This window comes from Acomys minous, assembly GCF_964271855.1.
Source record: "Acomys minous genome assembly, chromosome: 9".
NCBI classification, from domain to species: Eukaryota; Metazoa; Chordata; class Mammalia; order Rodentia; family Muridae; genus Acomys; species Acomys minous.
Window position 1 is genome coordinate 12786552 of NC_140490.1, and position 65751 is coordinate 12852302.

General features: G+C 43.9%; 1 protein-coding gene across 2 annotated transcripts; it reads left to right on the plus strand.

The window, feature by feature from the left end:
- Positions 1 to 224: 224 nt before the first annotated feature.
- Positions 225 to 14057, plus strand: RGR (retinal G protein coupled receptor; the record flags this gene model as incomplete). Of its 2 annotated transcripts, none has more annotated exons than XM_084795687.1 (7): positions 225 to 303; positions 2377 to 2533; positions 3441 to 3589; positions 6776 to 6929; positions 8796 to 8913; positions 13319 to 13432; positions 13926 to 14057. In XM_084795687.1, the coding sequence occupies 7 exons, from the start codon at positions 225 to 227 to the stop codon at positions 14055 to 14057; spliced, it is 903 nt and encodes a 300-aa protein (XP_084651813.1). The 2 variants fall into 2 exon arrangements, with proteins under 2 accessions (XP_084651813.1, XP_084651814.1); XM_084795688.1 differs by having other exon boundaries at positions 3468 to 3589.
- Between the last annotated feature and the right edge of the window lie 51694 nt (positions 14058 to 65751).

Consider the following 65751-nt stretch of genomic DNA (forward strand, 5'->3'; position numbering starts at 1 on the left):
CTCATTCCAGCTTCACAAAGGATGCACTGTCCATCTACTGAATAGGCTTCCTCTGTGTGAGCCAAGAGGAAGGTTTAGAAGGGTAAGGAATAAAGAAGGTGTTCTAAGTTTACCATAATAATGGCCATGTGCCTGCAAATGGAGTGATCATTTAAAAAAGGAGGAACCGGACTTCAGAGAGCCAGAAAAAAGAGCTGGGTGGCTGACAAGGAGGGAGTGCAAGGATGGCAGCAACCAGGGCCCTGCCTGCTGGATTTGGGGAACTCGAGGTGCTGGCTGTAGGAACAGTGCTGCTGGTGGAAGGTGAGCCAAGCAAGACCTTGGGTGGAGCAAGGACCCAGTGGTTCCCAGAACCCAGACCACAACTGTGGAGTGGGCAGAAGACAGGGTACCATACCATCTTGGCTGCCTCTCCTCTGTGTCTGGATGCAGTGGTCTTCTCACGACAGCCCCAGTAGGGTGTAGTATGCTGTGTAAGAGTCGGGAGAGAGAAGGCAAGCAGGGGTCAAAGACAGAGACACTTGAACAGGAGCTATCTGCTCAGGAGGTAAGTGAGACAGGCCTAGGCTTTTCATATCCCCCAAGCAAAAAGAAAATATAATCCACTCCCTAGAAATTTTGCTAAGAATCTGGCATAAGACCAGGAAGGCCATCAGAAGTCTTCGGAGGCAGACAGCTGAGCCACCTGCTCTCTATGGGACTTTGTCTGGTTATTTCAGCTCTCTGACCACCCCCTCCCCCAGAGCCTAGTCATTATATATGGGTGTCTGCAGAGCTTAAATGGGATCATTAGTATACAATCACTGCCTGATAGACATACAAGGAATTTGAGTTCACTATGCCCCTGCCACCCCTGCCTAAACCTGCCACTACTTCCACAAAGTCTATTTCTACAATAAAAGGCACTTCTTCGACGGCAGCTACTTAGGCCCGAGGGATACTGGTCTCAAATTTGTCTCTCCAAGATGTTCCATGAGAACGGAAATAGTCATTCTGAAGACAGGCTTACAGGGTACAGTCTTCTTCCTTCATACCAGACCCAGAAAAGTAACCTGATCAATCTTTCACATAGTGACAACTGGCACTGGGAAAGAGTGACAGCCACTGGGACTGTCCTGCAGATCTTAGACACCATCAAGCGTACCCCAGTTTCAGGCAACCCTTAAAACTCAGACTGCTTCCTGGTCTTCTAATATGCTGTGAAATTTTACTGTACATCTCTACACCTGCTGTTCTTTCTTTCTGGGATTCTTTTCCATGCACTGACCTCCACTATCTTTTTTTAAAAATATATTTTATTAATTTATTCATATTACATCTCAATTCTTATCCCATCCCTATTTCCTCTCATTCCTCCCTCCCTCCCATTTTCTCCTTACTCCTCTCCCCTATGATTGTGACTGAGGGGGACCTCCTCCCCCTGTATATGCTCATAGGGTATCAAGTCTCTTCTTGGTAGGCTGCTATCCTTCCTCTGAGTGCCACCAGGCCTCCCCATCCAGGGGACATTGACCTCCACTATCTTAAAGGAAAGATCTTTCCCGCTCCATCCTTTCCCCTTTTCTAGTGAGGGCAGAAGGTAACAGAGGCCGTAACCCAGGGCCTCCTGCAAGCTAGGTAAGTTCTCTCCCACTAAGTTTTATCCTTAACCCCATTTTTACATTTTAGTCTTGCGGTGGGTTATGCGGGCTGACTTTAGACTTGTAGCCCTCCTGCCTCGGCTTCTTGAGTAACTTGCCCACCAGTCCCAACTCTTGCTCTTCAGTTCAGAAGCAAGAAGCTAAGGTTAAGAACGTTCAGAGAACAGCAGAGGAGTGGCGCCTTCGAGAGAACCCCTCTTGCAGTTTCACCTTGCCTAGTGACCTGGGTCACTCTCAGCTCTAAGTTGGATCCTCTTCTCCATCCCTGACGTGGCCCCACAGTTCTTGAAGAAAGTACTTTAAAATCGGAAAGACTTGAGACTGTCCCTAGCTCTGCTACTTCCTAACTGCATTGCACTCCGTATATGCTAGCTAGCATCTCTGAGCCACAGAGAGAAGACTGAGTGAAAGGATCCATGCAAAGTGCCCTTCAGGGTGCCTGGCACCTGCTTATTCAGCACTTATCAGTGACTGATTGTCATAGCATGCACCACGCTGGGCTGTATGGTCTTCTTGTACATCTTCCTGTTAGACTGTCAGCGGGTAATGAACAAGGAGAATCACAGATTTTAGTATCTGAGGGTCATCCCACTAGAGCAGCATTTGGAAAGCTGTGCTGAGAGGTCATGTGGTAGAATCTGGTAGGTTACTGCAACTCCATCAACCCCAGACCCTGCTTCTGACACCCACATGGGTCTCACCAGCCTTGATACCAGCCAACTGCCCTTCCTTTCAGCGCTCTCTGGCCTCAGCCTCAATGGCCTGACCATCTTCTCTTTCTGCAAGACTCCAGATCTGAGGACTCCCAGCAACCTGCTGATACTGAGCCTGGCCCTGGCAGACACTGGGATCAGCCTGAATGCTCTTGTCGCAGCTGTATCCAGCCTCCTCCGGTACCAGCTCCTTCCCTTTCCACGGGCTCTGGGAGCTTGCCTAGGGCTTCACCTTGAGGTCACGGGCAAGCACAGCACAACCTTTCTTTCTACCTACTGAAAACCATCCCAAGGTTAGAGGTTAGCCAGGCTAAAATACATTTAACTGAACTTTCTGAGTATTGCTAAAGAAATAGCCAGTGTCTGGAATGCAGGGGTTGCTCAGACTTGACCATAGAGACAGTGGGCTGGAGGGATTCAGAGCCTGAGCCCTGTATTCAGGTAGTCTACCCTTAAGTATTTGCTCCATTATTTCCAGTCCCAGGATACTTCGGTCAATTACATATTACAACCTAATTCATAATGTGTTGTTTAATGTATTGATTTAATTATTTACAAATAGCTTGAACTGATACTGTCTAGCAAACCCTAAGAAAGTACTTGTTAAAGCAAACAGAATTTTGACCAGAATCTAACACCGCATGTGCACACCAGGGTCTTGTCGTTTTGCCTGCTAAGCATCTTTGGGGCTTGAATCAGTGGTCATTCCTCCTCTCAATGAACCAGCACTTCTTTCTGAGAATCCAGAGATTTGGGTGTTTCTCCTCTAACTTTGCCTTCCTCTGTGTGCCACCCTAGATAAGTAATTCTTTCTCTTGGCCTCAGTTTCCCCACCTGAGATGCAGACATATAATCATTCACAAAGACCCTCTGGCACATTGGTGGTTCAGAAAACTCACTGAGCCTAAGGAGCCTGTATCCATCAGATGAACCTCTTTATCTCACTGACTTAAACTCCAAGACGACAGTTTCTTTGTGGGAGGACAGTGATAATAAAGTCCTCCTTGCAGGAGCAGGGCTAATTAATATCCAGGAACCTTCCAGGTTTTCCTGGGCCGGTGTGGGGGGTGGAAAGGATGGAGGGAAGGCTCACTGTGTCCATTGTTTCCCACAGGCGCTGGCCGTATGGTTCAGAGGGCTGCCAGGCTCATGGTTTCCAGGGATTTGCAACGGCGCTGGCCAGCATCTGTGGCAGTGCAGCCATTGCCTGGGGTCGCTACCACCACTATTGCACCCGTATGTTTCTGCCTCCCTCATCCCTTTGAACCTTGGTTTTCTTCTTTGCAAGATTATTAGGAAAAAATGATCAGAGATTCATTTTGAAAATCAAATGACATCATGGGTATAGAAAATATCCTGACAGTCAGGTACAGTTGGAGGGCAGAAGGAGGGAAAGTGCATGCGCGAGCACCCATGGCAGAGCTATTAGATTTAGTTGTCAGTGTGCCTCCTGCCCTGTGGTTGCTTGCCAGTTTTTAGTGGTTTTATTTTGTTTTAAAGCAGGGTCTCATGTATCCCAAGGTGGCCTCAGACATCATGCTGGGATCACTGGTGTGGCCTTCTATGACTGAACTATACAGTGCTAGGGATCAACCTGGTGGTTTAAGCAAGACAGTTGACCATGTACTAAGTGAGCTAGATCCCTAACCCTTGCTTGTTATTTTTTCCCCAACAAATGAGTTACTTTAAACAGTTTTTAAACTTTTATTTCAGTTTTATGGTTTTTGTTTTATTTTGTTAGGCTGTTTGTTTTGGTTTGGTTTGGTTTTTGGTTTGTTTGTTTGTTTGTTTTGGGGGTTGTTTTTGGTTTTTGGTTTTTGTTTTTGTTTTTTTGTTGTTGTTGTTTGTTTTGTTGGTTTTTTGTTTGGTTGGTTTGGTTTTTGGTTGATTTTTTTTTTTTTTAGGTTAGGTTTGTTTGGTTAGGTTTTTTGGCTTGGGTTTTTGTTTTGTTTTGTTTTTTAATGACAGAGGCTCATGCAGTCCAGGCTGGTCTTGCCCTCTGTATATAGGTCCTTTTTGTGTCCACCTCCCAAGCTGTAGGTATTACAAATGTGCATCACTGTGCCCTTCCCAATTTCCTTTAGAACTTAGTTTAGGGTCTGGTAATATAGCTCAATTGGTTGGGTCCTTGCTTACCATTTATGAGGGCTTGGATCTGCCCTCATCGTCACATGAACCAGGCATGGTGGTGCATGTCTATAATGCCAGCACTGGGTGGGGGGCAGAGGCAGGAAGATTAGGAGCTCAAGGTCATGTTTAGCTACTTAGGGAACTCAAGGCCAACCTTGAAATACATGGGATCAAGAAAATTTATTATGTTTCACTTCTTATTCTAACTGATATCTGTGAAATCACACGTGTAATGTATTTAAATTTCAATGCACATGAAAACACACATTGTTATCACCACCAGAGAGAGGCACATAAACATTCAACTGACCTACACAGAAAACCTTCAGTGTGCAGCTGAACGGAGCCATAGAGAAAGTAACCAACTTGCCTGTGTCACACAGTAAGGAGGGTTGAGGCGGGCACTGATGATAGCTAGGATGTCTCCAGAGGTCAGAGGTCATTTTTGAGAAGGTTCCCCTCTCGACTGAGTCCCAAGTCTTGTGCAGTGAACTTTACCAGCAGGAAGGCTCCTGTTGGGTCCATGACCCTGATAGCCTAACACTCAGGCATTAGCAGCCTCTCTCCAGGTGAAAGGCTGTCTTGCTCTTATGCCTCTCCCATCAATGTGGCCTTGGAGACACCTCTTTCACTACTTCCATCCTAAAACCTGTCCCAAATATCCACAGGGTCATCTCAACACACACACACACACACACACACACACACACACACACACACACACACGCATGCACCACATGCACCACATCCCCAAACACATACAGAGAGGGAGGGAGGGAGAGGAGAGAGAGAGAGAGAGAGAGAGAGAGAGAGAGAGAGAGAGAGAGAGAGAGGGACAGGAGCAGGGAGAGAGAGGTGTATCTTCTCTGATAGCCACATACATCTCTACAATTAGCCTGCAGTCCCACCAAGCCTTCACATCAAATCTCTTTCTGCCATGGAGAGTGGCTGGGAGAAAGCATGAAGATGGAGATGAGAGAGGAGGAAGGAGGGAGGAAGGCAGGAGGAAGGCGGGAGGAAGGCAGGAGGAAGGCAGGAGGAAGGCAGGAGGAAGGCGGGAGGAAGGCGGGAGGAAGGCGGGAGGAAGGTGGCCTCCTCTGTTCCTTTACTGGGTGGCAGTGCACATTCCATCTTGGAAATGTTTTTCATGCAAAAACGCATCTGTCACAGGCGAGCTAAGCAGTACATTAATGCTCTCTGTTGAAGCAAAGGCCTCAGTGAGCCTGGGCCGCTACTAGAGCTAAACATCAAAGCGTAGATGGTTTAAACACTAGAATGTTTTCTGTCGAGTCTGAGATCAGTGTGCCAAAACGGTCTGGTTTTGGTGCGGTCCTCTTCACAGCCGTTCACCAAGCTGTATCTTCAGATGGAAGAAAACAAGGTCTTCTCCTATAAGAATATGAGAGTTGGGGACCACACTGCCATCTAGGGGAACACACACTAATTTCACCCAGGAACTCCCCAGTCTTGATTTATGATCTCCCAAAGTCCTACCTTCAAATGCCATCGCACTGGAAATTATAGCTTCAGCACCTGAATTTGAGGACACAAACCCATCTTTAGCAGGGAAGCACATTCAAGAAAATTCCATCTGAGGTGTTATCAAGAGAGCTTGGGTGTGAGAGAGGTTGTAATCCTGCTCTTCTTTGCTGGTTCAAGCCTATCTGGGGCCCTGTCCTCTGCCTTAACGTCAAAGGAGATCAATAAATAATTCACAGATAGATAAAGACTCTGGGACAGACATGCTGAGGCCACATCAGTCAATGGGGTCTCAGAGGACAGAGAGAACAGGACAACGGGTTAGTCAGGCTGGACCACACCCTAAGAGGCTGTCCATACAATAGCTTCTGCCAGCAACACTGAAAGAGAACCCAAGTCCCTGAGGCTTTCTAGAACATCCTGGAAGCAGACACCCTGCCTCTCAGCAAGCACCCCACCTCTACCTGAACTACTACATGTGCCTTAACCTTAACTTGGCTTTGGGAGACAAACCTGTCTTTTGTTTTCACTCCTTCCCTCCTGCTCCTTTCTCTTCTCTGAAGATGTTGTAGGATGTATGAGGAAACCATCACTACCTACCCATGATCTCTTTTGTTCATGGTGCTCAAAGTCAGAGAGCTTCATGCTCACTATGAAGAAAAGCAAGGCTCAAAGATGCTCCTGGCTTTTCTGAGGCACCATGCTATTAACACTGGCCTAGGGGTTTGAGGACACTCTGTAGCTACAAAATCCATTCTTTCACAAGGGGTCAAGTTATCTCTTTATAACCCATCCTTCCTCTATCTCATGCAGGGAGACAGTTGGCATGGGACACGGCCATCCCTCTGATGCTGTTTGTGTGGTTGTCATCTGCCTTCTGGGCGTCCTTGCCGCTCATGGGCTGGGGCCACTATGACTATGAGCCAGTGGGGACATGCTGCACACTGGACTATTCTAGAGGTGACAGGTGAGATGGAACTTGTAGCTATGAGGCTCTCTTCCATAGGGATCTTGACTGTAAGCTTCTATGAGAAGAATATTCCAGCTGTGAACTGCACTGGAGCTATGTCAACATTTGAGGACATCTGAACTCCTTAGCCATGACAATCACTTACAGACTGTCACCGAGACCAGGCAGGCAGTATAGATATTACAAAAAATCCAATTCAGATTCAAGTATCCAATGGAACATTATACAGTGGGTCATTTGCCTATATCAGTCATAACTATTATGAAGCGCCACTACTCTTTGGCTCTCTTCAGCACAAGGACTTGTCTTGGCTCAGAATTCATTGATTTGGGGAGTCACCCATGCCCTTAGATCAACAGACCCAAAGCATGCAAGGGCTTTGCCTTGGTGAGGACCTCCCAGCTTGGAGATAAATTCTACATGTTCTTTGAGCGTTTACTGTGGGGTGATCCCTGACAAGGCAGGACTGAACATATGCAGTCTCCCCAGCCATGGACTATTCTACTACTGCACCATCTGTGTAGCTCTGGGAGAAAAGAGATTGGAAATTTCACCAGGCATCATTTTGGGGACTGGTCACATGGCTTCTAGCACCATGCCTCCAGCCTCTCTCACTTCTTGTTTCCAGTGCAGTCACATTGTGCTCATGTTTTGCTGACAGTGCCGACTCATGAAGCATTGGTCCCTGATAATAGGTTTCTCAGGGGAAGCTGACCTCTGCTCTTGGATGGCCCCAGTGTTCTGCAGCACACCACCTACAAGGGTCCTCGGAGAGCCCTTTCTCCTACTTTTCCTTAGTGAACAACAAAAATGTATCGCTTGAGTATCCTGCCCTTCATGAAGCCAGGATCTTCCTTCTGGTGACCCCTACTTGTTTCTGCCATCCTCCTGTCTCCTCAAGGCCTAAACTGAGACCCCAGGTTCTTTTTGGGCCTTTTAATGAGTTTTTCCATTGTATATATTTTGAGACACAATCTCACACTCCATCCTGGAATACACTGTTTATCCAGGTTGGCAGTATGTTTGTGGTAATCCTCCTGCCTTGGCCTCCCAGATGTAAGCCACCATACCTAGCACTTTCATTGACTTCTTTTTTTAAAAAATATATTTATTATGTATATAACATTCTGCCTGTATGTGTGCCTTCCCACAAGAATAGGGCACTAGATCTTATTATAGATAGTTTGGAGCCACCATGTGGTTGCTGGGAATTGAACTCAGGACCTCTAGAAGAGCAGAAAGTGCTCTTAACTCCTCAGCCATTTTTCCAGCCCCCTTCATTGACTTCTTAAGTGATATAGTATCCAGTCTCTTTGCCATTAAGGGGTTATTTTTCAAGTCCTTACACCACACAAGAGGTTTCCTTTTAGCCCAGTGATTCCTCCAGGATTTAGTGAACATGCTTTTCAAATTGAAGAATCCCATCTTCAACTCCTGGCTAACAAATAACACAGCAAGGCTGAGCATTTGAGCTTGAAGAAATTAATTCAGCCGGGCACATGCTTGTAACCCCAGCACTAGGAGAGGCAGAGACAGGCAGATCTCTGTGAGTTTGAGGCCAACCTGATCTACAAACTAAGTTCAGGACAGCCAAGGCTGTCTTAAAAACAAACAAACGAATGAAAGAAAGAAAAAGAAAAGGAATCCGTTCTTCATCTCAGCTCCTGGCTCCCAAAGGCAAACGTCAGAAAGACCTAAGGCCCCTGAGTGCTGAGGAGAGCTCAGCTGGGTACCGGAGCAGCGACAGTCTGAGTGCTCGTCTAAGATGCGATGACAAGTCACACTGCCCAGGACAGGTGCTGGTGGGCCTGCGCTGTTGGTACCCTGGAGTTGACCCCTGTTTTTCTACCCCCTTGTCTGTAGAAACTTCATCAGTTTCCTCTTCACCATGGCCTTTTTCAACTTCCTTGTACCCCTCTGCATCACACTCATTTCCTACCGGCTCATGGAAGAGAAACTGTCCAGGAGTGGTCACCTCCAGGTAAGGAGCCAGCTCTACAGCAGCAGGCATCTCTTGATCCTTTCAGATTCTGGAAACATGCTGAGGACGGCAGAAGTCAGCGTTTTTTGGTGTTTGTAGCAATCATGAGAAAAATCAGCTTGCATAGAGAATGTGCTGTTTGGGCTAGAAAATACCTTCCCTTTGCTCGGATTTCCAAGGCTTAGGGAGCACGGGCCAAAATAGGACAGATTAACCCAGACCCCGGAGCCCTGAGACCCAGGCTTCGACAGTACATCATCCACGCTGTTACACTCCAGTCATCCTAGGGATTTGAGGCTTGCCACTAAATTGCAGGGCTCTTCAAATGTTGCTTTTTAAATTGCTTTAAGGTGTTTAATTTAATCACAGTCACAGGCTATTACCCACAATATAAAACTACACCTGCAAGCACATTTGCCCAAGAAAAAAATGGTGCTTTAAAGTAAGACCTTCTGGCCATTTCAGAATTTCTATATGAAAATCTCTTAACAGAGATTTTCATTTAGCCTTGCTACCTAAAAAAATTAACAGATGAGTCATAACAAGCAACAAATGATGTTTTTTATGAAAGCAAATATTGACATTATAGCTATTATAATTTCTGTAATACTCCCAACCTCCCTGACTTCTGGCTCTAATAGGCCCCTGGTGTTTTGTTTGTTTGTTTGTTTGTTTGTTTGTTTGTTTTTCAAGACAGGGTTTCTCTGGGTAGCCTTGGCTGTCCTGGATTCACTTTGTAGACCAGGCTGGCCTCCAACTCACATCCATCTGCCTGCCTCTGCCTCCCTAGTGCTGGGATTAAAGGTGTGCACCACCATACCTGGTTTCCTTGCTGTATCTTTACCTCATCTTTGTGAATCTTTTCTAACAAATGAAAACTTTTTGACTCCCATGTCACAGACTGAGTTGAGGCAGAGGGAAGGTAGCTAGATGACTCAGCAAATACCACACAGAGATGGATCCAAACGCAGATCTAGGACTCTTCAACAAAGGGCTCAATTTTAGTGCATAAAAATTCTTTTTATTGCCAGGTGTGGTGGCACACACCTTTAATCCCAGCACTCAGGAGGCAGAGGCAGGTGGACCACTGTGAGTTCAAGGCCAGCCTGGTCTACAAAGCAGGTCCAGGACAGCCAAGGCTAACACAGAGAGACCTTGTCTCAAAAAACAAAACAAAACAAAAACAAAAAACAAAATCTTTTTATTAAGACAATCTGTCACTTAAATTTGTTACCATAAATTAGATAATAACATTATAAATGACTTTCATCTGTGGATCTAGCTTAAAGATCGAGGCCCGCACAAGAACAAGAATTCTGGGTCCTAGCTTAGAGACTAGAGAATTACCTCCTGTATTCCCTTCCACATTGTCCTCCTCAACATTAAAAACCATTTTTATTAATTCTTTGAGAATTTCATACAATGTATTTTTGTCATATTCAATCTCTACTCTTTCCCAGAACTCCTCTCAGGCCTACCCCTATTTCCTCAGTTTCCAGCCTCATGTCCTCCTAAAAAAAAAAAAAAAGGAATCCACCAACCCCAGTTTATGCTGCCCATATATCCATATATGCGGGAGCATCCCCTGGAGCATGGTCAGCCAACCTGAGGCCACGCCCTTGAATGTTGTCATGTGTGCACAGCTTCTCAGTTAGAGGTGGAGCTCATGAACCTCTTCCCACTCAATGCTAGATGTTGGTTGGCCTGGTCTTGTGCAGATAACCGCAGCTTCTGTGAATCTGTGAGTGTGGAAGTCATGTCCTGTCCAAAAGACACTGTTACTCCCTTCTTCCCTGGCCCCCGGATCTAACAGTCTGTGCTCTATGGTTTGTTGGCTGGATTACGGTACCAGGCATGCATTTCTTCCTGTGCAACTGGGCCTTAAATCCAACCAGAAAGTGAATGGTTACCCCTATAACTTTTGTGCCATTATTACACCCATGGGTATATCCTGCGATGCCAGAAATTATTGTAATTCACAGAGTTCACAGATAGGTAAGACTGTTAACGACTTTTGCACCAGCTGTCTATATAACAATTCCCAGTACTATGAAAGCCAGCCAGCATAGAACAGTGTCTTAGTCAATACCAACTTGATATCCTTGTGTGCTGTACTAAAGTGACTTCAGAAATAGGGTCTTGCTATCAAGTTCTTAGGGCGACCAAGAACAATGTCAATATCCTATATTGTTTGGGAGACTCTCCATGACACCTATAACCAACTACTTAAAGAAAGTACCTCATATCTGGAACTGGGCTTTTCATTTGGCAATCTATGGCATCTGGGAGGAGCATAAATCCTCTAGGATAGTTAACTCCAGTGGATGAGGTTCATGAAATAGTACATTCCCATTTGGCTTGTTCAAACTACCCCCTCCCCCCTACACTCACAAACCTCTCCCCACTTGTCTCCCCAACCATTTTCTTCCCTTTCCCTTCCCATCACTGGTGTTCTGTTATAGTCCTTCATTACATCTTTCTCTCCCCCCCCCCCACCAACATCCTTTTCTAGTTTCTTAGATTCAATGGATACTCCATACTCAACACACAAATATAAACATTTGATGTTAAGATCCACATATGAGTGAGGATATGGGATTCTTGTCTTTCTAGGTCTGGGTCTCACTCAGTATGCTTCCCAGTTTCACTCATTTACCTATAGATTTCATGACTTCTTCTTTCTTTGCAGCCAAATAAAATTTCATTATCTATTATTATCCAGCTTTCTTATCCACTTATCAGTTGATAGACTTCTATACTGTTTCCATGTCCTAGCAATTGGGACTAGTACAGTTATGAACATAGATGAGCATGTATCTCTGTAGTATGAAACAGTCCTTGGGGATCTGCCCAGAAACAATACTATTGGGTCGTATCATAGATAAATTTCCTGAGGAGCAAACATACTGATTTCATAGTGGCTGCATCAATTTGCACTTCATCAACAATACATGTCATCCCAACTTTTAAAAAACTTATTGAAAGGTAAAAGCAGGATGACCTCTGAGTTTAAGGCCATCCTGGTTTACAACAGTGCACACACATGGAGAGCCAACAACTTGACAGAGTCAGTTCTCTCCTTCCACCATGTAGGTCCCAGGGTTTGGAGTTAGGTTGTTAGGTTTGAAGGTAAGCATTTATCTACTTGGCCGTGTCACTGACTCTCCCCACCCCAACTTATATCGGCACTCATGACGTCTTCACATTTATTGGGGATTACATCCGTCAGAAGACCACCACCATGATTTTCTTTCAGGCTGATTTTGAATCATCAGCTCTGCTTGCATCAGGATTGGTCATTATCCACAGGCCCAAAGACCTGAGCAAAGACAGGAAGCTTCTGGAGGTGACACTGTCTACCACTGAGGTGCTAGTTTCCTCCTACCTTCAGCCTCTCCCTGGAAGGCCCTCCTCCATCAGTCTTAAGTACATATTTTTCTCCAGAAGGGGGAAAGTTCACAAAGAAAAAAAAAATGTTTCCTGGTTCACTTGTGAAGAGCTGTGGGGGAGGGGCTCATGTTCCTGTGGAGACCAGAAGTCCATGCTTATTGTCTTTCTCTGTCACTCTCTAGTTTTTGAGAGGGAGTCTCTCCCTGAACCTGAAGCTTGCTGCTTGGGTAACTGGGTAACCAGTGAGCTCCACGTACGTTTCTTCTTGCCTTCTCCTCCCAGTGCTGCATTAATAGGCTGGGTTAGAAGACTCAGCTCTTCACGTGGCTGCTGGAGATTCTAATTTGTTCCTCATGCTTGTGCAGCGTGACATTTATCCACTGAGCCATGTTACCAGGACCACTGGTCAACACATTTTAAAAATCCAACTCTGAAGGATATATGTCCCCGTGCAATTAAGTCTCCTTCGTTAAAGTGACATGCCAATGAGACATTTTGCATCAAAATCCTGGTATCTTGAAGTATGTGGAGAGTAAAACCATTTTAAAAATTCATCCTGGAATTAGATATCAAGTTGCTAGTGTTCTTGTGGCTTTAGCATCCACAACCTTCCCTGCTGGACCACTCCCTGGTTATATCTGATGTGGTGAAACATTTTGATCTCAGACAGGGTGATCTCACCAAGTGGCTGCAGCTACTGATAATGAGTTCATTCTAAGGCTGAGGACAGATCATCCATGGGTACCCCAAGACCTGGAAGGAAGCTTGTTATCCACCCTACTCCAGGTGACTCAGGTTTATCAGACCATTTTATAGACAAGGAAACTGAGGTCAGGTAAACTTAAACAACAGGCATAAGGTTGTATAGCTTTTCAAAGCAAAGAACTCATGTGATGCCAAGATCTTCTGCTGGTTCAAACCCTACCAAGGGCCTGGTCTATGCTGGGACTCCTGTCTCCACATGGATATGGCCACCTGGATTGAATGTATGCTTCTTCTGATGTTTTCTCCCTAGGTGAACACCACTCTGCCAGGCAGGATGCTGCTGCTGGGCTGGGGCCCCTATGCACTCCTGTACCTATATGCAGCCATCGCAGATGTGAGCTTCATCTCTCCCAAGCTACGGATGGTACAGACTCTTCCAAAGCCCAAAGAATATGCGCATCTTCACATCTGTCTCTTTGTATCACTATTTTCTGACTCTCTGCTGACACACTACCTTATTCTTGCTTTCTTCCTCCTCTCCTATTCTTTCTTTAAATATCTATAAAGTGCAGAAAATATTTTTGTTCTACACACAGCCCATCCCATACTGGGCCATACTGACATGACAGGGACAGCTAGACATAGCCTGACCATGTGCTCTGAGACCAGGGGCTGAAATTGATACCCAGCTTAGTAACAGGTATGTTGGGCTTGGGTAGGATGTGGTAGAGGGTTCTATGACATTTTATGAACCATGAAAACCTATCAGGTAAGGCTCAGAGGCTGAAGAATCAATTCAAGGACAGATGATTGTCCTTGCAGCAGTTGCAAGGTGGAAGAGCATAGAGTCATGAAGTGGGAGTGGGAGAGAAGTAGAAGCTTCAAAGCATCTTTCATGGACTTTTCCACCCCAACAGGTGCCTGCCCTCATTGCCAAAACCATGCCCACGATCAATGCCATCAACTATGCCTTGCACAGCGAGATGGTCTGTAGAGGAATCTGGCCATGCCTCTCTCCTCAGAAGAGCAAGCAGGACCGAACCCAGTGAGACTCTTCAAAGGGCTGATCATCATCAAGCCTACCTCTGCAAGCCTGGGATAAGTAAGCCAGCAGATCAGGAAGAAGCTATAGCATGTGTCCCAACAGTGCTAGTAGCCATGCCAGACACTCATCCACCAGTCCCAGGAGCCCTATTGAGTATAACATTAGGTTGGACCCAAGTATTCAGATGCTGCGTTCAATGGAAGGAGTGCTGGTCATAGACCTCTACCCATAGTCTAAGGCACCCTGAAAAGTAACTCTCTGATCTCAGCTATGTAAAGGCTAAAGTAAAGATGATAGTGTGGACTAGCAATGGTATGGTTGAACAGGCTAATATGTACTCACCACACACACAAAATGTTCACTGAAACAGCTACTGATGAGCCTTGACTATGTCCTACATGACCTCAACCTTACAATAAAAGAAGGCAAAGCTCTGGGATTTGTTTTTGGAAGCTCATCTGAAGCTGTCATCTTTCAAATAGCACGTACTACATTGTAATGGCATCAGTGCCTTATTCTGCCCCTTGCTCCATGTCCCTTATTGTGAGATGAGGTGACAGTAAAGATGATTTGACCATACAGATTGGACCACAACACTCACATTAGGCACTCCCCTGAGTCAGCCACCAGCACGAGCATTCAAAATGAGCCCTTGGTTACATGAGATTTGGATTAAAGATTGCTTTGAAACAGTTTGGAATTCATTGCCAGCGTATAAAAATTAAAGCAATTACTTAACATTCTAAATATCAGAGGACGTGAACCCACAACTCTGTCTTCTTCTCCACAGGGACAGTTGACAAAGCTCAGGGTGACTGTGCCCTTTGCCAAGAACACATATGGTCCTAGTCATGTGTTTTCTTCAGAGCCCAGGTGCCTCTAGGTTGGTGTCACTAATGGAGAGTCCCCTAGTCACCTTTAGACATACACCAGCACCTTAAATAGAGTCAGCAATTTAGGATCATGATATAATGGGTGCATAGGCCTGTGTGAGACCTATATGTCCTAGAGGAAAGTAGAGATGACCAACAGGGTAATGGAGCTCATACTGGAAGTCTAATAGTGGAAGGAGCAGAGGGCTCAGGCATTGTGAGAGACAGAAAGCACATCCTATGAAGCCTGAATAGAGAGCATCCTGGGGGTGGGGGTTGGGTGGTCATGAGAACAACTTGTAGACTTGGGTCTGCTTCCTGGTTCTCCAGATGCAGAAAATCAGGTTGTATATACAAACCCAGATGAAGCTTGCATAATACAGATTCCTGTTTAGTTATTTTGCAGAACCAAGTAAGGTAGAGGAGAATAGGAGGCAGCCTTTACACAACACTCCTTTTCTTTCTTTCTTTTTTCTTTTTTCTTTTTCTTTTTCTTTTTTTTTTTTTTTCTTTTTTTTTGGTTTTTCGAGACCGGGTTTGTCTGTGTAACAGCTCTAGCTGTCCTGGAACTCTCTCTGTAGACCAGGCTGGCTGCAAACTCACAAAGATCCTCCTGCCTATGCCTCCCAAGTTCTGGGATTAGGGGCGTGCACCACCACCAGCACCAGCTGCACCCCTTTTCTAGATTATGCTCTGAGCCAAGTGCTGTGTAGACAGGATGATACCTGGCCACACTCCAGGGTCCACATAAGATGCTTGGCCTAGGCTTTGGATAGAGAGTGAAACAAGAAAGTCTTTGTGTCTAAGCAGGCTTGCACATTGGTGGAGCAGGTGACCAGGAAAGTGGTGAGGTCCAGGCCTAAGATACCAACCTGCCCCCAGTTAATTCCCTGAGTAATTTTGTTGGGGACCTGTCCTCTCTTTTGCCACTATAGACACTGAGCTAAGGAAGGATGAGGGAACACTGTGACAATTAGGGGGAAGACCCTTCTGAAAGAGAGAAAGGGTTGAAGACAAGAAGAGCCAGAAGAAAAATAACAAGAGTGAGTGGTGTCAGCCCTATCCAAGTGTCTGGATTCTCACGAGATGGAAAATAGGCCAAAGGGGTCAGCATCCTTGTCCGTTCTCAGAGGAGAGATGGGAGGAAGGCAGGCTGGCCAGCCTGACCTGTGGTTTCCTGAAGGAAGAGGACTATGCCCAGGAATCTTCCTGCTGACCCAGGCTGAGGAGGTGACAGGGAGGAGGCTAAATTAGTGCCTTGTGAAAATACCAAAATCCAACCCAAAGCCACACCCTTCAGAGTCCCCAATCTACTCCCATTCTCAAAACCCCATGGCAGAACTTAGTGTGTCTTGTCATCTTTGGATCTTGAGTCCATGCAGACAGGGATTCCCCTCTGCCCTACTTCCCATCCGTGTCTAATACCTCTACCTTGCCCTCCTATAGAGTAACTCAGCTGTCTCTGGGTCAAGAGAAACTAAGGAAGGATGTGGCTGGATAATGCTTGGGACCCACCTTACAGTAGGCCTTTGGCATAGGCCCTAAGCCTGGATAGAAATCAAAGGTCTGCCCATTGCCAGCCCTTGACTCAGCTTCACAGAAGTTAGATGACAGCTCCCAAATAGCTAGAGCCTCCTCGGGCTCCTACTTTCCCATGGCCTTGGAGCACCACTGAGTTCCTACACTGAGTCTTCACCACTCTTAGGATCAGCAAAGCATACTCAAAGAGAAAGGTTATCTGTAGTGACAATTATGGAGTTTTTGCTTCTTAAAAAAAAAAAAAAAAACACAGAAGCCGGGCAGTGGTGGTGCATGGCTTTAATCTCAACACTCAGGAGGCAGAGGCAGGCAGATCTCTGTGTGTTTGAGGCTAGCCTGGTCTACAAAGAGAGTTCCAGGACATCCAGGGCAACACAGAGAAACCCTGTCTCGAAAAACTAAATAAATGAATAAATGAATAAAACAACAACAACAACAAAAACCCAAACAAAAACCCAAAACCCCAAAAACATACACAAAGAGGTATTACAAGAATATATTTTCATTTTAATTTCAGGTGTGGGGATATGGGGCTGCTTTACAAGGCCGTGATTACCCAGCTGCAGATAGTTTCTGTGTTTGTGTGACATTTCGAATTCTGGGGACTTTTTAGAGGGTATATAAACGCTAGGGCCTCAAGAGGTTGGGGGTTGTTGGTTGGTTGTTGGTCATAGTTTGTTAAGCAACCATGCATGAAGACTAAACAACAACCAGAAGAAATTAGATAGCCAGACAGCAATGATCAAATTTGCCCCAAGAATTGACGCCCCTAATTGGCAGGAAGCAGTCTAACATTAACATCTCCCTCTTTCTAACTCCTGACTTTATCCAGAGATCTCTTTCCTTTCCTCTCCATCCATTTTTCTCTGTATCTAGTGTTGGGGGCCGTGAAAGGGTGGGAAAAAAAGAGTGGAGAAGGGTGAAAGAAAGAAAACCACCACAGAAAGTAGCAAATGCCAGCTACAGTTACCTGCCTGTCTAGAATGCTCATTTCCTGGCTGGTAGCCTGGAAAAGAGTCTCTCTCCACCTCTCTCCCTCAAGTGCCTGTGAAGCACTTGGTAGTCCTTTCTTGGGGCACATAGATCTCTTCCTTACACACTCCCATATGCCTTTAATGTCACCTAACAGTACAGCGTCTTGTCCCCCCTCCCCCAAACACAACACATTTGGAAAGGCACATCAGCAAGGTCCCTTGGCTCATGCTACCCATCCACTGGCTTTACCAAGCTCTGTGAAAGTGTTTTGCACCTTCAGAAAACAGAAGCCTCATCACAGCAAGGAGACTGAGGGCAAAGAAAGAAGCCTCACAGCCTCAGAAGTTGGGGGATGGGCGGGGGTGTGGAGTGAGGACCAGAGACCTTGTGCTGAAGTCTCAGCTATAGAACCCAAGGAAGGACCCAAGGACCCAAGGACCCAAGGACCCAAGGACCCAAGGACCTAAGGACCCAAGGACCCAAGGACCCAAGGACCATAACATGAAGAACTATGTCCATGCTGGTTTCCCAGGGAGACTGCTTCAATTGCCCTTCCAGTACCATTGGCCTCAGCGTACTTTGTTCCACTAAAAGGCAATGCTGACCCACAGACCTCTGGAAGGGACTCAGAAAAGCTCACTGGGATGCAGGCTGACCGCAGGAACCAGGTAAGCTCCAGGTACCAGAACATCACTGCGAGCAGCACTTCCTTCTTTGTATGCCAGAGTCCACTTGTCGCTTGTAACTCTGTCTCTGTCTTTACCTCTTGTTCATCTCTTCTCACACACACACACACACACACACACACACACACACAGTGCATGGTGGCATAAGCTTGTGCCAGGGTCCCTTCCCATCACCTCAGGATGATGGCTGTTGTGTGCTGCCATGGCATTTGCAAGTGAAAAATGAGGACATACAATGGCTCCGAAGTCAACATAGAAATTATTAAACAATGACATCTACATATGGGCAATTAGACAGAACAGTAGTAGGGCTTGTAAAGACAATGCCAGAGTTTCACTCAGAATCTTTCTAAGTCCTTACCACAAAACTGAACAATTTTTCTCTTTCCATATCAAGTTAGCATATACTCTGAGATTCACAGCCAATACTGTTCAACTGTGTATTTGAATGAAATTGGAATGCATTTCCAATTTCAGCCCCCATTCTCGATTTAAAAAGAAAATTCCAAAGTTTAGAGAAACTCAGTGCCAGCATGATTTTGGACTACCCTTAAGAGGTAGTCCAGGAAGGGGGAAAGGCTCCATATGTGCATGACCAGCCTCTGTGTCTGCTGCACTCTTGGCCGAGGGGACAGAGAACCCTCTTTGCCTCTGTTTTCTGTCTTCTTGGTCTCAGTGGATTCTGAAACAGCCAGAAGGTTCTGAGACTACAATACGCCTCTTCCTCTACCAAAATGTTTGATGTGGGCTCAGTTACCTTCTCCTAACGTCAAAACAATATCAAAACCAAACCACAAAACCTCCAAAACCCTGGATGGAAAGTCTCCAAGGAAGTGATGCCTGATGCCACAAAATGGTCCCCTTATAAGAAGAGGCAGTGCAGAGCCTGGCCTCTGCTTACTTGTCCCCTCTCGTGCATGCAACATGGAAAGACCATGTGAGCACACAAAGAAAGGCTGCCGTCTGCACCCCCAGAGCACAGGCCTCACTAGACCCCAACTCTCGCAGGAACTTGACTTCAGATTTTGGGGCTCACAACCCGTGGAAGAGGCATATGTGTGCTGAATGAGTCCCATGCCTCTGGGGTGCCTCTAGCAAACAAGCAATTTTTTTTTATCAAAGCTCATTTAAAACAGATTAATAGAAGAGGGGAACAAGAGCCATGGAATGTCCAGGGCTACTCATACAGAATTCCAGCTTGAATGATATCATTTTAATTTAAAATGTGTGAGCTGGGCATGGTGCCACACACTGACATGTATGTATGTATGCATGCATGTATGTATGTATGTATGTATGTGTAATGTATATGTATATGTCATTATTTAAGTGCTTTACCTACAAAACAAATCTAAGTCTAGTAGAAGCATATCCCCAGCCATCTTATCTTGCTGGGAAACACTGCTCCTCCTGCCTTGCCCAAGAGTTGTGCGTTATAGTCACATGTAAACCAGCAAACTGTCTTCAGAGTCACAGACCACAAAGCTTCCCTGGAACAATTGTTCAGGGGAGAAAAGGGGCCGTGCATCCAAATGATTAACAAAAGCAATAAATATCAATTAAATACATTCATGTTTCTTCTTAAAGGTAAAAGAGATACTAAAAATTTCCATACATATATTTATTTATAATTCAGTAACAAGGAAGTTAGCCTAATTTTTACACACACACACACACACACACACACACACACACCTTGAGGCAAGGTCATGTGTTGCCCAGATTTTGAACTCTTGTTGCAGCTAAGGATGACCTTGAAGTTCTGATCCTCTTGCTACCACACCCAGTTTATGTGCTGTCAGGGATCAAATCCAGGGATTTAGGCTCCCTAGGTAAAGACTACCCTCAGCTCTCAGATACATTGTTGTTGTGTGAAATCGAGAGGTCTCTTTCCGTTTTCCCAGTTAGAAAGCATCTTGGTCAGTTTGTTCAAATATAAACTCACTCTCCCTCCGTGCACAAATGCCTGAGTCCTGTCTTTTGAGCCAATAAGAGAGGAAAGAAAACAAAGTTCTAATATGCAGGAATGCGCCCTGGGTAGATGAAGGTGTGAAGTGCCTCACTACTGCCACAAGGTGGCAGTGCTCTCTCGATGATGACTTAATCTTGAGCCACATGCCTGTAAACGCTTTCTCTGACATCTCTTTTTTTCTGATGCCGGGATACTTTTCATTGGATGATCTTAAGATCCCATTTCTTTCCTTGAAAGAGACAGAATTATATGTACTTTGACTGGAGGTGTTGCAGACAGCCCCTGCCCCGCAAGTCCCCTTTTCTCTGCCTACAAAGTCATCACAGAAAGTCTAGTTAGGTGTAAAATTCCAAAATCCTTCCACACAGGGCAGGAGTGTGGCTAGGCCACTCAGGGTCTGGACTTCTCTAGCTTTGCAATCCCATGTGACAGGTGGTTGATGGCCATAGCTCCGAATGCTGAGATTACATGTGAGCACACAATGTGAGCTACCGAATGCTGGGGCTGTAGAGTACTTCGGGTAAGTTCCCGGAGAAGCAGATTGTGCACATGCGCACAGCATGCCATTTATTAAGGGTGAACAATGTGTCCGAAGAAACAAGAGCTGGGAAACTTCTGGATGAGAACCAAAGGCACAGCCCTTGAACCACTCCCACCCTCACCCCCCACCCCCCACCCCTGTCAGGCGCCTTCACTGGTTGCTTCTTTCACAAGCTGTTCCTTGGCCCCAACACCACACACCTGTTCTTCTCTCTGCCCATCAGGCCCGCTTAACAATGGCCTCCGCTGTCTCCGTGGGCTGTATCCTTGGCTCAGCTGCTCTTCCCCTGGCAGCTGTTGGGCATCAGTGACAGCTTCGCCCTTCTAGGTAGACAGCAGTGCAGCAGCTTGGAAAGCGCTAGATTCCAGGGCCGGGAAGACATGGGCAAGAACCCAAGCTTTTCCACTCAGTCAATGCGACAGTCTCTGCTTGGCCAAACATTTAGTCAGGCACTCCAGGCTTCCCCTAGGCCCCTCTGTAAAACCTCTTACGACACCCAATTTCAGATAATTGGTTTATCGAGAATTCTCCCATCCTTAATATTTAATGATTGCGTGGGTTACCCTTCACCACTCCCGGATGATGTGTGACCCGGTCCTGGTCTAGGTCTATGATACAGCTTAGGTCTTGGATGCCCCCTAAAAATTCACATGGTTAAGGGTGGCTTGGAAGTTTGTGTTGATATTAGGGGGTAGGTGGGAAAGTTTAGGGGACAGTTGAACCCTCACCTTTTTTTTTTTTTCCTTTCACTGCCCATAAGGTAACAGCTTTACTCCACCATATGCTCCTTGGAATCATGGCTATCTGGCATGACAGCTGTCTGGCATGATGCTTTCGGGCATAAGCCTCAACACACCCACCCCATGGGCTAAAACCTCCAGAACTCTCCCTGGCAAACCTTTCCCATTATAAGTTGGCTGCCTTGGGTGTTGTTATGGTAACAGACAGCTGGCTAGCATACTCATCTTAGCCAGCCTTAGCCCCTCCCCTTGGTGCTTCTCTTGGTCCCTTTCCCCCCACTGACCATCTCCTTCACTGTAAACCCCCAGCTACCTGTGCAGCTTTGCGTTGACTCCATCCCTTCCTCCACTGCATCCCTTGGCCCTGGTACCTACTCCTAAAGTTTTCCTAGCCATACTTTAAGAGGGGTTACAGAATAATTTCCCTTTAACAAATGTAGGGTGAAGTTTGAGAGGCTATGTGCTGTATACACAAAACTGTACTCCTACAAGCAGTATAATTTCACAGTGCTGGGGGTTGGAGAGATGGCTCAGTGGTTAAGAGCACTGGCTGCTCTTCCAGAGGTCATGAGTTCAATTCCCAGCAACCACACGGGGGCTCACCACCACCTATAATGGGATTTGATGCCCTCTTCTGGGCCTGCAGGTGTACATGCAGACAGAACACTGTATATATAATAATATATATATATATATATATATATATATATTTTTTTTTTTTTTTTTTTAAATTCACAGTGCCTGGGCCACCGTGAGTACTAGCTTTTCTGCAGCCAGACCTTCTCTGATGACTCATCCTGCCTTCTGGGCTGGACAAGAAAAGAGTGCACAGCAGAGTTCCAACAAATGAGTGACAAAGGCATGCGACACCCATCATCCCGTCTACAAACTCATCTAACTCCCACAGATCCTCAGAGTTTAATTCTCCCCCTTGTCTGCACATTTGAATTTCTTGGGGCCTGGAGACTCAAAAGGCAGCCCCTAGATTAGTCACACTCATGGGGGGTGGGGGGGAGAGACAGAGACGCAGACTCTTTGGCTCACCCACATCTATCTCCTAAGTCTGATTTCATTTTAATCATCACAGTCAAGGGAGTTTTGTGTATGCTTTAAAGCCTGGGAGGCTGCTGGGTAGTGAGTAGTGGGTGAGGGAAGCACAGATACTGAGCAAAAAAATCAGAATTTCCACATGCATGCTACATGTGCTTGAGGCCATGAGAGAACAAAGGATTGCACATAGGTTTTTAAAGGGACCCATACACTAAGATGAAGAAAATTTGGCTTGGGGCAAGACAAATACATTAGCCTTGTCAAGTACCTGTATCCAGTAAGCACTGAGAAACACTGAGAAATGAAGGGAGTATCCTAGGTTGGCTCATATACATCACAGAGTGTCCTGTAGGTGTGGGACAGAGTGCAAACTTCCAGCCACTAGAACAGTCTCTCTCTGACAGATCAGAGGTCAGGCTGAGAATGACATCATGATAAGAGGACAACTGCTGAGATTGTAGAAACCAAATAAGGCGATGAGTGAGGATCTCAGGGGCCAGGTAAGCTGAAGGAAATTAAAACGAAAAATATCTTTCATGTATTTTATTTCAGTCACCCCTAAAGCAGACAAACAAACAGGGAGAGGACCCAGAGAAAAGAGGGCACAGGCAGTGGTGAAACAATAACTCGGTTCACATCAGAGCCTGAGTATGAAACTCACTCTCTTGGGCAGATATCTATGGCCAGATATCTTGCAGATGAGATGACCACAAACAAGAACAAACTATGTCTCAAGTCTCTATGTGCTGAGATATCAATTTCAGGTACTCCAGGAGGCAGTTAGCAGGGAGGTGGCAGGTGAGGTGGCAGGAACCTTGGACTCCCAGTCAGAACAGATACTTACATGGCTATTCCCTCTCTGGCTTAGAGAAAGTCAGCAAATTTTTCTGAGATGTGGTTTTAGCTATCTAATAATGAGTTGGATTTGGTCAGTTGTTTCGAAATATCAGAAAGGAATTGTTTTTGAGAGGTTCAAACTTAGTTTCTGTTATCAAAATACAGCACAAGGTAAGCCTCCTCTCCCTGCCCCTCATCATGGAGGCTCTCAGGACCTCTCTGGGATCCTGACAAAAGGCTAGGATTCCCTTCCATGCCCCTCTTCTGGTGCCACAGAGGCTCACAAAAACCACACCACAGTCCTTAGCTGACCAGTACCAAAATGAAGGCAGTACGAAGGCAGCAGGCGTTCTCTGTCCAGAGCTCACCAGAGCAGGAGCCACAGAGACAATGTGCCTTGGCTGGTTTGCTGCCTGAGTGCCAGGGAAGGTCACTGTGGAAACTCACACACATCTGAGAAGCCACAGACTATGGTCTTCAGTTGCTGTTGGTGGGTACGTCTTCCGCTCAAGTTTAACAGGAAGGTCTTCCCCCAAGTTAGGAAAGGCAGGAGGAGCAAGCACACAAGTATGAAGCATCAGGATCTGATGTGCTGTTATGGTTTTCTATGCATCCACCCACCTAGTCCTTTGGATGAACGTGGATCTCAATGCCACGATGTTAAGTCTTCTCCTGTACTACATGCAGGAGAAGACTGAGTGGTTATGAAAACGGCCTTAAGATCATCTGTTAAGATGTCACACTGCTGAGACAGAACTCCTCAGAACCATCTCCATACCAATGCAAAATATTTCTCAAGGATTCCCTAAGTTTAGGAGGAGATAAATTTCCTGGCATTGCAGACAACACACATCATTTTGTTTGTTTGTTTGTTTCATCTGATTCTTTCATCCTTCATTGGAGTTTTAATCCCTTATTTCTTCAACAACAGCCTGGTACTTACCAACCACTGTTGTTTTAAATGAAAATCCCAAATCGTTCTATTATACCAATACTCAAGATCCAGATGCCACTAGCTCAGAAAGTCAGAGGAAGCGCCCAGCTTAACTTCCTACTCAGCTCACGTGCCAGTAGAGAAGGCCCAAAAGGCTCATTAGCTCAGTTTACAGCCCAAGAGGAAAAGACCAAAAAACCCAAACCCTTGCTAGCTCAAGGCCCAAGAAGCCAAAGACCAAGGAGCAGAGAAGCTCAAGAGACTAGAGAGCTAAGAGCCAAAGAGCCAAAAGCTAAAATCCCAAGAGTAAAGCCTGTTATGCCTAAAATTTCGAGAGACTCCCTGAACAGACCACCCAAGAGCCGAGTCCAAATGCAATGACAAGGAAGTCTTTAATGCAGATTCGAACCCGGGTCACCTTCCAATGCACTGACACAGTAGAGGCAGGGAAGCAGCCCCGAGTCTCAATTGAGAGGGTTTTTTTTAAAAAAATAGGTTTTAGACAAAGAAATGGGTTTTACAGTATATGATGTATATGATTGGATGACATTTGGGCAGAAAAGCTGCAAGCAGGGAGTAACAAGTGTTTCATGGTTGGATAATAGGTGTAGGGGCAAGCTGGTCTATAAAAAAGATTGGTTGAACCAGTCATGGGGCGTTAGCAACTTTGCCCTGTTTTCTCCTAATTGGTTGTTGCTATGTGCCAGACCACCTGCTAGTCAGCTTGACCAGCAGAGAGTATATTTGAACTTTCCCAAGGTGAACTGATTGCGTTGCTAGGGAATATTTTTCTGTTTAGACTAGTTTGTGATTTTTCTGGAATCTGGATTCAGCCCTTGGCTAGGTTTAACACAAAATGGAGTTTCTTTTTCAAAATGGAGTTTGTCTGGTCCTTTGAAGCCCAAGAGCTAAATTCACCAAACACTAAAGACTTCTTCTGACTCTACATGATGTCTTAAATAACCCTCAACTCAAAGTCCCTCCTACTTTTTAATCCCTGTCAGCTGGCTTCTTGCTCTGTTTTTTGACCTAGGGTTAGCTTTTAAAGTTCTGTGGTTTAAAGATGTGTGGTAGGGCTCAATCACACCAAACAAAAGACAGGTTTTTACAGTTCACAGTCTCAGAGATCACAATGGGATCCTGCAATAAACCATGTTGTTTTGTTCTAGAAGGGAGGAATAAGATGGTGAAAACTCATAACTTAGCAGGGGAAGAAGGTAAGGCATACTCTGCCACTGGCTGCAAGTGCTGTAACAGGAGATAGTTCAAACTAACATGAGATTAACACAGGTGAAAGAGTAATGGCTGTTTTATAAAATCAGTGAGAATGTTGGCTTCTAAAGAAAGCTTAACAAAGCCAGGTGTGCTAGCGCACGCCTTCATTCCCAGCACTTGGGAGGCTGTAGCAGGTGGATCGCTGTGAGTTCGAGGCCAGTCTGGTCTACAAAAGTGAGTCCAGGACAGCCAGGACTGTTACACAGATAAACCCTGTCTCTAAAAAAAAACTTTTTAAAAAATAATTAAAAAAAAAAAAAAAAAAGAAAGGTTAACAATATCAAAGGGTTAGGAGTGCAGCTTACTTTGTAGAACACTTGTGTAGCATGTACGAAGTCCTGGGCTCAATCTCAAGCACCACATAGATGGAACACGGTGGCACACAACTATAATCTCAGGGCTTGGGGGTGGAGCCAGAAGCACTGGAAGTTCAGGATCATCCTTGGATCCTCATAACCATGAGACTGGATGCAGTAGCATATGTCTGTGATGCCAGCATTCCTGTAGCAAGATGGAGAGATGGAAAGCAGAGATAGGAGAATCCCCAGAATTCCGTGGGCCAGCTAGCTTGGTGCATACAACAGCAACAACCAATAAGAGCCTTTACTAAAATAAAATGGAAGACCAGGACCAGCACCCAAGATTGGTTTCTAAGTTCCAGATGTGTAGTTACCACATACATATCTCACACACACACACACACACACCACATGCAAATATGCATACACGTTCACACACACACAAATTTTATATGATATATATATATATATATATATATATAACTATCAATCAAGATACCTGTGTTTAACAATATTATTCTTCAAAAAACAAAAAAGCATCATTCTTTGCTTCCTGAGTGTGGATGCAACATGACCAGCCACCTCAATATTCCTTCCACTGTGACTTCCTAAACCATAAGAGCTTGTAACTACTCAAATGGCAAACAAGGAAAAACTCTCTTCATCTCTTAAAAAAATAAAAGAGAAAGTAGGACATTCCTAATTTAGAAACAAAGAACAGTGAAACACCAATAAATTAGAGAATTAGCTGTCATCAGATGATTCCTACAAAGAACATGAAAGGTTTTCTCTGGAAGCAACAAGAAAACAGTACACAGACCTGGACCCCACTGAAACCAAGAGAATAGGCATCAAAACTAGGCTTCATCTGCCAACAAAATGCCACAGACCAAGTGCTAAAGCAACAACAATGCAGTCCACCCATAATTCTGGAAGCTTTACGGTTTCGGCCATGTTCCCAGTTAGCTTGGTTGGTTTTTGTTGATATCTCTGTCTCAGTTATGGTTTTATTTCTGTGAAGAGACAGTATGACCTCAGCAGCTCTTATAAAGGAAAACATTTAATTGGGGCTGGCTTATGGTTCAGCGATTTAGTCCATCATGGTCATGTCCGAAAGAATAGTGGCATACAGGCAGACAGTGCTGAAAGGGAAGCTGGGAGTTCTACATCTCAGAGCAGGAAGAACCTTCACACTGACTGGGGCTTGTGCTCCTGAGACCTCAAAGCTTGCTGCCTAGAGATATACCTCCTCCACCAACAAAGCCATGCCTACTCCGAGGAGGCCACACTTCCTAACAGTGCCACTCCCTATGACTAAGCATTCAAAAACATGAATCTCTTGGGGGGGGGGGATTCCTATTCAAACCACCACAGCCTTTATTCTTGGCAATAACAAAAAGGGAATTCTCTCCCAGCGCCCCACCCCCCATTTTCTTATAATGATAGCACAAATGTAGGCTTCAAAGCCTGATCCCATTTAACTTTAATTGCCTCGTGTAAGTTTTTCCTTCAATTATAATTACATTGAGGGTTAGAGATTTGACATAGTAATTTAGGTAGAAGGGAAGCCATGCAACCCAAACCACAGAGGGAAGAAATGAAAAGAAAAAGAACAAACAAAAGAAACCCTGAATAAGAAGAGGAAATTGTAGCAATTAGATAAAAGTTACAGAGAAAATAATAATAATAATAATAATAATAATAATAATAATAATAAAGCAATGAAGTCAGGCGGTGGTTATGCACTCCTTTAATACCAGCACTTGGAAGGCAGAGGCAGGCAGATCGCTGTGAGTTCAAGGCCAGGCTGGTCTACAAAGTTAGTCCAGGACAGCCAAAGCTACACAGAGACACCTTGTCTCAAAAAAACAAAACAAAAACAAACCCCCAAAATCCCAATGAAACCAAAGTTTAGTTGTTTGGAAATATAACAAAATATAAATACTTTTCCTTAAATGGAGCAAAGACAAAAAGAGAACAAAGCCAAACCACTGAAGGCAAGAATGAAAGGAGAAAACACTACTATTGACCCATGTGAGGGAAGGCAAGGAGGGATGCTGGGAGCTGAAGGTCAGCTTCAGGAGAAATTTGCTTGTGACCTGTGGTGTAGCTTCACCATGTCCTGTTCCTCAGCATGATGCACTGTAGAGCAATGCTGAAAGGACAACCACAGCCCATCACCAAGATGCCCTAGGTTTCCCACTGATCTGACTAGGTGAAGGGGGACAGAAAGAACAGAAGGGCAGTGGAGGAAGCATCCAAGGGCAGCATGGGTAAGGACAGTATTGGAAATGGGTTGTGCTGGGAAGTGTATCGTGAGTCCCAGTTATCTCCAAAGTAGAATGTGGCCTTTCCTCTGGTGCTCTGCACTCTACTGCTGAGGTTGGAGAAACCAAAAACTCCTCTAGTTCTAGAAGTTTTGGGATGAGAGTAAAGACAATGGTTGAAAGTCATGAGGGCTTAAGTAACAAATGAAAGAGAGTGGGTGGTTTGTCCTGAGTCAGGATAAGAATAGGACCGAGATCACAGAAGCCTTGTAGGCTAGGGAAGGATTTGGCTCTTAGTACTAAACGCATCTGAATGGCATAGAAGCTGAAGTAATTCAATATAAGTTTTGGCATTTGGACCAAAGTAGAGTCTTTGGTTAGCAGAGTAGGTACACTGAGATCAGCTAAAGGCTATTGATTGAAACCCATGTGGAAGACAAGGGTAGCTTGTTCCATGAAGTTGGCAGTTGGAAAAACACTGGAAGGTGATGAGGCTCACAGGAGAGGAATATGACCTCAGCCCTGTTATGGTGCAGCTGACATATCTCTGTGACAGCCAAGTGGGGGTGTTGAGAAAGCAATTGGATGTGGAAGTCTGGAGCTCAGAGAAGCCTGAATGGGAAGGATACAGAGTCCTCGCTATAGAGCAGATTGTCATACTGTGTACTGTATTCCATTTTCAAAAAGAAAAAAGTATAGAAGAAACAAGGGCCTTGACTGAGCCTTAAGGATCTGTAATGTTATTACCATCTTGGTGAGGGGACACCCAAGAGACAAAGATCAAGTATCCGGAGTAGAGTGGGGAAAGCTGAGAATGTGGTTGTTTAGACATAAAGAGAAGAAGTTATAGCAAGAAGAAGAAAGTCAAGAAAGACGAAAGACAAGGGTTTGAAAATGCCCGCTGTATTCATCGACCCAAAGCAAGAGCTGTGTAAGCAAGGGAAAAGAATAGAAGCCAGGCTAGAAACAAAAAGTAAAAACTATTCAGGAAGAAGAAAATAAGGTGATATAATGATCCACCCATAACTGTGCGTATGCTTAACTAAGCCACGATTAGCTGGGCAGATTACCTGAGAAGGATCAGTTGAATAAATGAGAAAGACACCAGTGATGAACAGTGCAGCCTTCTCAGAGGAGGAGATAGACAGACACCCATGATGGGCAGGACGCTGGGAAGGACAGCATGGAGGACTGTGTGGGACTAGTGGCAGAAACTGGAAGAGATTTCTTGACCACAGAAGCAGCTCTGCAGATAACAAGATGTGAGATGGCCAGAAAGTTGAGAAGAATGGAGATTTGAAACACTAGTTGAATTTTAATGAAGGGGATTGCAAATGGCATGTGGATGCTTGAGATGCTATTAAGCATCAGAGAAATGCAATCTAAAAGCACAGAGAAAGCTGCTTCCAGGAAAATGGGACTAGATGTACTATTTTCTATTCCTCCTCCTAAGTACAACTGAAAAAATCTAGAGCTTTTGTATATAAACTAGGAAGACCAGAAGCCAAAGACGAGGTAGGCACCTCAGAGGCCTTAGCACAGAGGAGTGACTGCCTTGAGCATTCGTGTTGCCTCATGGACCCCAAATCTGGGAAGAAGACAAAAATTCACTATTCCACTCAAGATACTCAATATAGACCTGAAGAAAAAAAGTGAATCACAGACCAGGCATGGTGGCGCACGCCTTTAATCTCAGCACGTGGGAGGCAGAGGCAGGCGGATCTCTGTGAGATCGAGGCCAGCCTAGTCTACAAAGTGAGTGCAGGACAGCCGAGGCTACACAGAGAAACCCTGTCTTGAAAAGCCAAAAGAAGAAGAAGAGGAGGAGGAGGAGGAGGAGGAGGAGGAGGAAGACAAGGAGGACGAGGAGGACGAGGACGAGGAGGAGGAGGAAGAGAGTCGCAGTAAGAACCTGGTGTCTTAAATCAAACAAACAAAACCAAGCCAGCCTAATAAAGCAGAAAACATTTAGATTAAAAACTTCACATGGGACTGAGGATGTAGGCCAATTGCTGACTAAAGTGCTTGCCTGGCATTCACAAACTCCTGGGTTCTAGGTCAGCTCTGCCTAAATTAGGCATGGTGGTGCATGCCTGTAATCACAGCACCTGGGAAGTAGAGGCAGAAGGATCATAAATTCAAGTTCAAGGTCATCCTCAGCTACTTAGCAAGTTTGAGGTTAGCCTGGGTACTTGAGATCCTGATTCAAAAAGGAAAAGAGTTCCCCTACTTCAGCCAAACATTATTAAAAGGGCTGTGGCTTGCAACACCAGTTAAGATAGCAAAAACTGAATAGGGAGAGCAGGGTTCAACTCTCAAGGCTGTAACAAGGCATGGACACCCTGATGAGAGGATGCTGGGCCAATTCAAGCAGCGATGGAGACCCATTCTCAACAACCAATAACGAGTTCATGTCAGATTGCCAGCAGATGCTACGGAAGACTTGCCTTCCATTCCTACCTGGAAGTAATAAGGGGTCTTCCCTCACCTCAGGCATCAACAGAGGCACTGTAGGAAGCCCAGACTCCCACCTGGAAGCAATGAGGCAGACAAAGTCACTTGTCAGAGCAATGCAATGGAGAACCAGCTGAGACAGACAATGTAAGGGAGACCCAGGGTCATATCATGCAAACATGCCCAGGATTTAATTGAAAAGTATGCACCTTGTTTATTTTTATTTTGTTTAATTAATTAATTAATTAATTATTTTTGAGACAGAGTTTCTCTGTTTAGCCTTGACTGTCCTGGACTTGCTTTGTAGACCAAACTGGCCCGGAACTCAAAGCGATCCGCCTGCCTCTGCCTCCCGAGTGCTAGGATTAAAGGTGTGTTCCACTATGCCCAGCTGAAAATTATACACCTTGCTATGAATCCCAAACACCTTCTGCTAAGTGAAAAACTCCAACCGATGCCAAAGGAAGAAAAAAAGATGAATCATCTAATGATGATTTTAAAGTATCTCTGATTTGTTTTTAAAATTGAGACAGGGTCTCACTCTGTAGAATCCCACAGTGGCCTCAAACTCATAGTAATTCTTTTGCCTCAGCCTTCCTTGTATAGAAATTATAAACACGACCATCCACCCCACCTATCCCAGTTGGCTTTTAAAAGAATTTAAGAGCTGGTGAAATGGCTCAGCTAGTAAAGGTGCTTGCGTCATGAGACTGACGACCTGACCTGATCCCTAGAATTTACATAAAAGTAGAGGGAGAAAACTGACTACAAAAGTTGTTCTCTGACCAGTGCAATGGTATGGATGTACATGCATGTGCACAAAAGTGTGAACACACACACACACACACACACACACACACACACACACACACCCCAAAGAAATCTTCAAAAGACTTAATAAGAAATTCTGAACACACCAAACTGGATGAAAAGAACCAAAAATATAGCCAAAATGATTTTATTTTTTAAAAAACACATAAATTTTGGTGCTGGAGGGATGGCTCAGAGGTTAAGAGCACTGGGTATTCTACCAAAGTTCCAGAGTTCAATTCCCAGCAACCACATGGTGGCTCACATGGTGGCTCACAAGCATCTATAATGAGATCCAGTGCCCTTTTCTAGCATTCAGGCATACACCAGGCAGAACATTGAATACATAATAAATAAATACTTAAAAATACATGGTTCTATAGTAGAATGAAGAAGATAGAGAAGTTCGTAAGGAAAGGAAAGGGAATGCCAGATAAAGGAGACCTCAGAGTAGAGAAAACAATTGGGGACAACCTGTGTTATCCACTTTGTTGTGGATATCCATCCACATTATCCACAGAAGCGTGCAGGATGATGAAGAATAAATCCTCCAAGCAGCAATCCTAAGTATGTACAGTACTTAGTAATAAAGCTGCCAAAGGTTTGAAAAAAGCATGATAAAGCAGAAAAGACTAGAAGAATATGAAATTATAGTTGGAAACTGTAATACCACTTCCAAATAACTGTGAAGACAGCTAGGCAGAAAGTCAGCCAGAATCCGTAACTCAGCACGTGCAAACGACTTCATCTGTGGTGGTCTGGATGGGAATGGTGTCATAGGTTTGGATATTTGGTGCCCTAAGCCTACAAGAAGACCACTAAGGCTGGCGGGTCTGGACCCAGGGGGGCCGGCACAAACTGCTGTACCAACCAAGGATAGTGCGTGCAGTAAACCTAGAGCCCCTATTCAGATCTAGCCAGTGGACAGCACATTCTCCACAGCTGTCTCGGACATGAACTCCAGTGCCCTGTATTTGACCACTTCCCTTTGGTGAGGAGGCCGGTGGCACTCAGAGGAAGGGGAAGCAGGCTATCTGGATGAGACTTGATAGGCTGTGATCATATGGTGGGGGAAGAGGTCCCCTTCCGGCACAGGTCTAGGGGAGGAGAATAGGGTGAAAGAGAGAGGGAGGAGGAAACGCGAAGATACAAGTGAGGGGATAACAATCGGGATGTGATCTGAATAAATTATTTAAAAATTTTAAAAAGCATGCATATTGGAAGAAAGAAATGATGCAATGGTTTAATTTGAAAAAGAATTTTACATACTGTTTAAAGCTTTCCACTTCTAATGACTTAGGAAGAAATACTTGAACAAGCATGTTATTGTGGCATTTAATATATTTGTTTAGTAAATACATAATTCGTTTTCCACTTTTTATATGGATTCACAGAAATAACTATCCTAAATGCATAAAAGGTTTCACAATGGAGCAAATTATGGCATTTTTTAAAAAAGAAAAATGCAAATCTTTCTCCTTACTCACAGTTGCCTGTGAAGTGGTTGCGTCTCCTGCACAACATCATGCCTGCCCTGAGATTTTTGGGGACAGCCAAGAATGTAAAAAAAAAAAAAAAAAAAAAAGGGATGAAGAAGTTCATTAAGCACCAGTCAGACTGATAACAATAGGAAACCCAGAGGAATCCTGTCTGCTGTTACACAGCGTGGATAGGGTCGAAGACACCCAGAGGCCACGGTGCCGCTAAGGTGAGCAAGACTGTGGGAGGGAGATGGGAGAGGAAGAGAAACACAACAGTGTGTGCACAAGGAAGAGAGGTGGCACAGGAGACAATGGGTGGTGAAGAGCAGCCCAATGTGAGTAGCCTGGCCTGCCACTTGAAGCTATAATGATGTCCCGGCTGTGCTGCTACCGAGGACTGTGTCTGGGTCTGTGGCCTTGAGGCAGAGGTCTGCATCCATGTCCCTGGCTCAAGTTACTATGAAAGGCCATGTGGACATATCCGGTATGGGCTGTGGCATCAGGCCGTGTTGATGTCCGAGGATTGGGCAGACCTGACCCAGAGCTGGCCCTGAGGATGTGAGAGCAGGAAAGCTGCTAGAGCACATGAAGGGACCAGTCTTGCAGAACCAAAGCTGCAGCATCTCCATAGCAACAACAGGGGATCCGAGAGGAGTCCTGGGGAGAATCCAGGATTGATAATGTAGCAGAAGACAGAGGCCTCAAACCAGAACAATGACTCTTGGCAATGAACATTTTTGAGTAAGGCTGCTTGGGCAAAAGGGTATACTGTGTGACACACCATGACACCCATAGATAGCTTCCATGGTGAGATGGTTTCTTTCTTATTTTTGTTTTATGTTTTCTTTGTAGGAGAGTGTTCCAATGGCAGAGAGTGGATAAAGTAGGACAGGGAAATGAATGGGGTTAGTGTGCATGGTGTAAAATTTACAAAGAATCAGTTAAAAAAAGAAAAGTTAAGTGTAACTAGCCCAAACCAAGAGGAATGGAGGGCAGGGTTGTAGAGGTTTCAAGGATAGTGAGGCCAGTGCTGGTTACGTAAGCAACGAGGGTAGCAAAGCATATATTGCCAGGTGGCTTTCGGAACTTCCGGTCCCCAGTGTGGAGGAGCTGTAAGTGCTCCTGATGTGCAGCAGATCTTACTGCGCTGAAGTCACTCACAATGCTTCCTCCAGAACCACAAAGCCACCTGGGGAAAAGCAGCAGCACCTCTGCCTGCCAGCCCCTGATTCCAGCGCCAGGCTTCACACTGAAGGAAAGGATGGCTCATGAGCATGTTTTAATTGCGCCTAAATAAAACCAGAGAACGGCACTAAAAATGTAATGTGCGATTATCTTCCCACCTAGTAACCACACTCCACACTCCTTGGTATTTATCCCAAAGAGCTGAAGACTACTGTGTACACACACACACACACACACACACACAAACACACACACAAACACACACACAAACACACACACACACATACACACAAACACACACACACAAACACACACACACAAACACACACACACATACACACACACACACACACACACACACAGAGAGAGAGAGAGAGAGAGAGAGAGAGAGAGAGAGAGAGAGAGAGAGAGAGAGAGAGAGAGATCCAGCATGCTCACCCACACACAAACAACAAAGAGAAGAATAAACTGTTGATATACACACCCTACCTGGATGACTCTTCAGAGAATTGGGCTGAGTGGGAAAACTCTGCCATAAAAAGTTACAAATTTTATGCTTCCAATTTATGCATCAGTTCTCAAATGACAGTATTTTTAGAGATGCAGGGCAAGGTGGTAAGTGTTCAGAGACAGGGACTAGAAAGGAGGTGCATCTATAAACAGACAAAGGACATCCTTGTAATGCTGGAGAATGCATGAGACTGTACAGTGATGACTTGTATAGAACTCAAAATGCAAATTAGGACAGGTGTGGTAGAAATCTGATAGGATCAGCGAATTCTATCTGTGTTGAAATGCTGTGATATAACAAAACAGTATCAACAAAGAAAATCAGTCATCCAAGCAGGTGGCCCATGCCTTTAATTTCAGCACTCGGGAGGCAGAGGCAGGCAGATCTCTGTAAGGTCCTGTGAGGCCAGCTTGGTCTATAGAGCACAGGACAGCCAGGGCTGTTACACAGAGAAACCCTGTCTCAAAATAAAGTGTGGGGGGGGGGCGGTGCTGGAGAGGTGGCTCAGCAGTGAAGAGCACCGGCTGCTCTTCCAGAGGTCCTGAGTTCAATCCCTTGCAACAGCAAGGTGGCTCACAACCATCTATACTGGAATCTGATGCCCACTTCTGGCATACAGATGTATATGCAAATGGAGCACTCATACATAAAATAAGTAAATAAAATTAAAAAAAAAAGAAAATTGTCAAAGTCAGTCCTCACTCTCCACATAACTGTGGAGAATGTCCTGTCCATTGAGTAGATCAGAATAGAGGTTTGATGTTTACTATTGTAATGTCCTTGGTTAGTGCAATAGTTTGAGCAGACCCCCCTGGACCCAGATCCACCCATCATGATGTTCTTCTTGTAGGTTTCTAGGACCATCTGAATCGTTCTCTTTCCCCATCTCTTATATTTCTCTTACCTAGTGTCTCAGCAGGATGTCCTCATATCTATCCCAATTTCCTGGTAAGTGAAGACATGAACTCTGGTGCTCCATATTTGACCACCTCCCATTGGTGGGAAGACCTGGTGGCACTCAAAGAAAGAGTAAGCAGGCTACCAAGATGAGACTTGATAGCCTATGACCATATAATGCAGTCATAGACCTAGGGGAGGGGAATAGGGTGAAAGTGGGAGGAATGGGAGGATACAAGTGATGGCATAACAATTTAGTTGTAATCTGAATAAATTAATAAAATTTAAAAAAAAAAGAAAATCGTTCAGAGTACACTGAAGATGTCTGTATCACTTTTAGGATTATGTGTGAATCTATCTACATAACAGAGGGCTGGGGTTTGGTTCCCTGCACCCATATAGTATTTCACAACCACCTAAAACTCCAGTTCCAGGGAATCTGACCTTTTTCTGGACTCTTAAAGCACGAGGCATATATGTGATGTGCATATATATTTGCAAGTGAAACACATGCACACAATTATAAAATAAATAAACATAGGAAGAGACGAGAAAAAGAAGGACTTGGGAGACTACTCATGAGTTAAGCGAATTTTCTGCTAACTCACAAGGACTACAGTTTGGATCCTCCCACCCACATGGGGCAGTTCACAGATTCCTGTATCTCCAACTCCCAGGGCTCCAAAGTCCACTTCTGACCTGTGTGTGCATGCATTCACACAGCCGCACACAGAGATGCATGCATACATACATACATACATACATACATACATACATACACACACATAAATAAAATGTTTGGGGAAAAATAGCTCTGTGTGTTGGTTGAAAGTCAAGAAGCCTACAGCCCCTTAATTCTGGTGAGGTCAAAGAACACTGGGATTTAAGGGAAATGAAAGCTGGGGTAAAGGGTGTGTCAGGCAGGGAATTTAAACTACACGATGCAGATGGACTGTACTGGAAATCACGACAAGGTGATGTGGACGAGAAGTTTATGGCAACATGCCAAGAAAGTGACAGTCCCACATATCGGATGCTGAAATAACAAATTGTACGTGCAGACAACAGAAAGATGAAGAACGAGACTGTGGACAAAGAGCCTAGCGCTCTGGCCTGTGACAGTACAGCAGTTGGCTTGGCAAACAAGAAAACGTGTCTCAGGGGAGGGAGGGAAGAATGGGAGGATACAAGGGATGGGATAACCATTGAGATGTAACATGAATAAATTAATATAAAATAAAATAAAATAAAAAAAGAAAAGGTGTCTCAGAATCCTTTCCTTGCTTCTTTTGGGTTGGGCACAATAGACTGGTTAGGGGGTCCCATCACAAATAGCTGTTGTGTCGGGCATGCCTCTACAGATGTGCTTTTCTACATAGAACACACACTATAAATAGATGGAACAATTGATCCTGTTGATAAGGAAGTCTGCACTCAGCATTTTGTCTGACAGGCAGCTACCTCCGTTAGCAGAGGAGTGTGTGTTCTACTTGAGAGTCCCTTGAATTTATATAGTTAATTTGGGGGCCGGGGGGAGTAAAAGGGAGAGTATAGTGTCTGTTTTATGGGATAAATATTTATCAATTGCTTGTCTTGAGCCTCCATGCTAAAATTTTGAAAGGCAAGCAGTCTGTAATGTCAAAACACCTTCCTTGGGACTCACCTGATCACCTGTTCCTGTTATATTTTGAAGACATCAGGTATTGAGAATCAGAAACAAATGATTTGATATATCCATACATCTATCTCTTCTCTTTTTTCACTTCCAAAAGGAAGCGTTTAGATCAGTCACACACATATTCTCCTTTAGTCTAGGAGCAGAAGCTGAAGTTCCAGAATTACACACCTGGGATCAGACCAAATATGCCCGAGGCATCTTCTGTCCTTGCTTCTCAGAGCAAAAAAAACAAAACAAAACAAAACAAAAACCAAAAACCAAAACAAAAAAAAACTAATCCCATTTTCCATGTCAGTTTCTATTTTCATTTTATTCACTACCCAGGGATGCATTCTGGGCTCCAACACCACCCCCATGAAAAGGTTGTCTATTCAATCACTGACAAAGTTGCCTTGTGCCAACTAGGCATAGAAGACACAAGGGTGATTTATTCTGGCTAATGAGATGGGAGAAAACATGTAGAGGCCAATTGTCTGCCGAGAACAAGAAGGGCTTCTTGTCTGGGAGTGTATAATGTTGTAGCAGACACTATCATTTGTTTGTCTTGCAAACAGCCATCCTCCTTTATTGCTTAAAGGGGAAAAAAAAGCCCTCTAACAAGCAGGTGCCTGGCTATAGGATTTTCTATCAGGCCCATGGATGAACAAATCACAGTATCTTGATGCATTCAGGGTACCAGCCTTCAACATCTCCCCAGGGATTCTCATCTCTGAGATCCGTGATCAGGTGTAGTCGTCTCCTTCACCAGACAGGGTAATGTGTAACTAAAGGATATTGGGGAAATGGCAGAATTTGACTTTTGAAGCTAAGTCATGGGAGACATTGCAGTTTTGCCCTTGCTCCCTTGGGTCACTGACCATAGAGAAAGATCGTGGTGAGTCTCAACATAAGACAAATTTGCAATCCCTGTGCGTGAGCTAACTCCTCAGATAACTGGAATCTCACCCTGTGCGTGAGCTAACCTCGGATAACTGGAATCTCACCCTGTGCGTGAGCTAACCCCTCAGATAACTGGAATCTCACCCTGTGCATGAGCTAACTCCTCAGATAACTGGAATCTCAGCCTGTGCATGAGCTAACCCCTCAGATAACTGGAATCTCACCCTGTGCGTGAGCTATCCCCTCAGATAACTGGAATCTCACCCTATAATTTCATTAGACACATTTTTGTTTGCTTATTGTTCTTTTGGTCAGATCCTTGCTGTACACCCCACCAGACTGAACTTTAAAGTATGATTCTCTCCCTTGCTATTTCCTCCCATGTGCTACAATTACAAACATGTGCTGAAATGCCCAACTTCATATTTAAATCAGAACTACTCAGTTAAGTTTCATCCCAAATCAGGGCCCAACAATCTGTAAGATATAGTATTTCCTAATTCTTTAGGCCACTAAATTTCAAGGTAATTTTCAATGCAACAATGCATAATGAAAACAACATAATGTCGATTTGCATTGCTTGTATGGTATATATAGCACATACGCAGTAGGAAAGCATGTTGTGAGTATCCCAGGTATAAGTGATAATCCTTGACGTTAGCCACATCATACTCTAATAGTCTTGGCCCATGATATTTCAGTCAGTCATATCTCTAGAAATACTTACCCCTGATTTGTAATATTTACCTAGTTGTATAATGTGAATAGTCCCTTTGTAGAAAATCTCATGCTACACGTATGACATCACTGAGCACAGAGTTGAGAAAGGAGGCATACAATTGGCTCTTTCAAACCCATGAGAGTCATCTCCATAGTACTGTCAGTTTGTGCTCAGAAGAAATACACGGATTGTATAGTCACACTATGTACTTCTGCTCATGTGGCTAGAAGAAATATCTTTTTTATTTTATTTTATTTTATTTTATTGATTATGTATACAGTGCTCTGTCTGCATGACAGAAGAGGGCATATCAATCACATTATAAATGGTTGAGAGTGACCATGTCGTTGCTGGGAATTGAACTCAGGACTGTTCTTTTGGAAAGAACAGTCAATGCTCTTGACCTCTGAGCCATCTCTCCAGCCCAAAATATATTAAGAAATAGCACAGTGGGGCTAAGGATATAGCTTTCTGTCTTAGTGAGGGTTCCATTTTTATGAAGAGACACCATGACCAAGGCAACTCCTATAAAGACAAACATTTGATGAGTCTCAGAGGTTTAGTCCATTATCAGCATGATGGGAAGCATGGCAGCATGCAGGCAGACACGGTGCTGGAGGAACCAAGAGCCCTACATCTTGGTATAAGCCAAGAGGAGACTATCTTCTGCTTTGGACAAAGTCTGAGCATAGGAGACCTCAAAGCCCACCTACATATGACACACTTACTCCAATAAGGTCACACTTCCTGATAGTACCACTTCCTATGGTCAATCATTCAATCGCATGTGTCTACGGGGGTCAAATCTATTCACACTGCCACACTTAGTAAGCAAAGTGCTTGCCTTTGAAGCACAAAGGCATGAGTTCAATCTACAAAATCTGTTTTTTTTTAAAGCCAGGTGTGGTGGAATGCACTTGCAATCTCATCATTGAGGAGGTAGCGACAAGCAGTTCTGAGGTTCACTGGCCACTCAGTCAAACTTACTCGGTAAGTTCTGGGCCAGTGAGAAAGCCTATCTAAAAAATTAAAAAGTGGACCACACCAGATGAATGACACTAGCTGTCCTCTGACTCCTACATGCATCGACAGACACATGCAAACAAACACACGAATAAATATATGCATAAAAGAAGTAGCAACTTTTTGATAACAGCCTTTTTACAACATGACTTAGGATATAATTTCTCCCTGATGTTGTCTAAATTTAATGGCCTCAGTATGTGCTATATATTAGTTATAAGTGTTAGGTTCTCCATATGCATTATAAAGATGTCATTATCTGCTATTCAGAGTTTTGAAAAGATTGAAGGAAAATAACAATGCCAAAAGCAAGCTATTCTGCATCAGGCCAGAGTTCAAGCTTGTTATACAGTATTATTTAGCTTAGTGAGAAAGGGGAAGTAGATGCTACGATTGTTCTCTTAATTATTACTTTCTTGAACAGGGAGCCAGTCAGTGAAGTGAGTGCTGACTCAGAAATGGATGGAAGTGTTTCCAGTATCCAAACTATTTCAGCATCTTCCTGAATTGAGCAAACGATTCTGACCGAGAGCTGTAAAAGTTGGCTGCGATGACAGATCATAAAAGGGGTCCAGGTTTTCCCCAACCCATGAGCCACCCTGTGACCCAAAGTGGTGAGTACAAAAAAAAAAAAAAAAGAGCAGGGAAGAATTACTGCTAAGTGTCCTTCAGCACCATGGCCAGAACTGGGACCCACCATGGGGGCGAGGCGCTGTCCTTCTTCTCAGTGCTGACTCTTCCTGAAAGGGCTCTGATGCCCACCTTGCATAAGGACTCAACTCATTAGGGAAACATGGAGACCAGTGACTAACTGTGACAAGGAATCCTAGAAGCAAGAAGTATCTGAGGAAGAAAAAAAAAAGGTTACATAAAATCTGAATCTTCCCAGGTTTTCCGGCTTGATGGGCTGCCACAACAGCCACATTCCTTTTTATCAATGTAGAAGACAAGAATACAGATTCAAAGAATTTATACTCCAGCTGGGCGTGGTGGTGCACGCCTTTAATCCCAGCACTCGGGAGGCAGAGGCGGGCAGATCGCTGTGAGTTCGAGGCCAGTCTGGTCTACAAAGTGAGTCTAGGACAGCCAAGGCTACACAGAGAAACTCTGTCTCGAAAAAAAAAACAAAAACAAAAACAAAAACAAGCAAACAAAAAAAGAATTTATACTCCATGTGCATCCCAATGCAGACCAGCACAGGGGATAGCCTAGCAACCTGGTAGTCGACTTGATTGGGTTATACATACTACTCCCTTCTAATAACGTGCTTGTCAACACGGCATAAGCATCCCTCTTCAAACAGTGCTCCTAGCAAACATAGAGCCCCCAGCAGCATCAGAGTGCAGGTAAATCCACCTCTGAACAATAGTACAACTCTCCTTGCTTCTAACAACCATCATTTAGACAAACCTTATACAAATATATTCCCAATTACATAATAATAAGGGCAGGCTGACTAAGCCTGAACTAATTTGGGGTGAATGCACAACAAAGCAAAACTGTGTCTTTGAGTAAACTTTTAGATGTACAGTCCTTTTTATAATCTTTTGTTTGTTTGTTTGTTTGTTTGCTTGCTTGTTTGTTTTTTGAGACAGGGTTTCTCTGTGTAGCTCTGGCTGTCCTGGACTCACTTTGTAGACCAGGCTGGCCTCGAACTCACAGTGATGCGCCTACCTCTGCCTCCCAAGTGCTGGGATTAAAGGTGTGCGCCACCACCACCCAGCTCCTTTTTATAATCTTATGCCAATACACAAATCAGATGCACTATAGGAAGAAACATGAGCAGCAAGGAAAACGAATACATAACTTAATCTAACTACAGAACCACCCAAACTAAGCCCTTAGAAACCAGCCCATCTTTCTTTAGAACTGATGAAAGAGACACTAGGCTACACCCTGGAGCCCCAAGTGTTCTTGCCCAGGAGGCCCACTGTCAGAATTCTATAATCTGTATTACTGCTTTGATGTAAGTAATGTAATTTTGCTATTTTTCAGACATGTGTGAGCCCTTTTTTTCAATCCTCTGGATAAAAGGGCAAGAATTTGAAAACACCCATCTTAGCCTCTGATCACTGGTAACAATCTCTGGGCTAAGAGCTTCATAGACATATGTGGGGGTTCCTTAAAACCCTGTATGGCATTTTCCCTGCTGAGGGGGTAACTTGATATATAGAGAATTCATTCTCCCAGATGGGGTCACCCAGCTAATGTGAAGTGGGATTGGGAGGGATTGTATCCCAGATCTGTTCAAAGACCCCCCAGCTCATTGCAATTTGAACACTACTGTTTCCAAAAAGTTTCCAAAACAATACTGTAGATGCTCAGTTACCTAAAAATCTAACAAGCATTTGGGGCAGGCAGTAAAAGTTGCTGATAAATTATTTTAGGAGATTTTGAACGTGAAGGATACTGTCTCCTCTATACTCCTCTTTTTAGCCTTCTGGGGAGCCTGTTCTTGATGCTGGAGAGTCTGTTTATAGAAAGTCCTACCCAGTGTGATAAAGTAAGACAGTCCCTCTTGGGCCCTGGAGCCAAAGAACACCAAAGCTTGGAAGCAGTTTGGAGACCCTCTGATGTGTGATGATCCCTAGTGAACAGAAGGGGTCCTTCACTCTGAGACCATATAATACCTCAGCTGTGGTCACGTCAATGATAACCGTACCCCGGAATCAATTCTTATGCTAAAATAACAGCATGGCAGCTAAGTGTCCACACAAACTGTCTGCACACATATGAAATTTCCTCTCTCTGGGTAATTGGGGTCATTTGCTTAACTCCATATGCCCCAGTGTTCCCATCTTTAAATCTGAATGACAGGGTTGGTTGTATGCAATTATGTATGTCATGTGCTTAGCCTGAGAGAATATTCAATAAATGTAGCTTCACTTATTACTACCACTGTTATTACTGTGCACTGATGCAGGTCATGGCAGGGGGAAAGCTCAGCTTTCTAACGTTAGAAAGGAGATGAGTCTGGGGAAACAGTCCAGTGGTAGAGCTCCTGCTTAGCATGCACATGGCTGTGGATTTGAGTCTACACACCTCTTCCTCAGTAAAAGAGAGGTGCTTCTTCTTGTGCCTCCATCTTCTCTGAGAGAGAGCAGGAAGACAGAGTAGTTTGGGTCAGTGCCTCAGGCCCTCCCTGAGGAGTCTCACAGAAGGTGCCCTGCACAGAATCTCCATCCGTGCTCTGCAGCTTTCCTAACCAGTACAGGACACACTTTTGGCCTCAGGTTCCCAGGTACTTTACAGTCAGGCTGCTTGCCAGGCGCCTACCAATTCCTAGAGGAGCTCTTCTTCTCTTCCCAGTTGTCCCAGTCCCTTGACCTGACTGCTAACTCACATCCCCTGCTGCTCTTTTCTGAGGATAGAGCCTCCCCACCTGGGTCTTCTGGCCTTTTGCAGAGGAGTGAGAGAAACCTGGTCCCATGATCTGTGACAACAACTAAACTCAGTACTTTGAGTATACTGACTGTCAGGTAGAGAAAGGCACACTCAGTCTGGTGTGCCAGTTGTCACTGTGACTCCCTCATCCAGATGAGCACTTGTCACTTCCTGGGGAGAGCCACCCACTTATAGGAGAAGTTCTGGTCCCCTAGTGACTTAATCTGGCTTTGCAAACCTACCCCATCATTTGATAGTGCATTCATCTTGCAGATGAATTTGCCAAGGACATCCTACACCCAAAGAAGCTTGCAATAATGAAACTATCCTGTTTGTCCACTCCTGGGATCTACCCCAGACTGCTGTCTGCTCCTTGGCCTCTACTCAGGCCGAAGAAATGCAGAAACAGTTGCATCTGTTAGTGAAGCCTGCTTCCCTTCAGTATCTCAATTCCTGGTGGAACACAAATTGCAGACCCTTCCCTCTCATAACCAAGGCAAACCCATAAACTGCTTTTTAGCTGAATGCTTCTAATTACTGTAGGAAGATGGGAAACAGTAGTCTTGCTCTTATTAAATATTTATAGTTATTGCCTTATAAGAGCCAGACTGAAGCTTGATCCAGAAGGAAGATGGCGGTCACTGTTAGTGTCAGCCAGAGTTCTCTAGAGAAAACAATTGTGTGTGTGTGTGTATGTGTGTGTGTGTGTGTGTGTGTGTGTGTGTGTGATATGTATATATAGGTGAAATGTGTGTGTGATATGTATGTGTATGTGTGTATTATGTGTATTATGTATGTGTGTGGTGTAGTGTGTGTGAATACACAGTGTGTGTGTGTATGGTATATACGTTTGTGATATGTATGTGCACAATGTATGTAGTATATATGTATGTGTGTATGTGTATATGTATGTGTGTGTGGTATGTGTATAAATGATTATGTGCAGGGGGTATAGTAGAAAAAGGAGAGTGGGATGCTATCAAGTATGGCATAGGTAGTGCAGGCCAATTTGTAGAAAAGTTGAAAAGTCAGACAAGATTCGGAAAACCTCCAGGGTAGGCTAGCATGCCAGAAACTCAATCTCAATCTCTTTTTCTTTCTCTTTTCATGTGTGTATGTGTGTGGCATGCTTACAGGTATATTTAAATGTATACGGAAACTTGAGGCTGGCTGACATCAAGGATCTTCCTCAATTGTTTTTCTCTTTAATCATTGAGGCAAGGGATCTCATCCTAACCCAGAGTTCACCAAGTGTCTCCCAGGGCTCAGGCATAGAACACCCACCTCCATCTTTGCAGTCCTAGATGGGCTCCCATGCCCACCTGGCATTTCCATGTGCTGCAGGTCCTAAGGCTTACACAGTAGGTGCTTTATCCACTGAGCATTCAAATTCTGTTACAGGTTTGAAACCGAATTCATTCTGCTCTGAAAATCCTCAGTGGTAGCTCTTACAGCCTTCGCATGATTGCATCTGGCCTACCTACCTCCTGGAGGATCCAGCTTCAAAGAAACATCTAGATTAGGGTTTGGCCATATAGCTGGCTAACACATCTTGGCCATGTTGGAACACAAAATTAACTGCCTCAGGGTCTGAGGAAAGTATGTGCATTGTTCTTTTAAAAATTAAGAGATGCCTATGTGGTCTCCCTTGATCAGTTCCTCCCAGTCCCCACCCTAGCACTTATTTTATAAAATAGAGGTAAAAAGGGAGCAGAACACATTTCATACGAAGAAGCTATACCCAGAAGTTCACTAGGATGAAGAATCTTTCTGCTGGGGTCTCTTAGTACTCAAGCACTTCTTATCAGTCAAGAAACCTGAAAAGTAGAGTCTCGTCTTCAGAGAAGCTGGAACACGGCAAATATGCTTGGGAACACCACTACAGACGTTGCAATATTAACTCAGAAGGAAAAAGCAAATGTTATACCTGAACCTACAGGAGGATTAGGACATCAACTTCTACCTCCCAATGTATTTCTGGACTCCAGGGACAAGCTTTGGGCTTCACAGGGGGAATAACACAGAAAAATGGCCAGGAGTCCTCCCCTACCACACAAGAGAGTATCTTGTGCCCAGATGAAGCTCAGTAACCTTAGCCCATATAATAAGAATTAACTGGAGTTCTGCTTGTGCTGGGGCTTGGCCAAGCCAGGGCATGGCTTTGGCTTCTGTTTCCTGTACAAGCACCCTTGCCAAAGAGTGCGGCTGGTCTGCAAAGAACCAGAGGAAGGAATACGTTTCCCTGCCTTCTTTGATACATTTTCCTTGTTCTGTTCCAAAGCAAAGCTGTTTGTTGTTAGAACGACAGTTCTTTCCGCTTTTTCCTTAAAACATCCTGTTCTCCCAGGACTCACATTGAATGCTGCGCTGAGAGACAAAGCTGAGAGATGCCTGGTCTGGCCTCCTCCCAGATGACCAAGTTCCCGATTGGCTCAGACTCAGCTCTCAGGAATCCTTGCCCACTCACTCATTCACTACCAAGTATGTTTGAGGCCACATTTCCCAGTGCCTGTTACATATCAGAGGTGAGGGTATGAACTGAGAACAGAGCTGTGACAAGATTTCCTGTTCTTGCAGAAGGGCTGTCCTCTCACACCAACGGAGAAATAGCTGATTCCACCTCAAAATGGCCTTTTTGTCCCACATGTTTAAGAATTTTAAAACATATTTTCACTTGGGAGGCAGAGGCAGGCAGATCATTGTGAGTTCAAAGCCAGCCTGGTCTACAAAGTGAGTCCAGGACAGCCAAGATTACACAGAGAAACCCTGTCTCGAAAAGACAAAACAAAAAACAAAAACAAACAAACAAACAAACAAAAAAACAACCAAGCAAAAACATCATTTAAAAAGCATCTCATAGGAGAAAAGGTTTCAAAAAATAAGAAAATGAAGGGAAGTTTTAAAATTACTAAACTTATCATTTTTACAACTATGCCCAGAAATATAACTAACATACTGATAAATTTCTTTCCAATATCTTTTTCTTAATACATATAAACTTGAAGACATACTATATCCTTGCAATAGGAAGAATTGATTGATCCTATCACTCTTTCCTTCGAAAGAACTTGCATGAACAAAGGCTTTTGGCTCAGAATGAAATGAACCGTTTTTGTGACAGTGGCTGTGTAGCCCCTCCGGGGTAACCAAGGGAGCCTCCTCAGAAGCATGAGGTGGCTGTTTTATTAAGAGCCACAGGAAGCAAGCCAAACATGACACAGCCTACCAATGCAGAAACTGACTCCAGGGAAAACGGAAGTGCACGCTAATTGTGTAGCCATCAAGGAAAGAGCAACTTGCTTACTGAGACTTGGGGCTCCGTCCCTGACAATTAGTGTTAATTCCTGCTCTTGGCAGTTGTAGGTGTTGATGTCTAGTACAAAGGAAGCAGAATCAAAGACCAGTTAGGTGGGGATATTGTAAAGAAAATCTTACACAGGGGCTGGTAGATAAATGGTTGCTGTGAAAACTTGGGGACTTGAGGAAAGATAATAGGTCACCAAGGAGAGACTTGATACCGTATGAGCATATACAGGGGGAGGAGGTCCCCCTCAGACACAGACTTAGGGGAGGGGAGGGGAGTAGGGGGGAAGTGGGAGGAAGGGAGGAATGGGAGGATACATGGCATGGGCTAACAACTGAGATGTAATATGAATAAATTAATTAAAAAATAATTTAAAAAATTTAAAAAAAAAAGAAAACTTGGGGACTTGAGTTTGAACTCAAGAATCCATGTAAAAATGCCAAGTGTGATAGGAGTGCACTTATAACCGCCGTGCTGTGACTGGAAGCATGAAAACCTGTGAAGCTCATCAGTGAGCAAGTGAGAAAGCGTGTCCAAAAACCAAGGTGGATGTGGATGGCAACTGAAAAACAACACTTGAGGCTGAGTTTCAGCCGCCATATGCATGCAAACACATGAATGGGCATGGACATTTGTGCATTTGCACACACATATGCAAGCACACAAATACACACACACACACACAGTGAGAGTTTGACTCAGTACTAATATCTATCTAAACATCAAAGCCCTTCCAGGCCCATGATGCACTGGAGCTTTGTTACTTGGGGGTGGTAGTCTTCTACAAGGCTAAGCAGTTCTTCTTTGGCTTAATTAAAGCCCCTGAGTGACATCAGGGTAGCAGACCCTGGTCAGAACAAGATGATAGATGCCTCTGGAAGGGACTTTATCTCCTAGAAGAAAAAATGGTTAACTCCAAATTGGGTACCACAAAGACCTTGTTTTTGTGGGGTTTGTTTAATGAAAGAAAAGAAAAGGAAACACTAGGACTCATTCCAGGAGAGAAAGATACAGAGCTATAGAAGCAAGGAATGGAAGTCACAGCATCTTTCCAGCTCTACAAAGAACAGTGTTGATGTAGACATAATAAGATAGCCACTATTGATTGATTTAAACAAAAACAGTAATGGAGCTATAATGGGAAAAGGGAGAGAGAAAGAAGGGTGATGTAAGCATTAGATCATCAGCCATAGGAAGTTAATCCATTTTCTATTCCTATAACAAAATACCCAAGAGTGGGCAATTTATGAAGGGAAATAGTTTATTTTGGCTTCTGGTCATGTAGGCTGGAAAGTCCTAAATCAGGCAGCTATACCTGGTGAGAGTAATAAGAGTCAACTCATAAAGGAAGGAAGAAGGGCAAGCAGGATATGTCAGAAGACAAATGATAAGAGGTGCCCTCACTCTGTGGCAAGCCATTCTTCAAACAACTGACCTAGACCCAGGAGTACAAGAATTTGCCCCGGTCCGATGACCTCTGCCCTGGGACATAATAACGCTTTGAAGGTCCTACCATTCCCCAGCATCATTCCATTTGCAGTTCAATCTCAATGCTAGCTTTGGTTTTTAAAAAATGTCTACACCCCAGTGACTGTAGAACAATAATGTCTGAAGTGTGTTAATTACATCCAAGTTGGCCTGGAAGAGATGAGGCATGCAGTTCATTACCTGCTTTACTGTCATCACTGGGTGTACTCCTAGTTCTCTTAGCTGTGTTTATATAAAACTATCACTAGCCGGGCGTGGTGGCGCACGCCTTTAATCCCAGCACTTGGGAGGCAGAGGCGGGCGGATCGCTGTGAGTTCGAGGCCAGCCAGGTCTACAAAGCGAGTCCAGGGCAGCCAAGGCTACACAGAGAGACCCTGTCTCAAAAAAAAAACCTATCACTAAAATTTTATAACCAAAATGGATGTGGGCCTTGTTGTAAGGCTTTTGTAGGGAGACTGTGTCCTGGACTGCAGGAGGGTGAAGGATAAGAGCTCCTGAGCTACTCACTATTCATGTCCTGCATTGGATGGTGAGAAATAGCCAAGGCCCTGGTGAGTTGGCATAACCAATGGTCTAGCAACTCCTGGCCGTGGAAGATCCTCTGATGCTGAGGAACTCTTATGACAGGCGTTGGTCAGAATCTTCACAGAAGCTTGAGTGAAAGCTCAGCAAGTAAGTGCATTTGCTGCACAGGCATGGAAGACTGAGCTCAGATCCCAAGAACCTATGTAAAAAGTCAGGTATGTTCCTGGTCATACACCTACAATCTGGGTGATGTTGGGGTTGGGGTGAAAGAGCCAGGAGGAAACAGATTTTTCTGGCCACCAACCCAGCTCCAGGAGACACACACACACACACACACACACACACACACACACACACACAGAGAGAGAGAGAGAGAGAGAGAGAGAGAGAGAGAGAGAGAGAGAGAGAGAGAGAACAGGGCACCTGACATCCTTCTCTCTGTGTAGCATGGCTGTAGATACTCTTACACATATATGCCACCCATGCACACACATTACAATTTCTTTTTATTAAATTAACTTTTAAAAAGCTAACCTTTCAGGCAGGCATGGTGGCACATACCTTTAATGCCAGTACTCAGGAAGCAGAAGCAGGTGGATTGCTGTGAGTTCAAGGCTAGCCTAGTCTACAATGCAAGTCCAGGACAACCAGGGCTACACAGAGAAGCCTTGTCTTGAAAAACCAAAAAAAAAAAAAAAAGTAGAAGAAGAATAAGAGGAGAAGAAGAAGAAGAAGAAGAAGAAGAAGAAGAAGAAGAAGAAGAAGAAGAAGAAGAAGAAGAAGAAGCTAACTTTTCTCTACTGCCATAGGTTAAAGGAAGCTAGTTCTGATTATAGAAGACAAGGAGCTACATAGCTCTGTATACAGTCTATGGCCTTTCCTGTTAACATATTTTATATATTCTCTAGACATTTTCTACACAAAATATATCTTTAAAAATTTGTTCTTCGGCTGGGCATGGTGGTGCAGGCCTTTAATATCAGCACTCAGGAGGCAGAGGCAGGTGGATCGCTGTGAGTTCGAGGCCAGCGTGGTCTACCAAACAAGTCCAGGATAGCCAAGGCTACACAAAGAAACCTTGTCTTGAAAAACCATTAAAAAAAAGAAAAGAAAATTTGTTCTTCATGACATCTTGTTTCATGTCACTGTCACATTAGTGGCAAATCTACACGCAGAATACTGTGTTGGCTGAGAGTGCAGCATGCCAGACTTCTTTTCTGGGCAGGAGTCCCAATCCTGCTACTTTCCACCTTTGACACTCCAGTTTCTACCTCTGAAAATGAGACAAGGAAAGCACTGACTCTGCAGAGCATTAGTGAGACTTAATAGGGAGATTAAATAAATATATTTGAAGTGCTTAGAACAAGGCCTTCCACTTAGCAAGCACTCAGAGAATCCTAGCAGCTACTGTTCTTTGTTGTTTTAATTTACCCATCCTTTCTTTAAATATAGGGTTTCCTTTTCTAAAAAAAATCATGTTAATAAATGGGTAATATTGTGTATATTTTTCAGAGTATAATTATTCATCATAAGGGTTCATCTCAGTGATAGAACCTGTCTCTGGCTTATGGGTTCTGTCTGCAGCCCCAAGACTGAACTATGTATGTGTCTTAGCCACTGTTCTGTTGCTGTGAAGAGGCACCATGACCATGGCAGCTCTTTCCCCCCTCTTTTTGCTTATTTATTCTTCTCTCATATATGACATCCCAACTGCAGTTTCCCCTTTCTCCCTTCCCCCAGCTTCTTTCTCTCCCATCCCCTTGACCCCTGAATCCCCCTCCTCCCTTCGCTTCCCTTCAGGCCTTCCAGGAACATCAGGCATATATGGCATAACAATCTACAATAAGACCAGACACATATTCTCACACCAAGGCTCAATGAGGCAACCCAGTAGGAGGAAAAGAGTCCCAGAGGCAGCCAAAAAAGTCAGAGGCAGCTCCTGCTCCCACTGTTTGGAATCCCACAAGAACACTGTTACACAGTTATAACATATATGCAGAGGACATAGGTCAGAGCAATACAGGCTCCCTGATATCTATGAGCTCATGTGCGTCCCAGTTAGTTGACTCTGTGAGCTGTGTTCTTGACCCCCCTGGTTCCTCCAATCCTTCTTCCCCCTTCTCCAGAGGAGTCTCTGAGCTCCGCCTAATAGTTGGCTGTGGATCTCTGCATCTGTTCCCACCAGTTGCTGGATGAAGTCTCTCTGGTCTCCCTGGTGATGATTATGCCCCATCTGAAGCCCCAATGCATCGTGTAGGCATGACAAAGTAGGTCAGGCTTTGTGGCAGGGTTGGTGTCCCAATCTCTCCTTAAGGCTGGTCCTGGTTATAGAGGATGGTCCGTTCAGGCCCCAATTCCCCTATTACTAGGAGTCTTAGCTAGTGTCACCCTCATAGATTCCAGTGAGTTTTCTTTTTTTTTAAATTAATTTATTCTTGTTACATCTCAATGGTTATCCCCTCCCTTGTATCCTCCCATTCGTCCCTCCCTCCCATTTTCCCCTTATTCCCCTCTCCTATGACTGTTCCTGAGGGGGATTTCCTCCCCCTGTATATGCTCATAGGGTATCAAGTCTCTTCTTGGTAACCTGCTGTCCTTCCTCTGAGTGCCACCAGGTCTCCCCCTCCAGGGTACATGGTCAAATGTGAGGCACCAGAGTACGTGAGAAAGTCATATCCCACTCTCCACTCTACTGTGGAGAATGTTCTGATCATTGGCTAGATCTGGGTAGGAGTTTAAAGTTTACGGCCTGTATTGTCCTTGGCTGGTGCCTTAGTTTGAGCGGGACCCCTGGGTCCAAATCTGCCTATCATAATGTTCTACTTGTAGGTTTCTAGGACCCTCTGGATCCTTCTACTTTGCCATTCTCCCATGCTTCTCTCATCTGGAGTCCCAATAGGATGTTCTCCCCTCTGTCCCAGTTTCCTAGTAAGTGAAGGCTTTCGTGGGACATGCCCCTTGGGCTAATATGCAGATATAAGTGAGTATATACCATTTGAGTCTTTCTGCTTCTGGGTTAACTCACTCGTTATGATCATTTCCAGCTCAATCCATTTATCCACAAATTTCAGAAATTCCTTGTTTTTAATAGCTGAGTTAGTATTCCATAGTGTATATGTACCACAGTTTCTTTATCCATTCTTCTACTGAGGGACTTCAATGAGTTTTCTATTTACTGTATTTCTATTTACTGTTTCTAACTTGTTCCTGAAACCCCACACAACTCCAGTTGTCTCTCTGGGTATTCTTTCCCTTTACTCCCCAGCCTGACCCCTCCTGTTCTCTTCCCCACATGCCCCGAGTATACTCTTGGAGTCTATTCTATTTCCTCTTCATGGAAGATTGTTGCATCTCCCCCTTTAGCCTTCCTTGTTACTTAGACTCTCTGGGTCTGTGGATTGCAGCATAATTGTTATAGTTTACTTTACAGGCAATATCCACATATAAGTGAGTACATATCATGTTTGTCTTTCTGTGTCTGGGTTACCTTACTAGGCATGATTTTTTTTCTAGTTCCATCCATTTGCCAGCAAATTTCACGATGTCACCATTTTTTAACATCTGAGTAACACTCCATCATGTAAATGTACCACACTTTAAAAATCCATTCTGTGGTTTTGAGACATCTAGGTTATTTGCAGAGAGGCCTTTAAAGAGGAACTGAATAAATCCCATAACGAAATACAGGAAAATACAATCATATAGGAGAAAGAAGTGAATAAAGCAGTTCAAGACTTGAAAATAGAAATAGAAGCAATAAAGAAATCACAAATTGAGGGAATCATGGGGATGAAAACCCTAGGGCAGAGAACAGGAACTACAAATACAAGCTTCATTTAAGAAGAAATGGGAGAGAGAATCTCAGGCACAGATGATATGATTGAAGAAATTGATACATTGGTCAAAGAAAATATTAAATGTAAAAATGTCCTGACACAAAACATCCAAGGAATCTGGGACACTATGAAAAGGCCAAACCTAAGAATAATAGGAATAGAAGAAGAAGAAGACTTCTCCTTGGAGGCCTCTAACCTCCGAGGCCCAGAAAATATTTTCAACAAACTCATAGAAGAAGACTTCTCCCAACATAAAGAAAGAGATGCCTACAAACATACAATAAGCTTACAGAACACCAAGTAGATTGGACTAGAAAAAAAATCTTCTCACCACATAATAATCCAAATATGTACAGAACAGGGAAAGATATTAAAAGATGCAAGGGAACGAGGCCAAATAACATATAAAGAATTACATCTGACTTGTCAACAGAGACTCTAAAAGCCAGAAGATTCTGGGAAGAGACACTGCAGAGATCACAGATGTCAGCCAAGACTACTATACCTAGCAAAACCTTCAATCACCATAGCTGGAGAAAACAAGACATTCCAGGACAAAACCAAATTCAAACAATATCTACAGAAGATACTTAAAGGAAAACTCCAACCCAAGGAGGTTAACTACACCAAAGAAAACAACAGGAAATGATTCCAACAAAACCAAAAGAAGGGAAGTACACGCACACACACACACACACATACACACACACATACACACAAACACAAAGTCTACCACCACCAATATCAAAATAACAGGAATTAATAACCATTGGTCATTTATATCTATCAACATTGATGGACACAATTCCTGAATAAAAAGATACAGGCAACAGAATGAATGAGAAAACTGGATTCGTGCATACAAGAAACGCACCTCAGCAACAAAAATAGACATTACCTCAGAGTAAAGTGCTGGAAAAGGTTTCCCAAGCAAACAGACTCAAGAAACAAGCTGGAGTAGCCATTCTACCATCTAATAAAATAGACTTTCAACCAAAATTAATTAAAAGAGAAGGAGAAGGACACCTCATATTCATCAAAGGAAAAAGCCACCAAAATGACTACTATGAATAAATCTGCTATGAACAGAGTTGAGCAAATGTCCTTGTAGTAGGATGGAACATCCTTTGAGTATATGCCCAGGAGTAGTATGACTGAGTCTTGAGGTAAATTGATTACAAATTTTCTGAGAAAGTGCCATGTTGATTTGGAAAGTGGCTGTACAAAGTTGCACTCCCACCAGCAATGCTCTATGTCCTTGCCAGCATGACCTGTCACTTGACCATAGCAACTCTTATAAAAGAAAGGATTGAATTGGTACTTGCTTACAGTTTCAAAGGCTTAGCCATTATCATCACAGCAGGGAACATGGAGGCATGCAGGTAGACATGGTGTTGAAGAAGCTGCTGAGAGTTCTACATTTCTATCTGCAGGCAGCAGCAAGAGAAAGCTATTCCTTGGCTTGCCTTGGGTTTTTGTAACCTCAAATCCCACCCCCAGTGATCATTTCCTACAACAAGTTTATACTCACACCAACAAGGCCATACTTCCTAATCCTTCTTAAGTAGTGCCACTGCATGAACACCAAGCATTCAAATATATGAGCCTATGGGGACCATTCTTATTCCAACTACCACACATAGATAATTAACATTTAGATAATAATAATGCATAGGAAATAAAAGAAAATAGTTTTAATACTTTATCAAAGATAAATATAATGCATTTAGCATTTCAAATTTTCGCCCCCCCACTCTCTGCATATAAAATTAGATAAAAAAAAAAAGCATAAAAATTAGAACAGTTGCCAGGCGCATAGTGGCACATGCCTTTAATCCCAGCACTTGGGAGGCAGAGGCAGGTGGATTGCTGTGAGCTCAAGGCCAGCCTCATCTACAAAGTGAGGCCAGGACAGCCAAGGCTACACAAAGAAACCCTATCTCAAAAAAACAAAAACAAAAACAAAAATAAAAAACAGAACAGTTTACAAAAATGAATTCTGTGATACTCTTCTAATTTTCTTCTTACCAGTTAAGAACAAATCATGAACATTTGCCAGGAAAATAATTAAGATTTGTAATGGCTATTTACTATTCCTGTTTATGCTTAAATCATTTTTGTTGGCATCTAATGCTATTATAAGCAGCATTTTAGTACTGTCTGTGTATGCTTTTCTCTCTCTCTCTCTCTCTCTCTCTCTCTCTCTCTCTCTCTCTTTGTGTGTGTACATGCACAATGATGTAGAGGTCAAAATGTAACCTCCAGGAGTCAGTTTTCTCTCTAAAATGTGAAACCTGGGGATTGAACTCAGGTCATTAGCCTTGTCAGCAGGTGCCTCGAATCACTGAGCCATCTTGGTGTTCCACAAAGCATTCTGGGGCTGCGGTTTTAGCTCCTCAATAGTAGATACTTCCCTAGCAAACATGAATCTTGGATTCAAGCCCTGATAATGAAATTTAAAAAAGAAAAAAACCCAGCATTTCAGGGATGGAGAGATGGTTCAGCTATTACGAGTTCTAACTACTCATAGAGGACACAAGTTTGGTACCCAGTACCCATCTCAATCTGTTCACAGCTGCTGGTAACCCCAGCTCCTGGTAACTCGAGCCTGGTAATTCCACAGCCTCTAACTTACACAGACATACGTGCATGTAAACACACATGCATACACATAATTAAAAATAAAGACACATCTTTAAACTAAAAACAAAAACAAAACATAGCATTTTATACCAACAGTTGGGAGGCCAAGGCAGGGAGATCTCCACAGGTTTAAGACCAACCTAATACAAGGGATACCCTTTATTGAACAACAAACAGAAACCAACATCTTTTTACCCTAACTTTTGTGTAACATAAGGCTAAGAGTTACGAGATCTATTTGGGTACAAAAGAACACAGCTTTCAGATTCCTCCATCCTGTAACCAGAACTATGAGAAAAGCTCAAATCTGCCATTTGGAAATTCAGACCTCCTCCGGCCAAGTCTCCCATTTGAGATAAATAATCTCTCCTTATATCCAAAGCTGGCAACCGAGCCAGTAGGAACACAATCTATGCAGGGATGTAGGTAAGCAGACCCTTAGGCAGGCCCCAGCTGTAACTTGTCACATCAGGCATACACGAACTCTGCATGCACTTGGGATCTCCTAGAAACTCTCTGTCCTGGCTGTCTATACCTCTGTAGTCAACCTTCTAACATGCAGGGTGTCAGCATCAGTGTTTTTCAGACTTCAGCAAGCTTCAGACTTCATCTAGCATGAACTCAACTCTAGAGCTTTCTCAGAACAGACCCCCCCGGCCACGCCCAGAGATAGAGCAAAGCTGAGCCTTTGCAATTCCTATAAGCCATTCCATCCTCCACCTTGTAAGCACAGATCTTCCATGGCCCAAAGTGAGAAAAGACAAGTTCCCATTCTTCAGACTTCTGAGCTGAAAGAGTATTTTTCTCCACTGCCTTTTCCCATTTTAACATTAAACACCAAATATACATAGAGAGATTAACACAAAGGCTCTGACATCTCATGACCTAAGCATTGCTGCTCTCTCTGTTTTCTTCCTAGACTAGACTCTGTATTTCACATATTGTTGCTTCTTTATTATTTTGCTTATGAGTATTTTGCCTTCATATATGTATGTCCATCATGTGTGTGCCTTATACCCAACACTGCCAGAAGAGGGCAGGCATTGGATATGCTGAGACTGGAGTTACAGATGTTTGCAGGCCACCGTGTAGGGACTGGGAACCAGGACCCAGTGTTCTGGAAGAGCAGACAGTGTTCTTAACTGCTGAGCCATCTCTCCAGCTCCACTTCTCCATTCTTAATACTTCCTTTCTCTGGTGGATTTTTGGCTATCTTTGCTGGGACTATAATAGCAGAATGTCTGCTGAGGAACATAATTTAGAGAATATTAAAAATATGTTGTTTAAAATACATAGTGTAATGTTTTAAGAAAAGAATGACTCCCTGGAACACATAGTAATTGTGGTTTTTTTTTTTTTCATTACATTTCTGTTTAAGCTTTATTTCTTAATTCTACTCTTTCCTTGTTCCAGGCTTAATAATTTTTGTTATTTTCATTGTATATGGAAGGGGAATTTTTTGTTTTATTTTTTTTCAAGACAGGGTCTCTCTGTGTAGCCTTCGCTATCCTGGATTGCTTTGTAGACCAGGCTGGCCTCGAACTCACGGTGAGATTAAAGGCATGTGCCAACACGCCCGGCAGGAATTTTTTTTAAGATTTATTTATTTATTATGTATACAATGTTCTGCCTGCATGTATGCCTGCCCACCAGAAGAAGGTACCAGATCTCATTATAGGTGGTTGTGAACCAACACGTGGTTGCTGGGAATTGAACTCAGGACCGTTGGAAGAACATCCAGTGCCCTTAACCTCTGAGCCATATCTGCAGCCCAAAAGGGAAATATTTTTTAAGTTTTCTTTTTATATTGTACATGAATGTGTTGCCTGCATATATGTATGCTCGGTGTCCACAGAAGCCAAAAACGGGCAACAGATCCCCTGGAACTGTTGTTACAGATGGTTGTAAACTGCCATGTGTGTACTGAAAACCAAACCTGGGTTGCCTGGAAGAGCAGTCAGTGATCTTAAGCACTGAGCCATCTGTCCAACCCTGAAAAAAAAAGTTTCATCTGAACCTTTTATAACAAATGACAGACTGACAATCAGAACTTTATTGACAAATATGCCTCATAGACACTCCAGATTGTTACAACAGTATGAGACTAAAAGAAATGGCTTGAACTTGAACTTAAATTCCTTCTTCATTGGAGACAAAGGGAGAATAGATGAATGAGGCACCGTTGAAAACAGACGCCAGAAGGGCCGTATGAAGAGTTAGTCTCCTCCAAAGATGACGTTCTCTTGAGACTTAGGGCCTCCTCTTCCTGGTACAGAGGTAACACTGTTACAAATGTGAAGTTTCTTATAAATCGATTCCCCTTGCACAAGGATGCCATAGACTCTTTTTCCCACAGTTTATCTCAAAAGTATTCTTTTTCCAAAGTGACTTTAATCTCTCATATTCTGGCCTCCTACTGATATGTTCATTACTTTTAGATTATTTTCTTTTTCTGACTTTTTTTTTTTTTTTTGCTTTTATGAGGTTGTATATTTTTTGACATGCAATCATCCTTGCCTGTAGAGCCAGACTGAGGCCAGCTAAGACTACATAAAACCTTATCTCAAACAAACAAACAAATAGATAAACAAATACAAACCAAACAACCAAACAAACAGAAAACTCATAGAAACTGAGACAAAATCCCTTAGGTTTAAAGTTCATCTCTTTATAGCCTTTGACAATCTCATGAGTTTTTCATGCAGCATTCTGGTTTTCTTTAGAGTGTAACTACGGTGAATCTTGCTGTGATTTGTATCATGTATACTGTGAATTTGAACACCTTTGGCTCTCCTTTTCCTTTCCACATGGGCCAGCTATAGCTCCTGTCTTCCTTGGGGGAAGAAGGATGCCAAGGGATGAGCTTTGGCATTGGCATGATGGGAGCACGGCCAGGGACTCTTCCTGAAGGTCTCCCAGACCCAGTCTCAGTTAACCATAAGCTGGCTGAGAGACCTCTGTGGTTATTTTTCTGTAACTGTTTTAAGGACTGAGACCAGAATCATCTTTATGGGTGTTACATTTTAGCAGCTCTTCAACTAGCAGGTGCTTAAAAGTTCTATTCCTTACTCTGTTAAAGGTGTGTGTGTGTGTGTGTGTGTGTGTGTGTGTGTGTGTGTGTGTGTGTGTGTGTATGGAAATGTGAATGTATGTTTATGTGAGTACAGGTACATTTATATTGTCCAGATTTCCAGTTCTACTGCACCTCGTGGCCATGGCTCTCAATTGTATCTTCTACTCCCTTTCTCAGTCTCGCTTGCTTCCTGCCACTGATTCTAGGATTCTATAACTTTACTTCTCGGTTGTGTTCCCTTCCCTTCCCTTCCCTTCCCCTCCCTTCCCTTCCCTTCCCTTCCCTTCCCTTCTCTTCCTTCCTCCCTTCTTTCTTTCCTTCTTTTGTGGACAAGGTCTCACATAGCCCATGAACTTCCTATGTAGCTGAGTATGACCTTGAACTTCTGATCTTTCTGGCTCTGCCTCCCAAGTGCTGGGGTTGCACCAGTAACCATCAAGCCTGGTTTCAGTTGTGTTTTACTATTCTCATGATTGGTCCTGATTCCCACTTTGCATTGGTATTTTATGTTCCACAAGGATATATGTATAGCGAAAGCCAAGTTTCATTTCATATCTCATAGTAACAGAATCTCCCTGTGAGAAAGCAACCATGGTGACCAGTTTTTTGAGAGTCTCACTAGAGATGGCCTCACCCTTGAATTGATAAATATCCATATCCATCTACATATTTCTTCATGCACAAATTACAGCATATCATACCTACTACTTACTTCATACCTGGCTTTTCCCCTTTGATATCGAGAGAGAGAGAGAGAGAGAGAGAGAGAGAGAGAGAGAGAGAGAAAGAGAGAGAGAGAGAGAGAGATCTCACTACCTGAGCACATAGAGAGCTATTTGTTTTTGTTAATGGGATGGCATTTCTTTGTCTTTGATTCTTGGAAATTACTTGGCCCACTCTGGGACACCATCACAAACAAAGCTGTCCTTGGCTTCTTATACTAAAGATTCCAAAAAAACTAAATATAAAACAAGTCCAGTAGAGGGAACCACTTGCTGTCCATCCCACCTTGAGAGGCTTGCACCACACCCAGGTGTTGTCTGACCTTCCTGCCCATAGAGAAGAATGAAGCAGCTCAGCCCAGAGAACATTCATTCCTGCCACAAAACAGCTGAGCTAAAAAGGGAAATGGCTCTTTCTGGAAGGGCATCTGTGGACCTTCAGCAGTGACAAGCTGATGCCTGGCAAGGAGCCCAGAATCACAAAACCTTCTCAGCTATATCAGACAAATGGCATTTGCGCCATTAGGGCAAGGCTCAGCAATATCAAATCAGCAATACTTCCTGCTTCATATGCGTGCTTTCCCTTTTGTATAAACAAAGAGTCACTTTACACCAGAAACAGTCAGGGCCCAGGGCTACATACTGGCTTTATTTCCCCATCGCTTGAGCATGCATAGGAACCCAAAGCACTGAATCTCTTAGCAGATTATTACATTGTCATGTCCTAAAGGGTTAGACTTGATCCCTGAGTCAACACACACACACACACACACACACACACACACACACACACACACACACACACACACCCCTACCTCACTGTATAGTCCTGGCTGGCTTGGAACTCCCTATATACACCAGGCTGGCCTTGAACCCACAGAGATCTACTTGCCTCAGTGTCCCAAGTGCTGGGATTAAAGGTGTGTGCCACCTCTTTTGAATGCTTTTTTTTTTTTTTTTTTTTTGCATCACAGGTCAAGTCCTAGACCCTGAACCATAATTATGTACATGTAGGCTTAACTTTTGTTTTCCGTTCAGCATGGCTTTTTTCATCCTGTAATATTCCCTCTTACATACCCTACAATGGACTTCTTGACTGCTTCTCGTGAATTTTTATTGGAACGTAATCAAGAGGAAGGATAAAATTTTTGCATGAATTTCCTCCTAGATCCCGCGTTAAGTAAAGCCTCTCAAGTGCCCTGGCTTAACTCAAAGACAGGAAAAAGGAAGGGAATTAAGCGTTGCCCTGATCTGCTTACGGCAGAAACTGTCCTGAAGACCCAGCCTCCCATTCTTCAGCGGCCATAGTCCCTGCATCTGGGCGTAGGGCTGCTGAGAAGAAAGGACCCATTCATCAGTTTCCACACATTTAGATGTGGCTACGAACTCAAGTTTGCCAGAAGACTCATAAAAGAAATGTCCTGTGGCTACATTTGGGAGCTTTCCTGAAGACATTTCCAGAAAATCTTCTACCTTTTCTTCATCATCTTCCAGGACACAGAGGCTGTCTTAGCCCTCAGAGGTGAAGATGGGAAAGAAAAAGATGTTAAGTGAAATGTGTTAAGCAGCAAGATAGACTTTATGTAGGGCAGATACACAGAAAACGAGAACCAGCATGTATTCAGCACCAAGGGTCAGGGTGGAGCCCAGAGGACAGAAAATCACTGGGAGACAACATCAAAGGTAAGGGAGATTCCATTAAACTGACCCAGCAGGATTCTTGCTCCGGGAGGGTGTGGAGTTCAGACATCACCTGGAGGATGGCGCTGGTGATGAGCCTGCTCAGACAGAAGGTGATCAGACAGGGAGGATGGAGGAGTCTAGCCAAACCAACCAAGCAGGATTCTTGCTAACACTGGACAACACACAAACAAACAAAAATCCAAGAGTTAGGCGTAGCTGAAAAAAAATCAAATCAAATCAAAGAAGCTTGAGAAGTTTGCCAGCAGGAGGATCTTTGTAAAGGGCAGCATCATGGAGTCCATAGCGACTTCAAGGGAGTCTGATGCCTGATTCTGACACTGGGATTGTACACTTTGTTTTTCCATAGGGATGAAGTGAATTTTGGTCAGATCTTTTAAAATTATGCTTTAAAAATTCCTAATAATGCCAGACACTTTGGAGACATATGCCTTTAATCCCAGCACTTTGGAGGAAGAGGCAGGAGGATCTCTGTGAGTTCTAGGCTAGCCTGGTCTATAGAGAGAGTTCCAGGACAGCCAGAGCTGTAACCCAGAGCTTTGTTTTGAAAAAAAAAAAAAACAAAAAACAAAAGAAAAACTCCTAATAACATTAATTCATGTTGCTTTAAATGTTGTCTGTGAATCTCATGCCCTTGCTTTCCAACTTATACAGTAAATCTTGAAGCTTCAACTCTTTGGGGGCTCAGAGGTAGACACTGGACAGAAGAAACAGGGGCACCTGAAATGTTATTTTTGGAAATTGGATTCCAGGTGACAGCGTGGGTATGTACATGCTGGCATGCTGGTAACACTAGCTCCACACCTGCCTGACCCATGGTGCAAGGGACAGACTTTGCGCCTCTCTCCACCTGGGCAGCTGCATGTATTTACATCCCTTTGCAATCCCTATTAGAGGAATTGGCTGCTGCTCAGAGGGTCTAGGATGAGGATAAGCCCCATAATAGGGAAACTGCTAGGACAGACTTTATTCTGGATTGTGACAGCAGGTGTAGGTAGCAACAAGGAGAATGAATAGCCAAGCACCAGGGTATGTGTCAGAGGTTGGAAAATTACAGAAACGAAAGCCTGAAGGGTGAGGGAGAGTCTAGAGAAATTGTCCTAATAGAATTGGCAATGAAATCTGCTGGGAAGAAGTGAGGGAAGTAGCTTATGGATCAGTGTTTAAATGGCTCCTTGCTGGGTGGTAGTGGCACACATCTTTAATCCCAGCACTTGGGAGGCAGAGGCAGGAGGATCCCGGCGAGTTTGAGGCCAGCCTGGTCTACAAAGCCAGTCCAGGACAGTCAAGGCTACACAGAGAAATCCTGTCTCATAAAACCCAAAGTAAATAAATGAATAAATGAATAAATAAATAAATAAATAGCTCCTTGTCCCCAGCACCAGCCCTGGTCACTGTTTGTATGAATATGTTTACCTACCTTAAAGGCGGAGGTAGTTCTTAAAGTTTTAGGTTGTAGCCATTCTTTTTTCCCCTCGTGTGTGTTGTAGCAGGTATCAATCCCAGAACAGGATCATGCTTAATAAGCTGCTACTGGGCTATGATAGCCTCTGACCCAGTTCTTGACATTTTTGAGGAGTCTTTTTAGTGACTGGTCCCCTGCCCCTTGTCCAGTTTGAAGCATGTTAGTCACTTTTGAAGGTTCCCTGATGCCAGGAGACGCGGACTGTCCATATAGACTCAGAAGGCACATCTCAGTCCACCACCCCCCGTTTCATGTTGAGGGGGTTGTCAGTTCCCAAAACTATGCTCTGTGCTTGCTAACTTGGAGTCTGTCTCCTCTATGGGAGTCCTCTCTAAATGTTCTTAGTTACAGTAGGATTATCCATTATGTCTTTGCTGCCTGGTGCATTACTGAGTCAACTGCCTAGGGCAAGACTGAGCATATGATGGTTCAGATGAGTCTCCTGTGTTTTCAAGAACAGAGATGAACCTGAGTCACCCAGGGAGAGGTGACAAGCCGATAGATCTGTGCTTCCTGTAAGCTTAATGGGGTGTTCCACGTTGTTTCAGCTATCAGAAGAGAAAAGAGACCTGGTGCTCGATGACCTCAGTGTCTCCTCATTTCTACAATACTCAGAAAACAGAGCTGGAGAGATGGCACAGCCCTTAAATGCTAGGCTCACAACCAAAAATATAAGAGTTCAGTTCCTGCCAGGCGTGGTGGCACACGCCTTTAATCCCAGCACTCGGGAGGCAGAGGCATGTGGATCGATGTGAGTTTGAGGCCAGCCTGGTCTACAAAGTAAGTCCAGCATAGTCAAGGCTACACACAGAAAAAAAAAAAAAGACTCAGAAAACCATGTTATATAGGTCCAGATAGCATCTTACAGCACCGGCAGGAAGTAGGGGCAGCTATGGATACTGAACCTTTTAATTTAAAAAAAAAAGTGATTCAAGATTTTATTAAAGGTATTATTTAAACGGCACATATAAACAAGCTTTAATAATTGGTTGATATTTTCATAGTGTCTTTTTACAAACAAACCAGCAAGCAGACAAACACGAACAGCTGTAGAGACTCGGGTGGACCATACAGACCGACAGCATCACATTCAGGAAATTCTATTTCTCTGTCATTTGTGCTGAGTTGCATGCTAAAGACGTGTTGTTATTTTAACCCCTCATATCTCAGAATGTGACTTTATTTGGTGATGGAGACTTTAAAAGAGATAACAGAATTACAGTGTCTTCAGCACTAGCCCTAGCCCCACACAAGTAGTGCTCTTACAAAAAGAGATTTGGAACATAGGCACAAAAACACCACGTGACATCTGAAAACAAAGAAGTAATGATTCAGAATGATTCTAACCTTGCTGACATTAAAAAATACACATATGCCTTTACCTGCTGGACAACCTTGCCAGCCTCTTGTAGACAACTTAATGTCAGGTTCCAGCCTCCAGAACCATGAGAAGGCCCAGCACTGTTTAATCATTCTGCCTGAGGTGCTGGCCTGTGGAAGCCCTGGCCGACTAATGTCTGACTGTGTGAATAAGAGTGTAAATAAACTTCAGCTTTACATCTTACGTCTTTCACATCAATGGGAGCATGTTAAAAGTGTGTGTGTGTGTGTGTGTGTGTGTGTGTGTGTGTGTGTGTGTGTGTGTAGTTCATTAGTTACTTCATCAGTTAGTGAGCACTTCCTATGTGACAGGCATTGTTCAAGGGTGTTTGCTCACTGATATCATAGAGCAACTTCATTTAGTCCTTATTTGAAGGTATGAAAACAGGGGCACAGAGCAATAAGGTAACTTGCCCGGAGCTTCCCAAAGCTTTAATGATAAGTAGCAGAAAGGATTGGGAACTACATGTTCAGCTTAAGGGTTACATCATCCCCCACCCCACCCCCCCAAAAAACCCCAACAAACTTAGGTTTTCATACAAAAACTGTTTCTTTCTTTTTTTCTTTTCTTTTCTTTCTTTTGTTTTGTTTTGTTTTGTTTTTGAGACAGGGTTTCTCTGTGTAACAGTCTTGACTATCCTGGACTTGCTTTTGTAGACCAGACTGGCCTCAAACTCATAGAAATCTGCCTGCCTGTGCCACCCGAGTGCTGGGATTAAAGGCATGTGTCTGGCTGTTTCTTTTCTTTCTTTTTCCTTCCTTTTTCCTTCCTTCCTCCCTCCCCACTTCCCTCCCTCCTCTTTCTTTCTTTCCCTCCTTCCCTCTCTTCCTTCTTTTCTTTTTTTTTTAAAGAATGTCCTGCTACATTGGTCCTACCATTCTTGAACTCACAATTCTCCTGCCTGCCCCAGCCACCTGAATGCATATGCCACCATTCCCAGTTTCTGTGTTGGCATACATCTGCCTATTGCATCAGCTATCAGAGCCTTGTAGAATACCATGTTTTATTGTAGGTGGAAAAGCTGAAGCCACACTGAACTCTGTGTGGCTTTAGCAAGTAGCCTTCTGTCTGTTTTTAGGAGCAGTAAGTGACTCATAAGAAGGAGCAAAGGCATTTTCTTTCTCCCTTCTAAGAGAGGTTGGTAACTGTGTTTCTAAGTGTTTGGAGGCCTTCTTTAGCTTTTTCGACACTTCTGTTTTGTTCATAGGTGTAAATATAGTTTAAGCTTTGCTGAATGGACTTTAAATCCTAGGAGAGAAAACAAACTGAGTATAGCGTCTAGCAAGGTTAGGGCTAGAATGCTAAGAACTGTTTCAGAGTAAGAGACAAGATGGGGGTCCCGGCCTGGGGCCCCACAGCCTGGCCCATCCCTAAGAGGTCCCACCTGTGCCATGTAGCCTGGACTAGTTCTGAACGTTAAGATGGCTCCATTGGGAGCTTTGGCAGAGTATCGTGGAGGGAATCACTGAGGGCTACGTAGAGCAGACTGAGCAGCACTTTAGGAGACTCTGCCTGCCCAGTCTGCCCAAACTCTTAGGGGAACTGGCTGGAATTCTGACCTAATGAATCCCCATCCTCGTGAGCATCCCTTGCCCCAGTGAGGAGATTATCGCTAAGTACTCAAAGAATTTGGCAAGCTTTAGGATCCAAGTAAATAGCCCCCCCCACTGTTATTCTCTCACTTTTAGTGTTTGTTCCTATTTGCAGATTTCTTCAACCTCTCCTCTTATTTCTTGTATTTCATATCGTTCATTTCCAAGTGCTTTTGCTGCCTTTTAAGCCAGGCAGTGGTGGCACACTCCTTTAATCCCAGCACTTGGGAGGCAGAGGCAGGTGGATTGCTGTGAGTTTGAGGCCAGCCTGGTCTACAAAGCAAGTCTAGGACAGCCAAGGCTACACAGAGAAATCCCTATCTTGAAAAAGAGTCTTTCTTTTCTTTTTCTTTCTTTCTTTCTTTCTTTCTTTCTTTCTTGCTTGCTTTCTTTCTGTTTGTTTTTGTTTTTGTTTTTGAGATAGGATTTCTCTGTGTTAGCCCTGGCTATGCTGGACTCACTTTGTAGATCAGGCTGGCCTCGAACTCACAGAAATCCGCCTGCCTCTGCCTCCCAAGTGCTGGGATTAAAGGCATATACCACCATGCCCAGCTTCCACAGCAACTCTTGAAAACATTTACATGGGGCTGGCTTACAGTTTCAGAGGTTTAGTCCATTATCGTCATGACAGGAAGTATACGGCATATAGGCAGACATGGTGCTAGAGAAGGAGCTGAGAGTTCTACATCTAAAAGAAACAGGAAAGAGAATGTGAGCCACAGTGGGTGAGGTTTGAGCACAGGAGACCACAGAGCCTGCCTACAGTGACACACTTTCTCCAACAAGGTCACACCTACTCCAAGTATTCCACACCTCCATTTAAATAGTGGCACCCTATGGGCCAAGCATTCAAACACATGAGTCTATGGGGCTATGGGCTATTCCTATTTAAATGACCACATAAGTGAATTTAACATTAAAACAAACAAATAAACAAACCAAAACAACAAAATAAAC